At 52.2% G+C, this 71,608-nt stretch overlaps 4 protein-coding genes across 5 annotated transcripts in view; all 4 read right to left on the bottom strand.

Moving 5' to 3' along the window:
- The window catches only part of lrp6 (low density lipoprotein receptor-related protein 6), a 30,921-nt gene extending 30,338 nt beyond the window's left edge, over positions 1 to 583 (bottom strand). For both annotated transcript variants that reach the window (XM_079262975.1, XM_079262976.1), the window contains exon 1: positions 315 to 583. In XM_079262975.1, coding sequence (XP_079119101.1) covers positions 315 to 369 — 55 coding nt within the window. In that variant the 5' untranslated portion in view covers positions 370 to 583. The remainder of the gene's footprint in view (positions 1 to 314) is intronic.
- Positions 584 to 12,684: 12,101 nt separating this feature from the next.
- Positions 12,685 to 17,645, bottom strand: mansc1 (MANSC domain containing 1). Its single transcript, XM_079262813.1, has 3 exons — positions 17,238 to 17,645; positions 14,791 to 14,931; positions 12,685 to 14,565 (listed from the first exon to the last, which is right to left on the bottom strand). Exons 1-3 carry the CDS (start codon positions 17,482 to 17,484, stop codon positions 13,274 to 13,276), a joined length of 1,680 nt encoding a protein of 559 aa, XP_079118939.1. The 5' UTR covers positions 17,485 to 17,645; the 3' UTR covers positions 12,685 to 13,273.
- A 5,856-nt stretch (positions 17,646 to 23,501) lies between these two features.
- Positions 23,502 to 60,513, bottom strand: c4h11orf98 (chromosome 4 C11orf98 homolog). Its single transcript, XM_079263495.1, has 4 exons — positions 60,450 to 60,513; positions 58,175 to 58,299; positions 58,006 to 58,103; positions 23,502 to 23,709 (listed from the first exon to the last, which is right to left on the bottom strand). The coding sequence occupies exons 1-4, from the start codon at positions 60,498 to 60,500 to the stop codon at positions 23,597 to 23,599; spliced, it is 387 nt and encodes a 128-aa protein (XP_079119621.1). The 5' UTR covers positions 60,501 to 60,513; the 3' UTR covers positions 23,502 to 23,596.
- Positions 60,514 to 62,764: 2,251 nt separating this feature from the next.
- Positions 62,765 to 66,461, bottom strand: pthlha (parathyroid hormone-like hormone a; the record flags this gene model as incomplete). The annotated part of the gene is made up of 3 exons (XM_079263335.1): positions 62,765 to 63,189; positions 63,753 to 64,280; positions 66,355 to 66,461. 2 exons carry the CDS (start codon positions 66,459 to 66,461, stop codon positions 63,776 to 63,778), a joined length of 612 nt encoding a protein of 203 aa, XP_079119461.1. The 3' UTR covers positions 62,765 to 63,189; positions 63,753 to 63,775.
- Between the last annotated feature and the right edge of the window lie 5,147 nt (positions 66,462 to 71,608).

The following is a 71,608-nucleotide window of genomic DNA, read 5'->3' as shown; positions in this document are numbered from 1 at the left end:
TCTCCTGCGGCTAACGGGAAGCTAACGTTAGCTCCGCTGCTCCAACAGGCTGCTAGCTGGAAGCTAACGTTAGCTCCTGTTGCTAGTAGGAAGCTAACGTTAGCTCCTGCGGCTAGCGGGAAGCTAACGTTAGCTCCTGCGGCTAGCGGGAAGCTAACGTTAGCTCCACTCAGGCCGAACTCCAAAACATCCACCGAAAATCCGCTTCGTTCCGCGGAAAGCAGCGCTTTCTTCTTCCCCGCACATTTCCTACTCCCAGCACACCGTAAACAGGGAAAAACTGCGCCAAAGCACCGTTTGGACCGCAAACTCACCTCGTATGAGAAAATAAAAACTACACAACAACAGACTCAGCAGCACGACTCCCATCTTTCCCCGTTCCTCGGCCCGGCCGCCGCTCCTCCTCAGCGCAGGATTCCCATCGCTGCGGCCGCTTCTCCGGAAGAAAAATGCGAATTTCCAGCAGAATTCCCGTTAAGATTCGGTTCCGATGCGGGCTAGACCTTCCCCGCTTCCATCCCGGGGGGTATGCTGACTGCTGCGTCCGATCAGCTCTCCGTGTGTCTCACATTGTCCTGCAGGAGCTCCGTGTCTCCTTCCGCTGTGAGGAACCCCCCCTCCTCCTCCACAGCTCCCTCCTCCGCTCCACACCGCTGCTTTCTATTGTTCACGTCGCACGCGCAGAAACGCAGATTGTCATAGTGCGGATGCTTCCTGCAGAACCGCAAACAGAAAAGCCGCAAAGAGCAACGAACCTCTCTGACCTGGGGAACATTCAGAGGAACTACTTTATGACACCGACAAGGGCCCCGTGAGACAGGGGCCACAAATTATGCAGATATTCTGATTAAAATAAAAAAGGCACAATAATGGTTTATATATATATATATATATATATATATATATATATATATATATATATATATATATATATATATATATATATATATAAATTATATATATATATATATATATATATATATAAATATATATATATATATATATATATATATATATATATACATATATATATATTAATATATATATTTTAATATATATATATATATTATATATTAATTATATATAATTAATATATATATTAATTATATATATATATATATATATATATATATATATATATATATATATATATATAAACCATTATTATATATATATATATTAATATATATATATATATATATACATATATATATAAATTATATAAATATTAATATTAATATATATATATATATATATATATATATATATATATATATATATATATATATATATATATATATATATATATATATATATTCATATATATATGTATGTGTGTGTGTGTGTGTGTTTATATATGTTTATATATATATATATATGTAGGGCTTTATGTCCCAGGTAGGGTCACCCATGACAAACAGGTGTCTTTGGGAGAGACCAGGCCAAGTACGGCTCATAGACCTCTATGATGACTACAGCCATGGGCAGAAATGTTCCCTTGCACAGACGTGGGTTACCGGTATATGGGCCCCACCCCCAGGTCTGGGGGTGGGGCACGAGTGCGAGCGTCTGGTGACCGGGCCTTTGCCCATGGGGCCCGGTCGGGCTCAGCCTGAAAGGGTTACATGGGCCCCACCTCCCGTGGGCTCACCATCTGCGGGAGGAGCCGTAGGGGTCGGGTGCAATGTGAGCTGGGCGGCAGCAAGAGGCAGGGACCCTGGCGGTCCGAATCCCCGGCTGCAGAAGCTGGCTTTAGGGACGTGGAACGTCACCTCTCTGGTGGGGAAGGAGCCTCAGCTTGTGCGCGAGGTTGAGCGGTTCCAGCTAGATATAGTTGGACTCACCTCGACGCATGGCTTGGGCTCTGGAACCAGAACCCTCGAAAGGGGCTGGACCTTCTTCCACTCTGGAGTTGCTCATGGTGAGAGGCGCCGAGCAGGTGTGGGCATTCTCATCAGCCCCCAGCTTGGTGCCTGCACGTTGGGGTTTACCCCGGTGGATGAAAGGGTAGTTTCCCTCCGCCTCCGGGTGGGGGGACGGGTCCTGACTGTTGTCTGTGCTTATGCACCGAACAGCAGTTCAGAGTACCCACCCTTTCTGGAGTCCTTGGAGGGAGTGCTGGAGGGTGCTCCTTCTGGGGACTCCATTGTTCTGCTGGGGGACTTCAATGCTCACGTGGGCAATGACAGTGAGACCTGGAGGGGAGTGATTGGGAGGCATGGTCCCCACCCCCTCTGAACCCAAATGGTGTTTTGTTATTGGACTTCTGTGCTCGTCATGGATTGTCCATAACGAACACCATGTTCCAACATAAGAGTGTCCATATGTACACCTGGCATCAGGATTCCCTGGGCCGCAGTTCCATGATCAATTTTGTAGTCGTATCGTCGGACCTGCGGCCACATGCCTTGGACACTCGGGTGAAGAGGGGGGCGGAGCTGTCAACTGATCACTACCTGGTGATGAGTTGGCTCAGATGGTGGGGGAGGAAGCCGGTCAGAGCTGGCAGGCCCAAACGTGTTGTGAGGGTCTGCTGGGAACGTCTGGCTGAGTCCCCTGTCAGAGCGAGCTTCAACTCCCACCTTCAGCAGAGCTTCAACCATGTCCCGAGTGAGGCGGGGGACATTGAGTCCGAATGGGCTGTGTTCCGTGTCTCTATTACTGAGGCGGCCAGCTGGAGCTGTGGCTGTAAGGTCGTTGGTGCCTGTCGTGGCGGTAATCCCAGGACTTGTTGGTGGACACCAGCAGTGAGGGATGCCGTCAAGCTGAAGAAGGAGTCCTATCGGGCCTTCTTGGCCTGTGGGACTCTGGAGGCAGCTGATGGGTACCGACAAGCTAAGCGGCATGCGGCTTCGGCTGTCGCAGCAAAAACTTGGGCATGGGAGGAGTTCGGCGAGGCCATGGAGAAAGACTTCCGAGGCTTCGAGGAGGTTCTGGTCCACCATCCGGCGGCTCAGGAGGGGGAAGCAGTACTCCATCAATACAGTGTACAGTGGAGATGGGGAGCTGCTGACCTCAATTTGGGACGTTGTGGGTCGGTGGAGGGAATACTTCGAAGACCTCCTCAATCCTACCAACACGTCTTCCGATGAGGAAGCAGAGCTGGGGGACTCAGGGGTGGACTCTCCTATCTCTGGGGCTGAAGTCACTGAGGTGGTCAAAAAGCTCCTTGGCGGCAAGGCCCCGGGGGTGGATGAGATCCGCCCGGAGTTCCTTAAGAATCTGGATGCTGTGGGGCTGTCCTGGCTGACACGCCTCTGCAGCATCGCGTGGACATCGGGGACAGTACCGCTGGACTGGCAGACTGGGGTGGTGGTCCCCCTTTTTAAGAAGGGGGACCGGAGGGTGTGTTCCAGTTACAGGGGAATCACACTCCTCAGCCTCCCTGGTAAGGTCTATTCAGGGGTCCTGGAGAGGAGGTTTCCGCCGGATAGTCAAATCTTGGATTGAGGAGGAGCAGTGTGGTTTTCGTCCTGGTCGCTGAACAGTGGACCAGCTCTATACCCTCTTTGGGGTCCTGGAGGGGGCATGGGAGTTTGCCCAACCAGTCTACAAGTGCTTTGTGGACCTGGAGAAGGCGTTCGACCATGTCCCCGGGGGCTCCTGTGAGGGGTACTCCGGGAGTATGGGGTACCAGACCCTCTTGTACGAGCTGTCTGGTCCTGTCCTGTCCTTATCCCTGGTGTAAGAGCTTGGTTCGCATTGCCGGTAGTAAGTCGGATTCGTTTCTGGTGAGGGTTGGACTCCGCCAAGGCTGCCCTTTATCACTGATTCTGTTCATAACTTATATGGACAGTATTTCTAGGCACAGCCAAGGTGTTGAGGGGATCTGGCTTGGTGGCTTCAGGACTGGGTCTCTGCTTTTTGCAGATGACGTGGTCCTGTTGGCGTCATCTGGTTGTGATCTCCAGCTCTCACTTGAGCGATTCGCGGCCGAGTGTGAAGCGGCTGGGATGAGAATCAGCACCTCCAAATCTGAGACCATGGTCCTCAGCCGGAATAGGGTGGATTGCCCTCTCCGGGTCGGGAGTCAGGTCCTGCCTCAAGTGAGATCGACAGACGGATCGGTGCGGCGTCTGCAGTAATGCGGACTCTGCGCCGGTCTGTCGTGGTGAAGAAGGAGCTGAGCCAGAAGGCGAAGCTCTCGATTTACCAGTCGATCTACGTTCCTACCCTCACCTATGGTCATGAGCTGTGGGTCGTGACCGAAAGAAGGAGATCTCGTATACAGGCGGCTGAAATGAGTTTCCTCCGCAGGGTGGCCGGGCTCTCCCTTAGAGATAGGGTGAGGAGCTCGGTCATCTGGGAGGAGATCAGAGTAGAGCCGCTGCTCCTCCGCATCGAGAGGAACCAGTTGAGGTGGCTCGGGCATCTGGTCAGGATGCCTCCTGGACCTCCCTGGTGAGGTGTTCCAGGCACATCCCTCTGGGAGGAGATCCCGGGGAAGACCCAGGACACGCTGGAGGGATTATATCTCTCGGCTGGCCTGGGAACGCCTCGGGATCCCCCCGCAGAGTTGGCAAATGTGGCTGGGGAGAGGGAAGTCTGGGCTTCCCTGCTTAGGCTGCTGCCCCCGCGACCTGACCCCGGATAGGCGGCAGAAGATGGAAGGATGGATGTTTCACATATGTATTTTTTTAACGTGTTTTGTGCTTTGTGCAGAATCATTGATGTATTATGCTGACATTTTACTTCTAATAGACATTCAGCTCTTTGTTCAGACATCGCTGGTGTTAAAAAGCTTAATTAATAAATGAATTCATTAATTTATTAAAATGTATTAAAAACGTTGGGTTACTTAATGTAAACCCTGGTTCTTTGATAACAGAGTGAGGTGTTTCACTATGGGAATCGCTTATGCGTGACCAACTATGGAAGCTCCAATGACACCACGTCTGTCTGTGACAGACAGGTTGAGCCGTACCCAGGGCTCCGCCCCCACATACAGATACGGCCAACCAACCCCCTCCTACTCATTCTGGACAGGTTTCTTTCCGTGTCCGTGCAAGACGGGATGAGAAGGTGAAACACCTCACTCTGTTATCAAAGAACCAGGGTTTACGTTAAGTAACCCAACGTTCTTTTTCTAACTTCGCTCGGTGTTTCACTATGGGAGATATAGCCCACTCCTGGATTGCATGAACAATGCCGAAGCGTGAGGAATAGCTACTGACAGGTAAAAGTCAGACCTAACTCCCCACTTCCAGTACCGCGTGAGCCAGAGACGGCTGAGCAACATCCAGCCTGTAAAACCGCACAAATGTGTGTGGTGTGGCCCAACTAGCGGCAGCACAGATGTCTTGAATAGACACCCCTTTAAACAAAGCCCAAGATGTGGCCATGCTCCTGGTAGAATGAGCCCTTATCCCTGTGGGTGGCTGCGCCCCTTTACATCTGTAAGATAGACGTATAGCCTCAACGATCCAGTGTGATAACCTTTGACGAGACACAGGTTTGCCCTTGTGGGAAGTGACCCAGGAAACAAACAGCTGGTCAGATCTTCTGAAGCAAGCTGTTCTGTTCACATAAACCCTTAGTGCTCGCACAGGGCATAATGTGTTTAGCCTCTGCTCCTCCCCCGAGGCAAATGGAGGAGGATGGAATGCCTGCAGTTCCACCGAAGAGCACCTGTATAATGGTTCAATAACCTTAGGCACAAAAGCCGGATTGGGCTGCAGACACACCCTGGTGAACCCTGGACTCCACTGTAAGCAAGAAGGGTGGATTGAAAAGGCATGCAGATCACTGACTCGTTTGGCTGTGGTCAAAGCCAAAAGCAGTGCTGTTTTAAATGAGAGAAACTTCAGTCCCACCCCCTCAATCGGTTCGAAAGGATGCTGAGAGAGGGCATCCAAAACAAGCGACAAATCCCATAATGGAATGAGTGGTTTGGAGACATGTAGTTTACGGCGTGCACCCCTCATGAAACGACACACCAGGGGGTGCTGACCCGCTGGTTTGTCACCAAAGCCGACATGGCAGGCTGAAATTGCTGCTAAATAAACTTTGAGGGTGGAAAAGGCCTTCCCTTTTTCCAACAAATCCTGTAAAAAACAGAGTAGATCTGCAACAGAACACTGGAATGGTGCATGTTGCCGTTCTTCACACCACTTCTCAAACACTCGCCATTTGAAGCTGTAAAGAGAGCGCGTAGAGGCAGCACGTGCATTTTGGATAGTATCAATTACTCCTGGAGAGAGACCAGTAGCATTTAAAATCCACCTTTCAGGGGCCAGGCCCAGAGTGCAACCCGGTCTGGGTAAGGGTGGTAAATCTCCCCCCTTGCCTGAGACAAAAGGTCCCTGCGGATGGGGAGAGACCATGGTTCCGCAGTTAGCATTTGAATTATCTCTGCTACCCAGGGTTTGGATGGCCACCAAGGAGCTACCAGGATCAGTGCCAGACCCTGCTCCCTCACTCTGGTTAAGGTGGGGGGGATCAGGCTGAGAGGTGGGAATGCATACAGCAGCACGTTTGGCCATGGGTGGGCTAAAGCATCCATCCCTAGTGGCGCGTCTGGCTCGGATAGGGAGAAAAACAGTGGGCAGTGGGTGTTTTCCCATGAGGCGAAGAGATCTACGGCGGCTCGGCCGTACCTCTGCCATATCTGCTCCACCACTTGAGGATGGAGTCTCCATTCCCGTACAGGGGGTTCCCCCTCGACAATAAATCTGCACCCCTGTTCAAGACTCCTGGTACGTGAGTTGCTCGAACGGACAGAAGTCTGGAGCTGCACCACACTATAATCTTCCTGGCCAGCTTGTGCAGGTGTAGTGAGCGGGTCCCACCCTGACGGTTTATGTAGGCTACCACCGTGGAGTTGTCCGTCTTCACCAGGACATGACGGCCCTCCATGTGGGGTAGAAAGTGTCTCAGAGCCAGGAATACTGCCTGTAGCTCCAACATATTTATATGAAGGCGGGCCATCTTCTGTGACCAAACGCCATTCACCACTCTGCCCATCATGGTTGCGCCCCAACCTTTCAAGGAAGCGTCCGTTGTCGGGGTAACCCTGGACGACACTGCGCCGAGCGGCACTCCCGCAGTGAGAGTTGTTGGCGCTCTCCATGGCAAAAGAGCAGCCATACACGCCGGTGTGATCTTCACACCGCGGCGGAGATGACGGCGGGTGCACATCCGCAAAGACGCGACCCACCGCTGAAAATCTCTCATCATCAAAAGCCCGAGCTGTACCACCGAAATGACCGATGCCATTAGACCGAGCAGACGCAGGCAAAGTCTGAACGTCACGACTTTCCCCAGCCGAAAGCGAGTCATGCACTGGGTGAAAGACGCGATCCGCCCCTCTGACAGAGTGACCCGATATGACATGGAGTTTATTTTGAGCCCCAAATATTCCGTACACTGAGCCGGAATTAGACGGCTCTTTTCCCAGTTTAATTTGAAACCGAGATCGATTAAATGACTTATCACAGCCTTGGAATCCCTGATCGCCTGTGTCTGTGACTGGGAGCAGACCAGGTAGTCGTCTATGTAGGAGAAGATCCTGATGCCGCTGTTCCTCAGTGGAGCCAGTGCTGCATCCACACACTTGCTGAATACCCGTGGGGCTAATGACAGCCCGAACGGCAAGGCTTGAAACTCGTAGGCTGTGCCCCGATAAGCAAACCTGAGAAACTTTCTGTGTGGAGGATATATGGCGATGTGGAAATACGCATCTGAGAGATCGATTGTCACAAACCAATCTCCTGGGCGGATAGAGCGGCAGAGTGTTTAGTGTGTCAACATTCTGAACGTATACTTTCTTAAGTGTCTGTTTAACACACGTAGATCTAAAATAGGTCGGAGCGATCTCCCGTCCTTTTTCGGGATGAGGAAATACCGAGAGTAGAAACCCTGACGACTTTCTTCGTCTGGGACTACTCTGACCGCTCTTTTGTTCAGCAGGGCAGCTATTTCGTCCTGTAGGACGTGAGCTGAATCGCCGCTGGTCGCTGATGTTAACACACCTTTGAATCTGGGTGGTTTGATCGCGAATTGAAGTCTGTATCCCTGGCAAATAGTCCCCCTGACCCAGGGATGCACTGCGCATGCGCGCCACTTCTCTGCCCGGGCAGCCAAAGTGTCGCACTCTTGTGACGTCACGCTGGCGATGCTGTCGGTCCTGTTGCGAAGGGCCGGAGCGCCCTCCGTTGGTGACAACAGGGACCAACAGCCTTTTTCTCTTATTCTGTTTATTTTTTGTGGGGGGCATTCTGCCCTTGGCAACATGCCTGGCTGCAGAAATGCACGCTTTATTTTGTTTGTCACCCCCTGTCTGGAACAAACTGAACTGGGACACTGTGTCGTGCTTGGTGACACTGACAAAAGTGTTTTTGCAGGCATGAAGATCTGAACTTTGTTCCACCTGCATCTGAGTCTCTGCTCTCTGCTGTGGAGACTGAAAAAGGGCTCCTGATGAACTGGTAACCACAGGAGCCACTGAACATTGAAGAACTGGGCCGAGTCCATCCTCGGTCAGTTTTCTTTTCTTCCAAGGAGGGGGGGACAGTGAACACTGGGGTGTTAGGTCGCCCGCTTCTTCTTCCCCTCCCCGGGGTGGGATGGGCGGTTTCTCGCTGCGACTGCCGCGAAGGAATGTTTACCCCATGGTCTTGGGTTCTCAGCTTTGTGAGGTGGGTTTGATTGCCCACCTCCATGTCTCTGTGTTTTCACCCCACTCCGGTGCCCTCTTGCAGCTGCAGCAGCAGCTGCAAAGCCAGGCCTGGGAGCCTGTGGGGGAAGAGGGTTTGGCTTACGTGGGAGACAGAGGTTGAAAGCTTCACCCTCCTCTTTTCTGCGGGTGCTTGTCTCCCTCATTTTCTCCAAAGCTGGTCCAAAAAGCCCTTTGGCTGGATCATAGGTAGCATCCATGACCTCAGCTTTTTGGGAATCACCCAGGCCCGACAGGTTTAACCACAGGGCCCTTTCACCAGAGACAGCTAGTCCCATAACCCGACCAGAGCCCTGGACTGCTCCCCTGGAGGAGCGGAGGATGAGATCGTTAACCACACAAATTTCATCCCACAGAACTGGATTAGGTGATCCAGAGTCCAGCTGACGGCCCATCTCCTCAAGGATCTCAGCCTGATATGCAGACAGCAGCGTGACTGCGTTGAGGGAGCACACTGACTGTGCAGCATACTTGTACATCCTCTGATAAATGGATGCTGTGAGGCGATCCATCTTACTGGGGAGAGAGACACTTGAGGATGCTGAGAGTGACTTGCGGTTTGGATGAAGGTGATAAGCCACTGAAGGCTCCACCGCTGGGGGCTCAGCCAACCCCAGCTCAACCATACCTTGCACTTCCAGCTTAGAGCAGCCTTTGGTGGGAAGCTTGCTCTTGTAAGGGCTTGACCAGTAACGGCTCATTTCCTTCATGCAAGCAGGAACTGCTGGTAGCAGTTGCTTGGCTGGTGGCAGGGCTGGTGGAAGTCTCTTGCCATCATACAGATCTCTTTCTGTCCCTTCAGCATCCTGAGCTGCGGGCCATGGGATTCCGAGCCGCGCAGATGCACGTTTACATACATCGTATAAACTGCTGTCTGCTGCAGGGGGCATTTCTGCCCCGCTGGCTGGCCGTGAAGGCTGGGCTGGGAAGGTGGAGTCATCCTCCTCTTCCTCCATGTCGTTCATCTCGAGGAGGTCAGAGTTAGCATCGCACTCTGCGTCCTCGTTAACCGGGTCGAGCCCTCCATCGTCGAGAATTCCCTCGAAAAGTGGAGGCATGACCGGGGACTCCTCTTCCATCATGTCCGCCCTGCTCGTGGTGGCTCACGGCTGATGGATGTCACCTGGAGCCACGGCAGTGGTCCCGGCAAGAGAGGGGTCCTGGTTGTTCGCTACCGCCACCCTCAGTCTCCTTTCGAGGATCTTTTCGGGCATGGCGGAGCAGTGGGAGCATTCCTGCGGGTTAGCTAGCGAGTTCTGGGCGTGTTTAGTGCCCATGCAAACTATGCACATCGGATGAGGGTCCCTGCCCGAGATGGAGGCCCCGCACGACGCAGGGCACGGGCGGGATGCAGCCTCCTTAGGTTTCGGTTCCGACCCTTTGGCGGGGGTGGCAGCCGTAGCCATAGCAGGAATGCGGGGAAGAAACAGGCTCGTCATAACACGTTAGTCTGTTCGTGAGCGCCAGTCGGATGGTTATTTCCGAGCTTACCACTTAATGTCCGAGTCAGCTCGCGTTAGCTAAAGCAGACGGTCTTGCTAACAAGTTAATGTCAGACCAACAACAGGCTCACCTTGACGCATTAGCCCGAGTCACACGGGAGTCAGTAGACCGCTTGTTAAAGACGGTTGGACGCAGCTTGCTTTACGCAGTTGCCTATCCGACGACCGTGCAACTAACGTCTTACTCAACACGGTTGCAGAGCAGAGCCAGGAACTGCGTTCGGCGACGTGCTCCTGTGACGGGACGCCTGCGAACAGTTAAACAGTAGACCAAGCTAGTCCGACCGCGCTGAGGCAGCTTCGCTGTAGTTCCGCACGGGAAGAAAGCAAGAATGAGTAGGAGGGGGTTGGTTGGCCGTATCTGTATGTGGGGGCGGAGCCCTGGGTACGGCTCAACCTGTCTGTCACAGACAGACGTGGTGTCATTGGAGCTTCCATAGTTGGTCACGCATAAGCGATTCCCATAGTGAAACACCGAGCGAAGTTAGAAAAAGAACGTAACTGAATCCTGTTCAGTATATTATATTGTCCAAAATTATATTTTATTCCTTCTAGAAATAAACTGTTCCTTCACGTGTCTGGTACAAACAGCAGAATTTAATAAAGTTATTTTCAATAGACTCTTTTCCCTGCAGGAGAATAAATCCCGTCTCATCTTATCCTTTACTTCTGATTCAAAGCATTCTCTCAATCGTTTCCTTTTTCTCTGATGTGAAACAGATTTCAGAATAAAAGCAGTGTGCAGGAAACGCGGCATGTGCTCAAAAATCACAACTTGTTTAATCTTTGCAACAAAACATCAAAGTCCAAACTTATGCAAAAACATTACTTCACAAAACAAGACCAAAGTATCACCATCGTGAAAGTAATCAGAGTACAAATCTAAGCAGCATCAGTTCACGCTGCTGTCGCCCCCTGCTGGTCAGCTCACGCTACAGCAGTCCAATACAAAGGTGCTCATTATAGGAAAATAGTGCGCAGCCAGTGTCCCTCTGCTGAGAAAAACCACCGAACATCTCAAAAGAAGCAGAATATATTTATGAAACCCCCACAGGATGCAGTAGTGCAGCGTTTCAGAGGATTGCCTCCATCTCAGGAATCCTGGTGAAGAAGTAGAAAAACAACACAGTGGCAGCGACGTGAAGACATGCAGGTGTTTACAGGAGGAGCTTCTGAGTCTGTATTGCTGTTGGTTCTCCTGCTGGGAAAGGAGGAAGGAGTCTGGACGGAACCGCCTGAAGCTCGGTTCAGTCTGAAGAATAAAACTGCAAAATGGTCAGAAAATAACCCCCGCGTGCTCAGCTGTCCTCCAGCAAGGCAGAACTTGGGTTTATTAGTCACGGACAGATTTTATTAACCCTTTAACAACCTGATATGTTGAAGATCAGTGGAAATAAACCCGCCTGAGACCATGTGGTTCAGGTCTGTCATCCATGTCCTCCTATTCCTCTTGCAAATTCTCTCAATTTAATTATTATTATGATCTTATTCACTGTAATTTTTATGACTATTGTCCAAAAGAAAAGTAAAAATATGCAAAGAAACATTTCTCAGCTGCTGTTTTGCTTTAAAGGGTTAAACTTGTGAGTTTCCAGTCAGATTCAGATGAAAATGTTTAATTTCTTTTCTATGAATGAGCTGCTCTTCAAACTGCAAAAATCAATTCTCAGAAACATGAATCAGTTGAAAATATTTCTGTTTTTACAAAATAAAGTCAGAATTTTATCCTTTTTATTTTGTTTGTTTTCAAATGTTTTTATTTATATATAAATGTTCATGAAAACTGATGAGTTGTCCAACACGGAACGGGGGGGGGGGGGGGGGGGGGGGTGGGGGGGGGGGGGGGGGGGGGGGGGGGGGGGGGGGGGGGGGGGGGGGGGGGTGGGGGGGGGCTAACTAAAAAAAGCCCCCCCCCCCCCCCCCCCCCCCCCCCCCCCACAAAAAAAAAAACTGATGAGTCGCCTAACTCCTAACTCCACCAATAAAAAGGTTACGGGTCCTAAGTTTTCCGAAAAAACACGATCGGTCATGTCATGTTCGGAGTCTAAAACAACGTTAAATAGTAAAAATATTGGTGTTGTTTTTTTCCAACAGATGAAGATTTAAAATGTTTTTTTTTTTATAACGCTTTTCATCAGAAACATAAAAAAAGAAACAAATTTAGTTTGAGCTGTTTAGAAATTTAAGTATTGCAGCTGATTCCTAAAAAACCTATCAAATCTGACAGACGAAGGGTCTGTGATGATGACGGCGAGCGGAGCCTAAACTGAAAAAGATTCAAACTTTGGATCAAAGATCTAAAAATCCTCCACTGTCGGATTAAAGTCTTATTAAAACCTAAAAGGATTCATTTCTAAATTTGATCGATTTATTGCCAAGTGAATTGATGAGTCATCCTCCAAAGGGGGCGGGACCAAACTACACTAGTAAAAAGCAGAGTTTCTTTAACGATTATTTGCCCCGCCCCCCAAACAGGAACAGACAAATCTTCCAGAAAAACAAATATACTAAATTCAAACAAATTAAGATTTTATCAAGTTTGTTTCAAAGTTGTTTTCCATACTATTCAGTTCTAACATGTTCTTTCCGGTTTATTACGCTTTAAACTGAAACTCTGATGACTCGTCTGACACCGGCTGGCGGGCGTCTCTGCACAAATGAAAAGCAGCGCCTGGATGGTTGGGTGTCCAATCAGAGCACAGATCCTATGACTGAACAGGAAAACTTCAGGATGGACGTGACAGACGGTTGGGTTCAGGCTTTGGGTGCTGAGCAACCAGAGCAGCCAATTCATGAGAAATTTGTTCGTGTTTGAAACGTGGTCTGACGTTGTTTGTTTTTACAGGGATTCCTTCAGGAAATCTGAATTGTTATCAATATGTTTACTTTAGGTTCGCAAATTAAACTAAAAATAATGAAGCAAATTTTAAAAGTGCAGAATAAAACATCTGATATTTGCATGAAACGATGACGATGATGAAGAGCATGATATCAATGTAATATTTCCTTTAACATCACATTTATCGTCAGAAATGCCTCGCTTCGGATAAAATACAGTTGAACGAAGGATGACAGATGCCAGATCGTTTCCTTCCCTTCACACCTCATAGTGAAGGTCGTTCAGCTCCAGTCTCGTGTAATGGCGGCGGTCGAAGGACTCCATGGCCTTCCGGCCACCAACGGCCAGAGCCAGCATCAGCACGGCCAGTCCCAGCACCATGAATGCCACCACGCCGGTCTTTACCACCCCCTGCGCTGCTACCACCTTCCCCCCGCTGGAGCTGGGATTCTGGTGGGCGTGGTCTACCTGGTGGGCGTGGTCCGTTTGAGGGGCGTGGTTCGACATGAATGGTTGGCTGGTTTGGGGTACATGGTCTGGCCAAAGAGGGTGGTCAGATTCGGGTGTGTGGTCTAAGTGGAGAGGGTGCTCGGGTTGGGGGGCGTCGTCTGATTGTAGGGGTTGGTCAGGTTGGGGGGCGTCGTCTGATTGTAGGGGTTGGTCAGGTTGGGGGGCGTGTTCTGATTGTAGGGGTTGGTCAGGTTGGGGGGCGTGTTCTGATTGTAGGGGTTGGTCAGGTTGGGGGGCGTGTTCTGATTGTAGGGGTTGGTCAGATTGGTGGGCGTGTTCTGATTGTAGGGGTTGGTCAGGTTGGTGGGCGTGGTCTAATTGTAGGGGTTGGTCAGGTTGGTGGGCGTGGTCTGGTTGTAAGGGGTGGTGGGGGGCGTGGTCTGATTGTAGGGGATGGTCAAGTTGGGGGGCGTGGTCTGATTGGGGGACATCTTTGGGTGTAATGATTAGACTTGGTTCTGGAGTCTTTCTGGTGGTGGTGCTGGTAGGCGTGGGGGGTGATGTAGTAGTGCTGGTAGTCGTGGTGGGTGGTGTAGTAGTGCTGGTAGTTGTGGGGGGTGGTGTAGTTGTGGTGGTAGTAGTGGTGGGTGGTGTTGTAGTGGTGGTGCTAGCTGGTGTAGTCATAGAAACGGGGGCAGAGGTGGTTGTGAGAGCAGTTGTAGTGCTTGTGGTGGGTGCTGCAGTGGGTGTAGTTGTACTGGTTGTAGGCTGAGGTGTTTCCGTAGCTCTACGCTCCGGCTCTTTGCCGGCTGTTGCGACAGGAAGTGATGTGGTGGAGCTCGAAGGGGGCTGGGTGGTGCTGACTTGGTGAGATTTCCCTTTTTTGGTGGTTTTATTTTGCTTTTTGCTGGTTTTGTTTTGTTTTCTGGAGGAGATGGTGGGAGGAGGTGTAGCTGTTGTTGAGGGTCGAACCACTGGCATTGTGGTGATGACGATGATGCGAGGAGGTTCTGTGGTGGGTGGAGCCATGGCTGTTGTGGTTGATGTGGTGGGTGGTGTGGTTGGGGTGCTGGGCCTCAGGATGGGAGGATGACTCAAACCTGCAGGAGGAAAAACCGACATGATGAGCCGCTAACAGCCCGCTGTGATTTAACAGTTAATTTGTCCAAAACTGAAGTGAGAAGCAGAAAATTACTCATTAAGTAGAAATGCAGTATGCAAATGTTGTGATGTCACTGTGATGTCATCGGGTACCGGCTGTGACTTAGACCAGGAAATGGATTTAAAATAAAATTGTTTGCGAGGAAATGAGGAGAAATCTTCACCTTTGTAGATGTCGTAGGTGTTGATGCCATCCTGAGTCTTCATTAGAGGACAGTCCTGCTCACTCTGACAGTGGAACAGGATGCAGTTATCATCACCGGGAACTTTGATGGAGTTAAACACGGCCATGTTGCATCTGGCACCTTCACAAACACAACATTTGGATCTTCAAACACATCATCGGACACAGATGGTGTCTTTTTCTCTGACTTTCAGCTCTGAGAAAAAAGTAGTAAATCTCAGCTCCTCGTCTGGTGTTTTAAGGCTTCGTTCACATGCAGGTGTCCATGCTCACATCCTGGTAACTCACATCATCCGTTCAATGGAGACCTCACACATCCATTTAGGATGGACGCAGACGGACGGACACGCAGACGGACGGACACGCAGACGGACGGACACGCAGACGGATGGACACGCAGATGGATGGATACGCAGATGGATGGACACGCAGATGGACGGACACGCAGACGGATGGACACGCAGATGGACGGACACGCAGATGGACTGACACGCAGACGGATGGACACGCAGACGGACTGACACGCAGACGGATGGACACGCAGACGGATGGATACGCAGATGGATGGACACGCAGACGGACGGACACGCAGACGGATGGACACGCAGACGGACGGACACGCAGATGGATGGACACGCAGACGGATGGATACGCAGATGGATGGACACGCAGACGGACGGACACGCAGACGGATGGACACGCAGATGGATGGACACGCAGATGGATGGACACGCAGACGGACGGACACGCAGACGGACGGACACGCAGACGGACGGACACGCAGACGGACGGACACGCAGACGGACGGACACGCAGATGGACGGACACGCAGATGGATGGACACGCAGACGGACGGACACGCAGACGGACGGACACGCAGATGGATGGACACGCAGATGGACGGACACGCAGACGGACGGACACGCAGACGGATGGACACGCAGACGGACGGACACGCAGACGGACGGACACGCAGACGGACGGACACGTAGACGGACGGACACGCAGGCGGACGGACACGCAGGCGGACGGACACTCAGGCGGACGGACACGCAGACGGACGGATACGCAAACGGACGGATATGCAGACAGACAGATACGCAGACGGATGGACACGCAGATAGACAGACACGCAGACGGATGGATACGCAGGCGGACGGACACGCAGACGGATGGACACGCAGATGGATGGACACGCAGACGGATGGATACGCAGACGGACGGACACGCAGACGGACGGACACGTAGACGGACAGACACACAGACAGATGGATACGCAGACGGACGGACATGCAGACGGACGGACACGTAGACGGATGGATACGCAGACGGACGGACACGCAGACGGATGGACACGTAGTTTTCATTTCATTTGTCTCCTGCGTCGGTTACGTAAGTAAGTTGTTCCATTTTCAGACAGCTAAGCTATCCGTTTTTTCATGCAGAAAATGGAGCAATACCACCGACAACCCCAGGGGGCAGTGTTGGGTTGTGTTGCTGAAACAACCAGCGAAAGGAACAACCCAGAGAAGAAGACGAAGAGGAAGGAGACGACGCAGCACCTGATGGAGTTGAGAAGACGACGTTGAGGACACAAAGTGTCGTGGTTTTCATCTTCTGCTGTTTTGTTTTTTTTTATTTCCTGAAATAAAGGTTGCTTCGGTCGGAACCGATCAGACATGACTCTGATTTCAGACCACGTCAGGAAGCCGCCGGCGTTGGCCTGAAACTAAAATCAGATCTGCGTCGGTCTCACCGTCATTAAAAACTTGATTTGAATCGCAGACGAGCAAAAAAGTTGTGACTGAGCTGCGTTGTGAATGAAGCCAAAGTCGTCATTTACTGTAAAGCTAGTCCTAAGTAGCTAATTAGCATGACCGTTCATTATCAATAACTTATCAATAACGTATTTATAACGGCTCCATGCTGATGTTTTCCTGGCAGGGTAAAATACGGAAGTGTTGCATTCAGGGTCGGTACGTAACAGCAGGGTTTAGACCCTTGCTTCATACACTGAGTGGAAAATGGCTGCTCCAGCATTTTACTCTTTTTTATTTTTTATTGTTTTTAGGTTTTAGCTTGTTTCCCTCTCATTGGTCAGACACGGTGGCTGGATTAGGCCCCGCCCACACGCCATATGGGCGGGGCCTCAGTCGACAAAGCATCTCCATGTGTGTAAAATTCTGACGCAGTAAACCATCCGCTCGGTGTGTTCTCTGTGGGTTCTCCGGCTTCCTCCTACCATCCAGGCATGATGTTACTGTACGTTTTGTCTTGCAGTGTGAATGCTTCTTTGTCTCTTTGTGTGGTCCTGAGGCAGACTGGAGACCGATGTTTTCCTCCTTCCTGGCTCACATTCTGGTGTATCCGGAACATTTGGAGCTAAATAAGTCACATAAGAATATGAAATAGGAAGTCTGGGCTCACCTGGTCGGACTTCCTCTGAGCAGCAGGCGAGGACGCAGTCTCTCTCGGATCGGACCGCCCGGGCATCCGTGGCCGTTGTGGATTTGCTCATGGCTACTCTGACGTTGACAGTGACCCCCTGATGCTGTCTGGAAAAACATGTCTCTGGTTCCAGAGCCCACGCAGGAAGTGACATCATCATTGCGACCGCGGCGGAGACAAGCAGGCCGAGTTTCGGCGAGGTGGAGAAAATAGCTGGAGGAGTCATGGCCACGGCAGATCCAGGCGGACTGGAGAGGGCGTGGACTTCAGGGTTCTACGCAGCTGATCTGCAGAGAGTCATGTGACAGGAAGGTCAGATCAGAACCAAGCTGCACCGGCAGGATCCAGGTGATGTTGGTTCTGCTGGGACCGGCGAGTATCCCAGATCCGCCTCTCAACCACAAAGAGCAAAATTACACACAGATCTGTGGAGAGAAAATAGAAACCTAAAAATAGAAGCAGCTCCTGGAGGAGATGGAGAGGCTGCTTCCATTTTTAGATCTGCGAAGGAGGTCAGAAAACTGGTTCGGATCCAGAACCAGGACCAGGACATACTGAAGGAGATATTCGACCCAGACATGGACCTGAGCAGGTATCTGGACCTGCTGGGAGCCCATCGTTCACAAGAACCGGCTGCTGGGTCACGAACTGGTTTAGTTATTAGTTGCTGATAAACTCAATAAAATTGAATATCTAAAGAATGATGTCAAAGGTCCGTAGCAGAGACCGGCGCCCAGACCTGTCAGTGGATGGACAGCCCACTGAGGCTGAAACTAAACTATCTGGAGAATATAAAACTAAAGGCATGAAATCGTTCAGATTTAATGTTTTCAGCCTTAGTTTACAGCATCATTATGACAGAGTTATTTTCAGGTTGCACCGGGTCGTTTTGAAGTCATATTGGGCGGTTTTCAGATTATATTGGGGGCTTTGGAGTAATATTGGGGAGTTTTGAAGTTGTATTGGGCTGTTCTGAGGTCATATTGGGTGGTTTTAATGTCATATTGGATGGTTTTGAAGTCATACTGGGCGGTTCTGCTGTCATATTGGGTGGTTCTGAGGTCATATTGGGCAAGAGGAAGTGTGAATGGTCATATTTTTATTAGGGATGGGAGAAAGCTGAAATTAATAATCAGTTCTGCGCAGGACTCTGTGTGGATGTTCAGAGGAACTGATCCATTTAAAACTTTCTAATAAACTGAGTTCAGGAACAAATGATGTCAGTTAAAGGACACCAAGACTGGTGTTATGTTCCTGTTGTTTGAAACCAGTTAAAAGACGAGCTACAACATTATGATACAAGCTACCAAATGCCACATTACAGAAATCCAGGCGAGACGCAATCAAAGCAGCAAGAACTTTAAATCTTTCAGAAGGAACTTGGTTTTTACCTCAGAAACCACCTAAATTGGGGAGTTTTCACCTCAGAAACCCCTTAAACTGGTGAAAAGTAGTACTTAAAATCCCTGAAAATAGACCCCAACCATACGGAGGGAAAAGCAGTGGTCCTACGCCGGAACTTTGGGGTACACCACAAGGACGCAGGTTGCAGGAAGATGAATAATTACTGAACGAAGATAAATATCTGATCAGGATCTGCTGGATCAAAGGCTGCAGACGGGTTTAAAAGCACTAAATCAGCTTCGTTTTCTGAGTCAGCTGTTAAAATAAGGTCATTACAACTAATAGGAGCTGTGACCTGATTTCAAACATCTTTTACAGACGTCTGAAACTATCTGGATGTCTGTTTGGAGCGAGATTTTCTTTCCATTCAAAGCTCTATGTCAGCAGCTGACATTAACTATTTTTATACAGTGAAAATATGAAAGTTGTTGCCAGCAGCGTAAAAAAACTTCTTCTCCTTGTCCAATAAACAATGTCACAACTTCAAACTGCTCAAGGACGACTGGACATGCCTGCGAGACAGAAAGACTCAAAAAGACATTTCCCCTACAAGGACATTCAATTAGCTCTCATGGGGAGGCCATAACGTGACCAGAGAGAAAATGTAAAATATTTGCGATTAAAATGAGAATTTGTAGGGTTAGGGTCGAAAGGCAGGGACTCACCAGACTGATCGTGTGAACCGTCCTCCAGACGTTCAGCCGCTCTTTGAGTCCACAGTTCACGGATAAGGACTTTAGACGGTCTCCTGCGAGGAACACAGTGGTGTTATTCATCTTATCAGCTTCCCGGCTGCTGCGTATTGATCCATATCAGCACCGTTGTAACCGGCTGTGCCTTGGTCCTCACATCTGGAGCGTGTTGTGACCAGACATGCTGCATGTGTGGAACTTTACAGAAAAAATTAGCCATAGATTTTTCTATGTTTAAATTCACATACGCACCAGAAAAACGGTAAAATACATTTAATAAGGAGTGTTAGAGTTTAAAACCATTTAAAATAAAAAATTATACCATTTGATATCCTGATGTAATAAACTGAAACTGCTGTGTCCAAAACATCCATTCTGTTTTCACAGCCATTGTTTTTCCTCAACGTCACATGATTAGGGTAGCCTAATGTGAGAGCTCACAGTCTTAGCATTAGCTGCTAATGTGAAATCCTGTGATGTTAGCATTAGCTGCTAATGTGAAATCCTGTGGTGTTAGCATTAGCTGCTAAGGAGAAATAAATTGATATTAGCATTAGCTGTTAATGTGAAATCCTGTGATGTTAGCATCAGCTGCTAATGTGAAATTCTGTGATGTTAGCATTAACTGCTAATGTGAAATCATGTGGTGTTAGCATTAGCTGTTAATGTGAAATACTGTGGTCTTTGCATTAACTGCTAATGTGAAATCCTGTGATTTTAGCATTAGCTGCTAAGGAGAAATAATTTGATATTGTTAATGTGAAATAATATGGTGTTAGGATTAACTGTTAAAGAGAAACCATTCAATATTAGCATTAGCTGTCAATGTAAAATCATGTGGTGTTAGCATTAACTGCTAATGTGAAACCCTCTAATGTTAGCATTAGCAGTTAATGTGAAATCCTGTGATGTTAGCATCAGCTGTTAATGTGAAATCCTGTGATGTTAGCATTAGCTGTCAACGAGAAATCATTTGATATTAGCATTAGCTACTAATGTAAAATCCTGTGATGTTAGCATTAGCTGCTAACGTGGAGCATGCGGGGCGGCAGAGTTGTTGTTATTTATAATTACATTGTTGCTTGCTTGTGAAAAGTTATGTCAATACTGGTTTCATTAATCACCATCAATCATTCTGGCTAGCGTTGGCGTGACGACATCATTACCTTTGTAATATTTCTTTTTTTCATGACATCTGTAGATGCTTACAAACTGGCCATTTTGGAGGCGTCCATTTTTTCCCTAGTTAGAGCAACTAGAATGCGGACTACTTGTAATGATGTCACCTACTCTGCCGCGTGGAATCCATCTCTTTTGTATTTTATGTACACCTCCGTTTTGTATGCTCGTAACTTCCAGGGGAGTTTATCTTCATCGTATTTTCTTATTGAATGCGATTCTTTTTAAAATTCAGGTAAAATGTCTGACGTACAAGAAGATTTGAGGAAGCTGAAGAAAAAAAGAATTATTAGGGATTGTAAAAGTTTAATTTGAACCAGCCGAAGAAGCCTTTAAAACGTCTTTAATCGCATTTTGTCAGCTAAACCGGACAGACCTAGCATCAGTCGTCTTCAGGTGGATTTTATGTTTTGCTGGTGATAAAACTCGTCTTTCTTCACAGCAAAGCATTAAAAACTGGACCAGTCAAACACGCAACAACTCTGGCAGTATCCTCATTTTCTTGCTTAAAACACGAGATTTCCATCCGAGCTTTCTGACCTTCTTACGCGCATGCGGGAGTGACGTATGAATTAATTAGAGACACTCCGTAATTCTGCAAAAAAAACAAGATCACTTTAAATTTCATGCTAAAACTAGAGAGAATTCCGAGGAGACATGAAACGCACAATTTGTTATAAGTGCATGAAAATCATATTTATTGATTTCATGACGATTATTTAAAGTCTATAAATGAGAAAAGTTAGCAAAAACAAAGGAAGTAAAAAAAAAAAAAAAAAAAAAAAAACACAATAGATTTGTTTCTGTAATAGTAATATTTTCTTTACCTTGCTGGATGTGTTTGGGTTAAACTTGACTAAATGAAGGAATTTCAGTCCGTTTTCATCTACAGAAGCGCTCCCCACCCCATTAACAGCTGTTTACTGGTTGTACTGGTGCTCATGCTGCCTGGTGATGGAGCCTGAAGTGGGACACAAAGCGGGGAAGATGTCTGCAGTTCTCCCGGATCTGCCTGCTTCACCGGGTTTCTGCAGCAGCTTCAGGCCGAGGCTTCAGCATCCCGGGAGGACATGTCGGGATGAACCCACACGGTTCGGTCCAGCAGCCCGCTGCAGCTTCTGTCTCCGGAACATCAAACAGTACATGGTGCTCGTGCGCAAGATGCGCTGCTTCCTCCGCGAGGCTGACCCATTTTAGTCTTTGTCCTCTGGTAGGGGGAGGGATGAGCCTGCCCCCCCCCCCCCCCCCCCCCCCAATCTGAGGATAACACGCTTTTACTTTTACACCTGAAACCCAGAGAAGGAGGACTTTTACTCTGAAATGTCAGTAAAGGCACTTCCGGAACCGGAAACGCGCTCGACGTTTAAACAAACACATAAAACAGGGAGTCTGATGTGCAATGAAGACAAAATGCAGAAGAAAATGTTGTCATCCAGACTGCAAGTCCAGACTTTATAGGTCCTCTGGTCCTGTACGGAAGCCCGACAGAGCCAAAAACAAAAAAAAAAACAAAAAACAAAACAAAGAAACATCTTAAATGAACAAACAAAAACAGCTGAAGTGAAAATGAATTAAAAAAAAAAAACAAACCTTCATTGTGATGCGACTGGACTAGGACTCAGTATTTATGAAAGCGATGCTGGATTTATGTCTAAAAAGCCGGATTAGTTCCGCACTGTGGTAAATGTGAACCTTCAGATTGCTTCAGCATGTGGACATGATGATGTTCAGCCGCAGTTTTCAGATTATCAGGCAGAAATAACACAGAAAGCACAAAAACCAACAATAGGAAGAACTTTTCTACTTTCCTCAGGGCGTTCCGGGCTTTTTCCTGCCACTATTTACTCCTAGTGTATCAATACATCGATACATTGATCATGTGGCCGATGACATAGCGTTTTACAACTAGTTTGTTTTTTTTAAGGACAAACAGAATTTAAGATGACTGCATGCCTGAGCACCTGAATAAAAATGTTAAATGATCTTCTAGTTGCTTTCTGTTTGAATGGAAACAACGTTTAATCACCAGCTGACAGGAAGTGTCTTCATCACCATTCATTAATTTCCTAACCGCTTCGTCCGATGGAGGGTCGCGGGGAAGCTGGAGCCTATCCCAGCAGTCTGGGCGAAAGGCGGGGTACACCCTGGACAGCTCGCCCGTCCATCGCAGCATCATCATGTCCAAGTGAAAATAGGTCTCTTAGCAACGTAGCGGTGATGGTGATGAAGATGTGATGAAGAACGGCGTCATCATGTGGATTCAGGGAGGTGTTGAAGGCGAGACACACCTGAAAGTCACATTTAAACCATCCTCTCCTCCAGTCATTCCAGTATCCGGACTGGTCCCAGATGCAGGATGTGGAAGTCTGTAAAGTAGACGTAGTCACGATAATTTTTTCCTGAAATATAGCGAATGTTGAAACTCTTTGCGTATAAAGTTTATTTATTTAAAAAACAACAAAACGATGAAAATAGAATTTAATCTGATCCCGAAACATGAAGCGAACAGTCTGAGCAGGAGCCAATCTGGAGGAACCAGGTTTCCCGTGTCACACCTGGTCCGGATCGGACTGGGTCACGAGTTACCATAGTAACCCAGCTAGGACTCGTCCTAACTCCGATGGAACAGAAATCACCACATGAACCAGAAACAAGCAACTTTCCGTCATCCTTGTGACGGACAGAATTAACACACGGGAAGTTCACTGACCACGAAGAAAGTAGGAAACTCCAGTGTCAACAAATGAAAACGTTTTCAGTGTTTTTAATGAGTAACCATTATTTATCAGACTCTCAACTTCAGAGCTTAATGCCAGCAACACCTGCAGGACGGAGACCTGTCAACAAGTCTGTCAGCCTACGGAAGCACACGAACGCCAGGAAGAAGGAAATAAATCATTCAAACGATTAAAGAAAAATCTGAAACTTTAATTATAACAAAGGCAAAAAAATCACAGTGAAATAAAAAACAGAATATTTTATTCCATTCCGGTTCAGGAACGTCTCCAGATTTTCTGCTCGTTAACGTTTGCTTTCAGCAGAAACTTTTCCATCCAACAGAGTTCAGTCAACATCAGCCATCTCCACATCGCCTTGGCCTCCACCAACCGATGCAGTCTTCCTCTTCTTCTGGGTTGGAGCTGATGACGAGTCCTTCTTCTGTGGTGCTGATTCAACTGTGAAGAAACATTTATTTCTTTATTAAGTAAGAAAAGTCAAACTGCAGAAAAAAGAATGTAAACATGTTTGTGACAAGAATAACTTTGAATGTTGCTACATAAGACGTCTGACCTGCTAACATCTCAAACCTGCTAACTTCTCAGACACGCTAACGTGTCGGACCTGCGAACATCTTGGACCTGCGAACGTGTCGGACCTGCGAACATCTTGGACCTGCGAACGTGTCGGACCTGCGAACGTGTCGGACCTGCGAACGTGTCGGAACTGCGAACGTCTTTGAACTGCGAACGTCTCGGTACTGCTAACGTCTCGGAACTGCTAACGTCTCGGACCGGCTAACGTTTCCTTCATGCTAAGGTCTCGGACCTGCGAACGTCTCGGAAATGCTAACGTCTCGGAAATGCTAACGTCTCGGAAATGCTAACGTCTCGGACCTGCGAACGTCTCGGAACTGCGAACGTCTCGGAAATGCGAACGTCTCGGAAATGCGAACGTCTCGGAAATGCGAACGTCTCGGAACTGCCAACGTCTCGGAACTGCCAACGTCTCGGAACTGCCAACGTCTCGGAACTGCCAACGTCTCGGAACTGCCAACGTCTCGGACCGGCTATCGTCTCGGACCGGCTAATGTCTCGGACCTGCGAACGTCTCGGACCTGCGAACGTCTCGGACCTGCGAACGTCTCGGACCTGCGAAAGTCTCGGAACTGCCAACGTCTCGGAACTGCCAACGTCTCGGAACTGCCAACGTTTCGGAACTGCTAACGTCTCGGACCGGCTAACGTCTTGGACCGGCTAACGTCTCCTTCATGCTAACGTCTCGGACCTGCGAACGTCTCGGACCTGCGAACGTCTCGGACCTGCGAACGTCTTGGACCTGCGAATCTCTCGGAACTGCTAACGTCTAGAACCTGCGAATGTCTCGGACCTGCAAAGGTCTCGGACATGCTAACGTCTGGGACCCGCTAACGTCTCGGACCTGCGAACGTCTCATACCTGCGAATGTCTCGGACCCGCTAACGTCTCGGACCCGCGAACGTCTCGGACCTGCGAACGTGTCGGACCTGCAAACGTGTCGGACCTGCAAACGTTTGGAACTGCGAACATCTTGGACCTGCTAACATCTCGGACCTACTAACGTCTCGGACCTACTAACATCTCGGACCTGCTAACGTCTCGGACCTGCGAACGTCTCGGACCTGCGAACGTCTTGGACCTGCGAATCTCTCGGAACTGCTAACGTCTAGAACCTGCGAATGTCTCGGACCTGCAAAGGTCTCGGACATGCTAACGTCTGGGACCCGCTAACGTCTCGGACCTGCGAACGTCTCATACCTGCGAATGTCTCGGACCCGCTAACGTCTCGGACCCGCGAACGTCTCGGACCTGCGAACGTGTCGGACCTGCAAACGTGTCGGACCTGCAAACGTTTGGAACTGCGAACATCTTGGACCTGCTAACATCTCGGACCTACTAACGTCTCGGACCTACTAACATCTCGGACCTGCTAACGTCTCAGACCTACTAACATCTCGGACCTGCTAACGTCTCAGACCTGCTAACGTCTCAGACCTGCTAACGTCTCAGACCTGCTAACGTCTCGGAACTGCGAATGTCTCGGAACTGCGAATGTCTCGGAACTGCGAACGTCTCGGAACTGCTAACGTCTAGGAACTGCTAACGTCTCGGACTGGCTAACGTCTCCTTCATGCTAACGTCTTGGACCTACGAACGTCTGGGACCTGCGAATCTCTCAGACCTGCTAACGTCTTGAACCTGCGAATGTCTCGGACCTGCAAAGGTTTCGGACATGCTAACATCTCGGACCCGCGAACGTCTCGGACCCGCGAACGTCTCGGACCCGTGAACGTCTCGGACCCGCGAACGTCTCGGACCCGCTAACGTCTCGGACCCGCTAACGTGTCGGACCTGCTAACGTGTCGGACCTGCTAACGTGTCGGACCTGCTAACATCTCGGACCTGCTAACGTCTCGGACCTGCTAACGTGTCGGACCTGCGAACGTGTCGGACCTGCTAACATCTCGGAACTGCTAACATCTCGGAACTACGAACGTCTCGGAACTACGAACGTCTCGGAACTGCGAACGTCTCGGAACTGCTAACGTCTCGGAACTGCTAACGTCTCGGACCGGCTAACGTCTCGGACCTGCGAACGTCTCCTTCATGCTAACGTGTCAGACCTGCGAATGTCTCGGACCTGCTAATGTCTCCTTCATGCTAATGTGTCAGACCTGCTAACGTCTCGGACCTGCTAACGTGTCAGACCTGCTAACGTCTCCTTCATGCTAACGTGTCAGACCTGCTAACGTCTCAGACCTGCTAATGTCTCAGACCTGCTAACGTCTCCTTCATGCAAACGTGTCAGACCTGCTAACGTCTCGGACCTGCGAACGTGTCGGACCTGCGAACATGTCGGACCTGCGAACATGTCGGACCTGCGAACGTCTCGGACCTGCTAACATCTCGGACCTGCTAACTTCTCAGACACGCTAACGTGTCGGACCTGCGAACGTCTTGGACCTGCAAACGTGTCGGATCTGCGAACGTGTCGGACCTGCGAACGTCTCGGACCTGCTAACGTCTCGGACCTCCTAACTTCTCAGACATGCTAACATCTCGGACCTGCTAAAGTCTCGGACTTGCGAACGTCTCAGACACGCAAACGTGTCGGACCTGCGAACGTTTGGAACTGCGAACGTCTCGGACCCGCGAACGTCTCGGACCTGCTAACGTCTCGGACCTGCGAACGTGTCGGACCTGCGAACGTTTGGAACTGCGAACGTCTTGGACCCGCTAACGTCTCGGACCTGCTAACGTCTTGGACCTGCGAACGTGTCGGACCCGCGAACGTTTGGTACTGCGAACGTCTCGGACCTGCTAACTTCTCAGACACGCTATCGTGTCGGACCTGCGAACGTCTCGGACCTGCTAACGTCTCGGACCTGCTAACATCTCGGACCTGCTAACGTCTCAGACCTCCTAACTTCTCAGACACGCTAACGTGTCGGACCTGCGAACGTCTTGGACCTGCTAACATATCGCACTCGCTAACATCTCGGACCTGCTAACGTCTCGGACTTGCTAACATCTCGGACCTGCTAACGTCTCGGACTTGCTAACATCTCGGACTTGCTAACATCTCAGACCTGCTAACGCCTCCTTCATGCTAACGTCTCGTACCGGCTAACGTCTCGGACCTGCGAACGTCTCGGACCTGCGAACGTCTTAGACCTGCTAACGTCTCAGACCTGCTAACGTGTCAGACCTGCGAACGTGTCAGACCTGCGAACGTGTCGGACCTGCGAACATGTCGGACCTGCGAACGTCTCGGACCTGCTAACATCTCGGACCTGCTAACGTCTCGGACCTGCTAACATCTCGGACCTGCTAATGTCTCGGACCTGCTAACGCCTCCTTGATGCTAACGTCTCGTACCGGCTAACGTCTCGGACCTGCGAACGTCTTAAACCTGCTAACGTCTCAGACCTGCTAACGTCTCCTTCATGCTAACGTGTCAGACCTGCGAACGTCTCGGACCCGCGAACGTCTCGGACCTGCTAACGTCTCGGACCTGCTAACGTCTCGGACCTGCGAACGTGTCGGACCTGCGAACGTCTCGGACCTGCTAACATCTCGGACCTGCTAACGTCTCAGACCTCCTAACTTCTCAGACACGCTAACATCTCGGACCTGCTAAAGTCTCGGACTTGCGAACGTCTCAGACACGCAAACGTGTCGGACCTGCGACCGTGTCGGACCTGCGAACGTTTGGAACTGCGAACGTCTCGGACCCGCGAACGTCTCGGACCTGCTAACGTCTCGGACCTGCTAATGTCTCGGACCTGCGAACGTGTCGGACCCGCGAACGTTTGGTACTGCGAACGTCTCGGACCTGCTAACTTCTCAGACACGCTATCGTGTCGGACCTGCGAACGTCTCGGACCTGCTAACATCTCGGGCCTGCAAACATCTCGGACCTGCTAACATCTCGGACCTGCTAACGTCTCAGACCTCCTAACTTCTCAGACACGCTAACGTGTCGGACCTGCGAACGTCTTGGACCTGCTAACATATCGCACTCGCTAACATCTCGGACCTGCTAACGTCTCGGAATTGCTAACATCTCGGACCTGCTAACGTCTCGGACTTGCTAACATCTCGGACTTGCTAAAATCTCAGACCTGCTAACGTCTTGGACCTGCTAACGCCTCCTTCATGCTAACATCTCGGACCTGCTAACGTCTCGGACTTGCTAACATCTCGGACCTGCTAACGTCTCGGACTTGCTAACATCTCGGACTTGCTAACATCTCAGACCTGCTAACGCCTCCTTCATGCTAACGTCTCGGACCTGCGAACGTGTCGGACCTGCGAACGTCTCGGACCTGCTAACATCTCGGACCTGCTAACGTCTCAGACCTCCTAACTTCTCAGACACGCTAACATCTCGGACCTGCTAAAGTCTCGGACTTGCGAACGTCTCAGACACGCAAACGTGTCGGACCTGCGACCGTGTCGGACCTGCGAACGTTTGGAACTGCGAACGTCTCGGACCCGCGAACGTCTCGGACCTGCTAACGTCTCGGACCTGCTAACGTCTCGGACCTGCGAACGTGTCGGACCCGCGAACGTTTGGTACTGCGAACGTCTCGGACCTGCTAACTTCTCAGACACGCTATCGTGTCGGACCTGCGAACGTCTCGGACCTGCTAACATCTCGGGCCTGCAAACATCTCGGACCCGCTAACATCTCGGACCTGCTAACGTCTCAGACCTCCTAACTTCTCAGACACGCTAACGTGTCGGACCTGCGAACGTCTTGGACCTGCTAACATATCGCACTCGCTAACATCTCGGACCTGCTAACGTCTCGGAATTGCTAACATCTCGGACCTGCTAACGTCTCGGACTTGCTAACATCTCGGACTTGCTAACGTCTTGGACCTGCTAACGCCTCCTTCATGCTAACATCTCGGACCTGCTAACGTCTCGGACTTGCTAACATCTCGGACCTGCTAACGTCTCGGACTTGCTAACATCTCGGACTTGCTAACATCTCAGACCTGCTAACGCCTCCTTCATGCTAACGTCTCGTACCGGCTAACGTCTCGGACCTGCGAACGTCTTAGACCTGCTAACGTCTCAGACCTGCGAACGTGTCAGACCTGCGAACGTGTCAGACCTGCGAACGTGTCGGACCTGCGAACATGTCGGACCTGCGAACGTGTCGGACCTGCGAACATGTCGGACCTGCGAACGTCTCGGACCTGCGAACATGTCGGACCTGCGAACGTCTCGGACCTGCTAACATCTCGGACCTGCTAACGTCTCGGACCTGCTAACATCTCGGACCTGCTAACGTCTCGGACCTGCTAACGCCTCCTTCATGCTAACGTCTCGTACCGGCTAACGTCTCGGACCTGCAAACGTCTTAAACCTGCTAACGTCTCAGACCTGCTAACGTCTCCTTCATGCTAACGTGTCAGACCTGCGAACGTCTCGGACCCGCGAACGTCTCGGACCTGCTAACGTCTCGGACCTGCTAACGTCTCGGACCTGCTAACGTCTCGGACCTGCTAACGTCTCGGACCTGCTAACATCTCGGACCTGCTAACGTCTCAGACCTCCTAACTTCTCAGACACGCTAACATCTCGGACCTGCTAAAGTCTCGGACCTGCTAACATCTCGGACCTGCTAACGTCTCGGACTTGCTAACATCTCGGACTTGCTAAAATCTCAGACCTGCTAACGTCTTGGACCTGCTAACGCCTCCTTCATGCTAACGTCTCGTACCGGCTAACGTCTCGGACCTGCGAACGTCTTAGACCTGCTAACGTCTCAGACCTGCTAACGTCTCCTTCATGCGAACGTGTCGGACCTGCTAACGTGTCGGACCTGCGAACGTGTCGGACCTGCGAACGTGTCGGACCTGCGAACGTGTCGGACCTGCGAACATGTCGGACCTGCGAACGTCTCGGACCTGCGAACGTCTCGGACCTGCTAACGTCTCAGACACGCTAATATGTCGGACCTGCGAACGTCTTGGACCTGCAAACGTGTCGGATCTGCGAACGTGTCGGACCTGCAAACGTGTCGGAACTGCAAACGTCTCGGACCTGCAAACGTCTCGGACCTGCAAACGTCTCGGACCTGCTAACGTCTCGGACCTGCTAACGTCTCGGACCTGCTAACGTCTCGGACCTGCTAACGTCTCGGACTTGCTAACATCTCAGACCTGCTAACGTCTCGAACCTGCTAACGCCTCCTTCATGCTAACGTCTCGTACCGGCTAACGTCTTGGACCTGCGAACGTCTTAAACCTGCTAACGTCTCAGACCTGCTAACGTCTCCTTCATGCTAACGTCAGACCTGCTAACGTCTCGGACCTGCGAACGTGTCGGACCTGCGAACGTGTCGGACCTGCGAACATGTCGGACCTGCGAACGTCTCGGACCTGCTAACATCTCGGACCTGCTAACTTCTCAGACACGCTAACGTGTCGGACCTGCGAACGTCTTGGACCTGCTAACATATCGGACTCGCTAACATCTCGGACCTGCTAAAGTCTCGGACTTGCGAACGTCTCAGACACGCAAACGTGTCGGACCTGCGACCGTGTCGGACCTGCGAACGTTTGGAACTGCGAACGTCTCGGACCTGCTAACGTCTCAGACACGCTAACGTGTCGGACCTGCGAACGTCTTGGACCTGCAAACGTGTCGGATCTGCGAACGTGTCGGACCTGCAAACGTCTCAGACCTGCAAACGTCTCGGACCTGCTAACGTCTCGGACTTGCTAACATCTCGGACTTGCTAACATCTCAGACCTGCTAACGTCTCGAACCTGCTAACGCCTCCTTCATGCTAACGTCTCGTACCGGCTAACGTCTCGGACCTGCGAACGTCTTAAACCTGCTAACGTGTCAGACCTGCTAACGTCTCGGACCTGCGAACGTGTCGGACCTGCGAACATGTCGGACCTGCGAACGTCTCGGACCTGCTAACATCTCGGACCTGCTAACTTCTCAGACACGCTAACGTGTCGGACCTGCGAACGTCTTGGACCTGCTAACATATCGGACTCGCTAACATCTCGGACCTGCTAAAGTCTCGGACTTGCGAACGTCTCAGACACGCAAACGTGTCGGACCTGCGACCGTGTCGGACCTGCGAACGTTTGGAACTGCGAACGTCTCGGACCCGCGAACGTCTCGGACCTGCTAACGTCTCGGACCTGCTAACGTCTCGGACCTGCGAACGTGTCGGACCCGCGAACGTCTCGGACCCGCTAACGTCTCGGACTTGCGAACGTCTCGGACTTGCGAACGTCTCGGACTTGCGAACGTCTCAGACACGCAAACGTGTCGGACCTGCGACCGTGTCGGACCTGCGAACTTGTCGGACCTGCGAACGTTTGGAACTGCGAACGTCTCGGACCCGCGAACGTCTCAGACCCGCTAACGTCTCGGACCTGCGAACGTGTCGGACCTGCGAACGTTTGGAACTGCGAACGTCTCGGACCCGCTAACGTCTTGGACCTGCGAACGTTTGGAACTGCGAACGTCTCGGACCTGCTAACGTCTCGGACCTGCTAACGTGTCGGACCTGCGAACGTTTGGAACTGCGAACGTCTCGGACCCGCTAACGTCTCGGACCCGCTAACGTCTCGGACCCGCTAACGTCTCGGACCTGCGAACGTGTCGGACCTGCGAACGTGTCGGACCTGCGAACGTTTGGAACTGCGAACGTCTCGGACCTGCTAACGTCTCGGACCTGCTAACGTCTCGGACCTGCTAACGTCTCGGACCTGCGAACGTGTCGGACCTGCGAACGTTTGGAACTGCGAACGTCTCGGACCCGCTAACGTCTTGGACCTGCGAACGTTTGGAACTGCGAACGTCTCGGACCTGCTAACGTCTCGGACCTGCTAACGTGTCGGACCTGCGAACGTTTGGAACTGCGAACGTCTCGGACCCGCTAACGTCTCGGACCCGCTAACGTCTCGGACCCGCTAACGTCTCGGACCTGCGAACGTGTCGGACCTGCGAACGTGTCGGACCTGCGAACGTTTGGTACTGCGAACGTCTCGGACCTGCTGACTTCTCAGACACGCTAACGTGTCGGACCTGCGAACGTCTCGGACCTGCTAACATCTCGGGCCTGCTAACATCTCGGACCTGCTAACGTCTCAGACCTAACTTCTCAGACACGCTAACGTGTCGGACCTGCGAACGTCTTGGACCTGCTAACATATCGGACTCGCTAACATCTCGGACTTGCTAAAGTCTCGGACTTGCGAACGTCTCAGACACGCAAACGTGTCGGACCTGCGACCGTGTCGGACCTGCGAACTTGTTGGACCTGCGAACGTTTGGAACTGCGAACGTCTCGGACCCGCGAACGTCTCGGACCTGCTAACGTCTCGGACCTGCGAACGTTTGGAACTGCGAACGTCTCGGACCCGCTAACGTCTTGGACCTGCGAACGTTTGGAACTGCGAACGTCTCGGACCTGCTAACGTCTCGGACCTGCTAACGTGTCGGACCTGCGAACGTTTGGGACTGCGAACGTCTCGGACCCGCTAACGTCTCAGACCTGCTAACGTCTCGGACCTGCGAACGTGTCGGACCTGCGAACGTGTCGGACCTGCGAACGTTTGGTACTGCGAACGTCTCGGACCTGCTAACTTCTCAGACACGCTAACGTTTCGGACCTGCGAACGTCTCGGACCTGCTAACATCTCGGGCCTGCTAACATCTCGGACCTGCTAACGTCTCAGACCTCCTAACTTCTCAGACACGCTAACGTGTCGGACCTGCGAACGTCTTGGACCTGCTAACATCTCGGACCTGCTAACATCTCGGACCTGCTAACATCTCGGACTTGCTAACATCTCGGACCTGCTAACATCTCGGACCTGCTAACGTCTCGGACTTGCTAACATCTCGGACTTGCTAACATCTCAGACTTGCTAACATCTCGGACCTGCTAACGTCTCAGACTTGCTAACGTCTCGGACCTGCGAACGTCTCGGACTGGCTAACGTCTCCTTCATGCTAACGTCTCAGACCTGCTAACGTCTCTTTCACGCTATCGTGTCGGACATGCGAACGTCTCGGAACTGCGAACGTCTCGGACTTGCGAACGTCTCAGACACGCAAACGTGTCGGACCTGCGACCGTGTCGGACCTGCGAACGTTTGGAACTGCGAACGTCTCGGACCCGCGAACGTCTCGGACCCGCTAACGTCTCGGACCTGCTAACGTCTCGGACTTGCGAACGTGTCGGACCTGCGAACGTCTCGGACCCGCTAACGTCTCGGACCCGCTAACGTCTCGGACCCGCTAACGTCTCGGACCCGCGAACGTCTCGGACTTGCGAACGTCTCGGACTTGCGAACGTCTCGGACTTGCGAACGTCTCGGACTTGCGAACGTCTCAGACACGCAAACGTGTCAGACCTGCGACCGTGTCGGACCTGCGAACGTTTGGAACTGCGAACGTCTCGGACCCGCGAACGTCTCAGACCTGCTAACGTCTCGGACCTGCGAACGTGTCGGACCTGCGAACTTGTCGGACCTGCGAACTTGTCGGACCTGCGAACTTGTCGGACCTGCGAACGTTTGGAACTGCGAACGTCTCGGACCCGCGAACGTCTCAGACCTGCTAACGTCTCGGACCTGCGAACGTGTCGGACCTGCGAACGTTTGGAACTGCGAACGTCTCGGACCTGCTAACGTCTTGGACCTGCGAACGTTTGGAACTGCGAACGTCTCGGACCTGCTAACGTGTCGGACCTGCTAACGTGTCGGACCTGCGAACGTTTGGAACTGCGAACGTTTGGAACTGCGAACGTCTCGGACCCGCTAACGTCTCGGACCCGCTAACGTCTCGGACCCGCGAACGTGTCGGACCCGCGAACTTGTCGGACCTGCGAACGTTTGGAACTGCGAACGTCTCGGACCCGCGAACGTCTCAGACCTGCGAACGTCTCGGACCTGCGAACGTGTCGGACCTGCGAACGTTTGGAACTGCGAACGTCTCGGACCCGCTAACGTCTTGGACCTGCGAACGTTTGGAACTGCGAACGTCTCGGACCTGCTAACGTCTCGGACCTGCTAACGTCTCGGACCTGCGAACGTTTGGAACTGCGAACGTCTCGGACCCGCTAACGTCTCGGACCCGCTAACGTCTCGGACCTGCGAACGTGTCGGACCTGCGAACGTTTGGAACTGCGAACGTCTCGGACCCGCGAACGTCTCGGACCCGCTAACGTCTCGGACCTGCTAACGTCTCGGACCTGCGAACGTCTCGGACCTGCGAACGTCTCGGACCCGCTAACGTCTCGGACCCGCTAACGTCTCGGACCCGCTAACGTCTCGGACCCGCTAACGTCTAGGACTTGCGAACGTCTCGGACTTGCGAACGTCTCAGACACGCAAACGTGTCGGACCTGCGACCGTGTCGGACCTGCGAACTTGTCGGACCTGCGAACGTTTGGAACTGCGAACGTCTCGGACCCGCGAACGTCTCAGACCTGCTAACGTCTCGGACCTGCGAACGTGTCGGACCTGCGAACGTGTCGGACCTGCGAACGTTTGGAACTGCGAACGTCTCGGACCCGCTAACGTCTTGGACCTGCGAACGTTTGGAACTGCGAACGTCTCGGACCTGCTAACGTCTCGGACCTGCTAACGTGTCGGACCTGCGAACGTTTGGAACTGCGAACGTCTCGGACCGGCTAACGTCTCGGACCCGCTAACGTCTCGGACCCGCTAACGTCTCGGACCCGCGAACGTGTCGGACCTGCGAACGTGTCGGACCTGCGAACGTGTCGGACCTGCGAACGTTTGGTACTGCGAACGTCTCGGACCTGCTGACTTCTCAGACACGCTAACGTGTCGGACCTGCGAACGTCTCGGACCTGCTAACATCTCGGGCCTGCTAACATCTCGGACCTGCTAACATCTCGGACCTGCTAACATCTCGGACCTGCTAACGTCTCAGACCTAACTTCTCAGACACGCTAACGTGTCGGACCTGCGAACGTCTTGGACCTGCTAACATATCGGACTCGCTAACATCTCGGACTTGCTAAAGTCTCGGACTTGCGAACGTCTCAGACACGCAAACGTGTCGGACCTGCGACCGTGTCGGACCTGCGAACTTGTTGGACCTGCGAACGTTTGGAACTGCGAACGTCTCGGACCCGCGAACGTCTCAGACCTGCTAACGTCTCGGACCCGCTAACGTCTCGGACCTGCGAACGTTTGGAACTGCGAACGTCTCGGACCCGCTAACGTCTTGGACCTGCGAACGTTTGGAACTGCGAACGTCTCGGACCTGCTAACGTCTCGGACCTGCGAACGTTTGGAACTGCGAACGTCTCGGACCCGCTAACGTCTCAGACCTGCTAACGTCTCGGACCTGCGAACGTGTCGGACCTGCGAACGTTTGGTACTGCGAACGTCTCGGACCTGCTAACTTCTCAGACACGCTAACGTGTCGGACCTGCGAACGTCTCGGACCTGCTAACATCTCGGGCCTGCTAACATCTCGGACCTGCTAACGTCTCAGACCTCCTAACTTCTCAGACACGCTAACGTGTCGGACCTGCGAACGTCTTGGACCTGCTAACATCTCGGACCTGCTAACGTCTCGGACTTGCTAACATCTCGGACTTGCTAACATCTCGGACTTGCTAACATCTCGGACCTGCTAACATCTCGGACCCGCTAACGTCTCGGACCCGCTAACGTCTCGGACCCGCTAACGTCTCGGACTTGCGAACGTCTCGGACTTGCGAACGTCTCAGACACGCAAACGTGTCGGACCTGCGACCGTGTCGGACCTGCGAACTTGTCGGACCTGCGAACGTTTGGAACTGCGAACGTCTCGGACCCGCGAACGTCTCAGACCTGCTAACGTCTCGGACCTGCGAACGTGTCGGACCTGCAAACGTTTGGAACTGCGAACGTCTCGGACCCGCTAACGTCTTGGACCTGCGAACGTTTGGAACTGCGAACGTCTCGGACCTGCTAACGTCTCGGACCTGCTAACGTGTCGGACCTGCGAACGTGTCGGACCTGCGAACGTTTGGAACTGCGAACGTCTCGGACCCGCTAACGTCTCGGACCCGCTAACGTCTCGGACCCGCTAACGTCTCGGACCCGCTAACGTGTCGGACCTGCGAACGTGTCGGACCTGCGAACGTGTCGGACCTGCGAACGTTTGGTACTGCGAACGTCTCGGACCTGCTGACTTCTCAGACACGCTAACGTGTCGGACCTGCGAACGTCTCGGACCTGCTAACATCTCGGACCTGCTAACATCTCGGACCTGCTAACATCTCGGACCTGCTAACGTCTCAGACCTAACTTCTCAGACACGCTAACGTGTCGGACCTGCGAACGTCTTGGACCTGCTAACATATCGGACTCGCTAACATCTCGGACTTGCTAAAGTCTCGGACTTGCGAACGTCTCAGACACGCAAACGTGTCGGACCTGCGACCGTGTCGGACCTGCGAACTTGTTGGACCTGCGAACGTTTGGAACTGCGAACGTCTCGGACCCGCGAACGTCTCAGACCTGCTAACGTCTCGGACCCGCTAACGTCTCGGACCTGCGAACGTTTGGAACTGCGAACGTCTCGGACCCGCTAACGTCTTGGACCTGCGAACGTTTGGAACTGCGAACGTCTCGGACCTGCGAACGTCTCGGACCTGCGAACGTTTGGAACTGCGAACGTCTCGGACCCGCTAACGTCTCAGACCTGCTAACGTCTCGGACCTGCGAACGTGTCGGACCTGCGAACGTTTGGTACTGCGAACGTCTCGGACCTGCTAACTTCTCAGACACGCTAACGTGTCGGACCTGCGAACGTCTCGGACCTGCTAACATCTCGGGCCTGCTAACATCTCGGACCTGCTAACGTCTCAGACCTCCTAACTTCTCAGACACGCTAACGTGTCGGACCTGCGAACGTCTTGGACCTGCTAACATCTCGGACCTGCTAACGTCTCGGACTTGCTAACATCTCGGACTTGCTAACATCTCGGACTTGCTAACATCTCGGACCTGCTAACATCTCGGACCTGCTAACGTCTCGGACTTGCTAACATCTCGGACTTGCTAACATCTCGGACTTGCTAACATCTCGGACCTGCTAACGTCTCAGACTTGCTAACGTCTCGGACCTGCGAACGTCTCGGACTGGCTAACGTCTCCTTCATGCTAACGTCTCAGACCTGCTAACGTCTCTTTCACGCTATCGTCTCGGACATGCGAACGTCTCGGAACTACGAACGTCTCGGAACTGCGAACGTCTCGGAACTGCTAACGTCTCGGAATTGCTAACGTCTCGGAACTGCTAACGTCTCGGAACTGCTAACGTCTCGGAACTGCTAACGTCTCGGAACTGCTAACGTCTCAGACGGGCTAACGTCTCCTTCATGTTAACGTCTCGGACCTGCGAATGTCTCGGACCTGCGAATGTCTCGGACCTGCGAACGTCTTGGACATGCTAACGTCTCGAACCTGCGAACGTCTCGGACCTTCCAATGTCTCGGACCTGTGAACGTGTCAGACCTGCGAACGTCTCGGACTTGCGAACGTCTCGGACCCGCTAACGTCTCGGACCCGCTAACGTCTGGAACATTCGAATGTCTCGAACCTGCGAACGTCTCAAACCTGCGAACGTCTCGGAACTGCTGACGTCTCGGAACAGCTGACGTCTCGGAACAGCTGACGTCTCGGAACCGCTGACGTCTCGGAACCGCTGACGTCTCGGAACCGCTGACGTCTCGGAACTGCTGACGTCTCGGAACTGCTAACGTCTCCGATCGGCTAACGTGTCCTTCATGCAAACATCTCGGACCTGCTAACGTCTCGGAACTGCTAACGTCTCAGATCGGCTAACGTCTCCTTCATGCTAACGTCTCGGACATGCGAACGTCTCGAACCTGCGAACGTCTTGGACCTTGGAATGTCTCGGACCTGCGAACGTGTCGGACCTGCAAACGTCTCGGACCTGCTAACATCTCGGACCTGCTAACGTCTCGGACCTCCTAACTTCTCAGACACGCTAACGTGTCGGACCTGCGAACGTCTTGGACCTGCTAACATATCGGACTCGCTAACATCTCGGACCTGCTAAAGTCTCGGACTTGCGAACGTCTCAGACACGCAAACGTGTCGGACCTGCGACCGTGTCGGACCTGCGAACGTCTCGGACTTGCGAACGTCTCGGACCTGCTAACGTCTCGGACCCGCTAACGTCTGGAACATTCGAATGTCTCGAACCTGCGAACGTCTCAAACCTGCGAACGTCTCGGAACTGCTGACGTCTCGGAACTGCTGGCGTCTCGGAACTGCTGACGTCTCGGAACTGCTAACGTCTCCGATCGGCTAACGTGTCCTTCATGCAAACATCTCGGACCTGCTAACGTCTCGGAACTGCTAACGTCTCAGATCGGCTAACGTCTCCTTCATGCTAACGTCTCGAACCTGCGAACGTCTTGGACCTTGGAATGTCTAGGACCTGCGAACGTGTCGGACCTGCAAACGTCTCGGACCTGCTAACATCTCGGACCTGCTAACATCTCGGACCTGCTAACGTCTCGGACCTCCTAACTTCTCAGACACGCTAACGTGTCGGACCTGCGAACGTCTTGGACCTGCTAACATATCGGACTCGCTAACATCTCGGACCTGCTAAAGTCTCGGACTTGCGAACGTCTCAGACACGCAAACGTCTCGGACCTGAGACCGTGTCGGACCTGCGAACTTGTCGGACCTGCGAACGTTTGGAACTGCGAACGTCTCGGACCTGCTAACGTCTCGGACCTGCTAACGTGTCGGACCTGCGAACGTTTGGAACTGCGAACGTCTCGGACCCGCTAACGTCTCGGACCCGCTAACGTCTCGGACCTGCGACCGTGTCGGACCTGCGACCGTGTCGGACCTGCGAACTTGTCGGACCTGCGAACGTCTCGGACCCGCGAACGTCTCAGACCTGCTAACGTCTCGGACCTGCGAACGTGTCGGACCTGCGAACGTTTGGAACTGCGAACGTCTCGGACCCGCTAACGTCTCGGACCTGCGAACGTGTCGGACCTGCGAACGTGTCGGACCTGCGAACGTTTGGTACCGCGAACGTCTCGGACCTGCTGACTTCTCAGACACGCTAACGTGTCGGACCTGCGAACGTCTCGGACCTGCTAACATCTCGGGCCTGCTAACATCTCGGACCTGCTAACATCTCGGACCTGCTAACGTCTCAGACCTAACTTCTCAGACACGCTAACGTGTCGGACCTGCGAACGTCTTGGACCTGCTAACATATCGGACTCGCTAACATCTCGGACTTGCTAAAGTCTCGGACTTGCGAACGTCTCAGACACGCAAACGTGTCGGACCTGCGACCGTGTCGGACCTGCGAACTTGTTGGACCTGCGAACATTTGGAACTGCGAACGTCTCGGACCCGCGAACGTCTCAGACCTGCTAACGTCTCGGACCTGCTAACGTCTCGGACCTGCGAACGTTTGGAACTGCGAACGTCTCGGACCCGCTAACGTCTTGGACCTGCGAACGTTTGGAACTGCGAACGTCTCGGACCTGCTAACGTCTCGGACCTGCGAACGTTTGGAACTGCGAACGTCTAGGACCCGCTAACGTCTCAGACCTGCTAACGTCTCGGACCTGCGAACGTGTCGGACCTGCGAACGTCTCGGACCTGCTAACTTCTCAGACACGCTAACGTGTCGGACCTGCGAACGTCTCGGACCTGCTAACATCTCGGGCCTGCTAACATCTCGGACCTGCTAACGTCTCAGACCTCCTAACTTCTCAGACACGCTAACGTGTCGGACCTGCGAACGTCTTGGACCTGCTAACATCTCGGACCTGCTAACGTCTCGGACTTGCTAACATCTCGGACTTGCTAACATCTCGGACCTGCTAACATCTCGGACCTGCTAACGTCTCGGACTTGCTAAAATCTCGGACTTGCTAACATCTCGGACTTGCTAACATCTCGGACCTGCTAACGTCTCAGACTTGCTAACGTCTCGGACCTGCGAACGTCTCGGACTGGCTAACGTCTCCTTCATGCTAACGTCTCAGACCTGCTAACGTCTCTTTCACGCTATCGTCTCGGACATGCGAACGTCTCGGAACTGCGAACGTCTAGGAACTGCGAACGTCTCGGAACTGCTAACGTCTCGGAATTGCTAACGTCTCGGAACTGCTAACGTCTCGGAACTGCTAACGTCTCAGACGGGCTAACGTCTCCTTCATGTTAACGTCTCGGACCTGCGAATGTCTCGGACCTGCGAATGTCTCGGACCTGCGAACGTCTTGGACATGCTAACGTCTCGAACCTGCGAACGTCTCGGACCTTCCAATGTCTCGGACCTGTGAACGTGTCAGACCTGCGAACGTCTCGGACTTGCGAACGTCTCGGACCTGCTAACGTCTCGGACCCGCTAACGTCTGGAACATTCGAATGTCTCGAACCTGCGAACGTCTCGGAACTGCTGACGTCTCGGAACTGCTGACGTCTCGGAACCGCTGACGTCTCGGAACCGCTGACGTCTCGGAACTGCTGACGTCTCGGAACTGCTGACGTCTCGGAACCGCTGACGTCTCGGAACCGCTGACGTCTCGGAACTGCTGACGTCTCGGAACTGCTAACGTCTCCGATCGGCTAACGTGTCCTTCATGCAAACATCTCGGACCTGCTAACGTCTCGGAACTGCTAACGTCTCAGATCGGCTAACGTCTCCTTCATGCTAACGTCTCGGACATGCGAACGTCTCGAACCTGCGAACGTCTTGGACCTTGGAATGTCTCGGACCTGCGAACGTGTCGGACCTGCAAACGTGTCGGACCTGCAAACGTCTCGGACCTGCTAACATCTCGGACCTGCTAACGTCTCGGACCTCCTAACTTCTCAGACACGCTAACGTGTCGGACCTGCGAACGTCTTGGACCTGCTAACATATCGGACTCGCTAACATCTCGGAACTGCTAAAGTCTCGGACTTGCGAACGTCTCAGACACGCAAACGTGTCGGACCTGCGACCGTGTCGGACCTGCGAACGTCTCGGACTTGCGAACGTCTCGGACCTGCTAACGTCTCGGACCCGCTAACGTCTGGAACATTCGAATGTCTCGAACCTGCGAACGTCTCAAACCTGCGAACGTCTCGGAACTGCTGACGTCTCGGAACTGCTGGCGTCTCGGAACTGCTGACGTCTCGGAACTGCTGACGTCTCCGATCGGCTAACGTGTCCTTCATGCAAACATCTCGGACCTGCTAACGTCTCGGAACTGCTAACGTCTCAGATCGGCTAACGTCTCCTTCATGCTAACGTCTCGAACCTGCGAACGTCTTGGACCTTGGAATGTCTCGGACCTGCGAACGTGTCGGACCTGCAAACGTCTCGGACCTGCTAACATCTCGGACCTGCTAACATCTCGGACCTGCTAACGTCTCGGACCTCCTAACTTCTCAGACACGCTAACGTGTCGGACCTGCGAACGTCTTGGACCTGCTAACATATCGGACTCGCTAACATCTCGGACCTGCTAAAGTCTCGGACTTGCGAACGTCTCAGACACGCAAACGTGTCGGACCTGCGACCGTGTCGGACCTGCGAACGTTTGGAACTGCGAACGTCTCGGACCCGCGAACGTCTCGGACCTGCTAACGTCTCGGACCTGCTAACGTCTCGGACCTGCTAACGTCTCGGACCTGCGAACGTTTGGAACTGCGAACGTCTCGGAACTGCGAACGTCTCGGACCTGCGAACGTCTCGGACCTGCGAACGTTTGGAACTGCGAACGTCTCGGACCGGCTAACGTCTTGGACCTGCGAACGTTTGGAACTGCGAACGTCTCGGACCTGCTAACGTCTCGGACCTGCGAACGTTTGGAACTGCGAACGTCTCGGACCTGCTAACGTGTCGGACCTGCGAACGTTTGGAACTGCGAACGTCTCGGACCCGCTAACGTCTCGGACCCGCTAACGTCTCGGACCCGCTAACGTCTCGGACCTGCTAACGTCTCGGACCTGCGAACGTGTCGGACCTGCGAACGTGTCGGACCTGCGAACGTTTGGTACTGCGAACGTCTCGGACCTGCTAACATCTCGGGCCTGCTAACATCTCGGACCTGCTAACGTCTCAGACCTCCTAACTTCTATGACACGCTAACGTGTCGGACCTGCGAATGTCTTGGACCTGCTAACATCTCGGACCTGCTAACGTCTCGGACTTGGTAACATCTCTGGCTTGCTAACATCTCGGATTTGCTAACATCTCGGACCTGCTAACGTCTCGGACCTGCTAACGTCTCGGACCTGCTAACATCTCGGACTTGCTAACATCTCGGACTTGCTAACATCTCGGACCTGCTAACGTCTCGTACCTGCAAACGTGTCGGAACTGCTAACATCTCGGAACTGCGAACGTCTCGGAACTGCGAACGTCTCGGAACTGCTAACGTCTCGGAACTGCTAACGTCTCGGAACTGCTAACGTCTCGGAACTGCTAACGTCTCGGAACTGCTAACGTCTCCGATCGGCTAACGTGTCCTTCATGCAAACATCTCGGACCTGCTAACGTCTCGGAACTGCTAACGTCTCAGATCGGCTAACGTCTCCTTCATGCTAACGTCTCGAACCTGCGAACGTCTTGGACCTTGGAATGTCTCGGACCTGCGAACGTGTCGGACCTGCAAACGTCTCGGACCTGCTAACATCTCGGACCTGCTAACATCTCGGACCTGCTAACGTCTCGGACCTCCTAACTTCTCAGACACGCTAACGTGTCGGACCTGCTAACGTCTTGGACATGCTAACATCTCGGACCTGCTAAAGTCTCGGACTTGCGAACGTCTCAGACACGCAAACGTGTCGGACCTGCGACCGTGTCAGACCTGCAAACTTGTCGGACCTGCGAACGTTTGGAACTGCGAACGTCTCGGACCCGCGAACGTCTCAGACCTGCTAACGTCTCGGACCTGCGAACGTGTCGGACCTGCGAATGTGTCGGACCTGCGAACGTGTCGGACCTGCGAACGTCTCGGACCCGCTAACGTCTTGGACCTGCGAACGTTTGGAACTGCGAACGTCTCGGACCTGCTAACGTCTCGGACCTGCTAACGTGTCGGACCTGCGAACGTTTGGAACTGCGAACGTCTCGGACCCGCTAACGTCTCGGACCCGCTAACGTCTCGGACCCGCTAACGTCTCGGACCTGCGAACGTGTCGGACCTGCGAACGTGTCGGACCTGCGAACGTTTGGTACTGCGAACGTTTGGTACTGCGAACGTCTCGGACCTGCTGACTTCTCAGACACGCTAACGTGTCGGACCTGCGAACGTCTCGGACCTGCTAACATCTCGGGCCTGCTAACATCTCGGACCTGCTAACGTCTCAGACCTCCTAACTTCTCAGACACGCTAACGTGTCGGACCTGCGAACGTCTTGGAACTGCTAACATATCGGACTCGCTAACATCTCGGACTTGCTAAAGTCTCGGACTTGCGAACGTCTCAGACACGCAAACGTGTCGGACCTGCGACCGTGTCGGACCTGCGAACTTGTCGGACCTGCGAACGTTTGGAACTGCGAACGTCTCGGACCCGCGAACGTCTCAGACCTGCTAACGTCTCGGACCTGCTAACGTCTCGGACCTGCGAACGTTTGGAACTGCGAACGTCTCGGACCCGCTAACGTCTTGGACCTGCGAACGTTTGGAACTGCGAACGTCTCGGACCTGCTAACGTCTCGGACCTGCTAACGTGTCGGACCTGCGAACGTTTGGAACTGCGAACGTCTCGGACCCGCTAACGTCTCAGACCTGCTAACGTCTCGGACCTGCGAACGTGTCGGACCTGCGAACGTTTGGTACTGCGAACGTCTCGGACCTGCTAACTTCTCAGACACGCTAACGTGTCGGACCTGCGAACGTCTCGGACCTGCTAACGTCTCAGACCTCCTAACTTCTCAGACACGCTAACGTGTCGGACCTGCTAACGTCTCGGACTTGCTAACATCTCGGACTTGCTAACATCTCGGACCTGCTAACATCTCGGACCTGCTAACGTCTCGGACTTGCTAACATCTCGGACCTGCTAACGTCTCGGACTTGCTAACATCTCGGACTTGCTAACATCTCAGACCTGCTAACGTCTCGGACCTGCTAACGTCTCGGACCGGCTAACGTCTCGGACCTGCGAACGTCTCGGACCTGCGAACGTCTCGGACCTGCAAACGTGTCGGACATGCTAACATCTCGGAACTGCTAACATCTCGGAACTGCTAACATCTCGGAACTGCTAACATGTCGGACCTGCTAACATGTCGGACCTGCGAACGTTTGGTACTGCGAACGTCTCGGACCTGCTAACTTCTCAGACACGCTAACGTGTCGGACCTGCGAACGTCTCGGACCTGCTAACATCTCGGGCCTGCTAAAATCTCGGACCTGCTAACGTCTCAGACCTCCTAACTTCTCAGACACGCTAACGTGTCGGACCTGCGAACGTCTTGGACCTGCTAACATCTCGGACCTGCTAACGTCTCGGACTTGCTAACATCTCGGACTTGCTAACATCTCGGACCTGCTAACGTCTCAGACTTGCTAACGTCTCGGACCTGCTAACGTCTCGGACTGGCATACATCTCGGACTTGCTAACATCTCAGACCTGCTAACGTCTTGGACCTGCTAACGCCTCCTTCATGCTAACGTCTCGTACCGGCTAACGTCTCGGACCTGCGAACGTCTTGGACCTGCAAACGTGTCGGACATGCTAACATCTCGGAACTGCTAACATCTCGGAACTGCTAACGTCTCGGAACTGCTAACGTCTCGGAACTGCTAACGTCTCGGAACTGCTAACGTCTCGGACCGGCTAACGTCTCGGACCGGCTAACGTCTCTTTCTTGCTAACGTCTCTTTCTTGCTAACGTCTCAGACCTGCAAACGTCTCAGACCTGCGAACGTCTCCTTCATGCTAACGTGTCAGACCTGCGAACGTCTCGGACCTGCGAACGTCTCCTTCATGCTAACGTGTCAGACCTGCTAACGTCTCAGACCTGCTAAGGTCTCCTTCATGCTAACGTGTCAGACCCGCTAACGTCTCAGACCCGCTAACGTCTCCTTCGTGATAACGTGTCAGACTTGCTAACGTCTCAGTGTCGGGTCCAGGACCGTCTCCAGGACCGGTACCTTCCATGGCGGCCTTCTCCTGCTGCAGATGCTGCATCTGCTTCAGCAGCTTCTAACGTCTCGGACCTGCGAACGTGTCGGACCTGCGAATGTCTCGGACCGGCAAACGTCTCGGACCGGCAAACGTCTCGGACCCGTTAACGTCTCGGACCTGCGAACGTTTCAGACACGCTAACGTGTCAGAGCTGCGAACATGTCGGACCTGCGAACGTGTCGGACCTGCGAACGTTTGGAACTGCGAAAGTCTCGGAGCTGCTAACGTTTTCTTCATGCTAACGTCTCGGACCTGCGAACGTCTCGGACTGGCTAACGTCTCCTTCATGCTAACGTGTCAGACCTGCTAACGTGTCGGACCGGCAAACGTGTCGGACCGGCAAACGTGTCGGACCGGACAACGTCACGGACCGGCAAACGTCTCGGACCGGCTAACGTCTCGGACCTGCGAACGTCTCGGACACGCTAACGTGTCAGAGCTGTGAACATGTCGGACCTGCGAACGTTTGGAACTGCGAAAGTCTCGGAGCTGCTAACGTTTTCTTCATGCTAACGTCTCAGACCTGCGAACGTCTCGGACTGGCTAACGTCTCCTTCATGCTAACGTCTCAGACCTGCGAACGTCTCGGACATGCTAACGTCTCCTTCACGCTATCGTCTCGGACATGCGAACGTCTCGGAACTGCGAACGTCTCGGAACTGCGAACGTCTCGGAACTGCTAACGTCTCGGAACTGCTAACGTCTCGGAATTGCTAACGTCTCGGAACTGCTAACGTCTCGGAACTGCTAACGTCTCAGATCGGCTAACGTCTCCTTCATGCTAACGTCTCGAACCTGCGAACGTCTCGGACTGGCTAACATCTCGGACTTGCTAACATCTCAGACCTGCTAACGTCTTGGACCTGCTAACGCCTCCTTCATGCTAACGTCTCGTACCGGCTAACGTCTCGGACCTGCGAACGTGTCGGACATGCTAACGTCTCGGAACTGCTAACGTCTCGGAACTGCTAACGTCTCGGAACTGCTAACGTCTCGGAACTGCTAACGTCTCGGAACTGCTAACGTCTCGGACCGGCTAACGTCTCTTTCTTGCTAACGTCTCAGACCTGCAAACGTCTCAGACCTGCGAACGTCTCCTTCATGCTAACGTGTCAGACCTGCGAACGTCTCGGACCTGCGAACGTCTCCTTCATGCTAACGTGTCAGACCTGCTAACGTCTCAGACCTGCTAAGGTCTCCTTCATGCTAACGTGTCAGACCCGCTAACGTCTCAGACCCGCTAACGTCTCCTTCGTGATAACGTGTCAGACTTGCTAACGTCTCAGTGTCGGGTCCAGGACCGTCTCCAGGACCGGTACCTTCCATGGCGGCCTTCTCCTGCTGCAGATGCTGCATCTGCTTCAGCAGCTTCTAACATCTCGGACCTGCGAACGTGTCGGACCTGCGAATGTCTCGGACCGGCAAACGTCTCGGACCGGCAAACGTCTCGGACCCGTTAACGTCTCGGACCTGCGAACGTTTCAGACACGCTAACGTGTCAGAGCTGCAAACATGTCGGACCTGCGAACGTGTCGGACCTGCGAACGTTTGGAACTGCGAAAGTCTCGGAGCTGCTAACGTTTTCTTCATGCTAACGTCTCGGACCTGCGAACGTCTCGGACTGGCTAACGTCTCCTTCATGCTAACGTCTCAGACCTGCGAATGTCTCGGACCTGCTAACGTCTCCTTCATGCTAACGTGTCAGACCTGCTAACGTGTCGGACCGGCAAACGTGTCGGACCGGCAAAAGTCTCGGACCGGCAAACGTCTCGGACCCGCTAACGTCTCGGACCTGCGAACGTCTCGGACACGCTAACGTGTCAGAGCTGCGAACATGTCGGACCTGCGAACGTTTGGAACTGCGAAAGTCTCGGAGCTGCTAACTTCTCAGACACGCTAACGTGTCGGACCTGCGAACGTCTCGGACCTGCTAACATCTCGGGCCTGCTAACATCTCGGACCTGCTAACGTCTCAGACCTCCTAACTTCTCAGACACGCTAACGTGTCGGACCTGCGAACGTCTTGGACCTGCTAACATCTCGGACCTGCTAACGTCTCGGACTTGCTAACATCTCGGACTTGCTAACATCTCGGACCTGCTAACATCTCGGACCTGCTAACGTCTCGGACTTGCTAACATCTCGGACCTGCTAACGTCTCGGACTTGCTAACATCTCGGACTTGCTAACATCTCAGACCTGCTAACGTCTTGGACCTGCTAACGCCTCCTTCATGCTAACGTCTCGGACCGGCTAACGTCTCGGACCTGCGAACGTCTTGGACCTGCAAACGTGTCGGACATGCTAACATCTCGGAACTGCTAACATCTCGGAACTGCTAACATCTCGGACCTGCGAACATGTCGGAACTGCGAACGTTTGGTACTGCGAACGTCTCGGACCTGCTAACTTCTCAGACACGCTAACGTGTCGGACCTGCGAACGTCTCGGACCTGCTAACATCTCGGGCCTGCTAAAATCTCGGACCTGCTAACGTCTCAGACCTCCTAACTTCTCAGACACGCTAACGTGTCGGACCTGAGAACGTCTTGGACCTGCTAACATCTCGGACCTGCTAACGTCTCGGACTTGCTAACATCTCGGACTTGCTAACATTTCGGACTTGTTAACATCTCGGACCTGCTAACGTCTCAGACTTGCTAACGTCTCGGACCTGCTAACGTCTCGGACCGGCTAACGTCTCGGACCTGCGAACGTCTTGGACCTGCAAACGTGTCGGACATGCTAACATCTCGGAACTGCTAACATCTCGGAACTGCTAACATCTCGGAACCGCTAACGTCTCGGAACCGCTAACGTCTCGGAACCGCTAACGTCTCGGAACTGCTAACGTCTCGGACCGGCTAACGTCTCGGACCGGCTAACGTCTCGGACCGGCTAACGTCTCGGACCGGCTAACGTCTCTTTCTTGCTAACGTCTCTTTCTTGCTAACGTCTCAGACCTGCAAACGTCTCAGACCTGCGAACGTCTCCTTCATGCTAACGTGTCAGACCTGCGAACGTCTCGGACCTGCTAACGTCTCCTTCATGCTAACGTGTCAGACCTGCTAACGTCTCAGACCTGCTAAGGTCTCCTTCATGCTAACGTGTCAGACCCGCTAACGTCTCAGACCCGCTAACGTCTCCTTCGTGATAACGTGTCAGACTTGCTAACGTCTCAGTGTCGGGTCCAGGACCGCCTCCAGGACCGGTACCTTCCATGGCGGCCTTCTCCTGCTGCAGATGCTGCATCTGCTTCAGCAGCTTCTAACGTCTCGGACCTGCGAACGTGTCGGACCTGCGAATGTCTCGGACCGGCTAACGTCTCGGACCGGCAAACGTCTCGGACCCGTTAACGTCTCGGACCCGTTAACGTCTCGGACCTGCGAACGTGTCGGACCTGCGAACGTTTGGAACTGCGAAAGTCTCGGAGCTGCTAACGTTTTCTTCATGCTAACGTCTCGGACCTGCGAACGTCTCGGACTGGCTAACGTCTCCTTCATGCTAACGTCTCAGACCTGCGAACGTCTCGGACCTGCTAACGTCTCCTTCATGCTAACGTGTCGGACCGGCAAACGTCTCGGACCGGCAAACGTCTCGGACCGGCTAACGTCTCGGACCTGCGAACGTCTTGGACCTGCAAACGTGTCGGACATGCTAACATCTCGGAACTGCTAACATCTCGGAACTGCTAACATCTCGGAACCGCTAACGTCTCGGAACCGCTAACGTCTCGGAACTGCTAACGTCTCGGAACTGCTAACGTCTCGGACCGGCTAACGTCTCGGACCGGCTAACGTCTCGGACCGGCTAACGTCTCTTTCTTGCTAACGTCTCGGAACTGCTAACGTCTCGGAACTGCGAACGTCTCGGAACTGCTAACGTCTCGGAACTGCTAACGTCTCGGAACTGCTAACGTCTCAGACCGGCTAACGTCTCCTTCATGTTAACGTCTCGGACCTGCGAATGTCTCGGACCTGCGAATGTCTCGGACCTGCGAACGTCTTGGACATGCTAACGTCTTGGACATGCTAACGTCTCGAACCTGCGAACGTCTCGGACCTTCAAATGTCTCGGACCTGTGAACGTGTCAGACCTGCGAACGTCTCGGACCTGCTAACGTCTCGGACCTGCTAACGTCTCGGACCCGCTAACGTCTGGAACATTCGAATGTCTCGAACCTGCGAACGTCTCAAACCTGCGAACGTCTCAAACCTGCGAACGTCTCGGAACTGCTGACGTCTCGGAACTGCTGACGTCTCGGAACTGCTGACGTCTCGGAACTGCTGACGTCTCCGATCGGCTAACGTGTCCTTCATGCAAACATCTCGGACCTGCTAACGTCTCGGAACTGCTAACGTCTCAGATCGGCTAACGTCTCCTTCATGCTAACGTCTCGAACCTGCGAACGTCTTGGACCTTGGAATGTCTCGGACCTGCGAACGTGTCGGACCTGCAAACGTCTCGGACCTGCTAACATCTCGGACCTGCTAACATCTCGGACCTGCTAACGTCTCGGACCTCCTAACTTCTCAGACACGCTAACGTGTCGGACCTGCGAACGTCTTGGACCTGCTAACATATCGGACTCGCTAACATCTCGGACCTGCTAAAGTCTCGGACATGCGAACGTCTCAGACACGCAAACGTGTCGGACCTGCGACCGTGTCGGACCTGCGAACTTGTCGGACCTGCGAACGTTTGGAACTGCGAACGTCTCGGACCCGCGAACGTCTCGGACCCGCTAACGTCTCGGACCTGCTAACGTCTCGGACCTGCTAACGTCTCGGACCTGCGAACGTCTCGGACCTGCGAACGTTTGGAACTGCGAACGTCTCGGACCTGCGAACGTCTCGGACCTGCGAACGTTTGGAACTGCGAATGTCTCGGACCCGCTAACGTCTTGGACCTGCGAACGTTTGGAACTGCGAACGTCTCGGACCTGCGAACGTTTGAAACTGCGAACGTCTCGGACCTGCTAACGTCTCGGACCTGCTAACGTGTCGGACCTGCGAACGTTTGGAACTGCGAACGTCTCGGACCCGCTAACGTGTCGGACATGCTAACATCTCGGAACTGCTAACATCTCGGAACTGCTAACATCTCGGACCTGCGAACATGTCGGAACTGCGAACGTTTGGTACTGCGAACGTCTCGGACCTGCTAACTTCTCAGACACGCTAACGTGTCGGACCTGCGAACGTCTCGGACCTGCTAACATCTCGGGCCTGCTAAAATCTCGGACCTGCTAACGTCTCAGACCTCCTAACTTCTCAGACACGCTAACGTGTCGGACCTGAGAACGTCTTGGACCTGCTAACATCTCGGACCTGCTAACGTCTCGGACTTGCTAACATCTCGGACTTGCTAACATTTCGGACTTGTTAACATCTCGGACCTGCTAACGTCTCAGACTTGCTAACGTCTCGGACCTGCTAACGTCTCGGACTGGCTAACATCTCGGACTTGCTAACATCTCAGACCTGCTAACGTCTCGGACCTGCTAACGCCTCCTTCATGCTAACGTCTCGGACCTGCGAACGTCTTGGACCTGCAAACGTGTCGGACATGCTAACATCTCGGAACTGCTAACATCTCGGAACTGCTAACATCTCGGAACCGCTAACGTCTCGGAACCGCTAACGTCTCGGAACCGCTAACGTCTCGGAACTGCTAACGTCTCGGACCGGCTAACGTCTCGGACCGGCTAACGTCTCGGACCGGCTAACGTCTCGGACCGGCTAACGTCTCTTTCTTGCTAACGTCTCTTTCTTGCTAACGTCTCAGACCTGCAAACGTCTCAGACCTGCGAACGTCTCCTTCATGCTAACGTGTCAGACCTGCGAACGTCTTGGACCTGCTAACGTCTCCTTCATGCTAACGTGTCAGACCTGCTAACGTCTCAGACCTGCTAAGGTCTCCTTCATGCTAACGTGTCAGACCCGCTAACGTCTCAGACCCGCTAACGTCTCCTTCGTGATAACGTGTCAGACTTGCTAACGTCTCAGTGTCGGGTCCAGGACCGCCTCCAGGACCGGTACCTTCCATGGCGGCCTTCTCCTGCTGCAGATGCTGCATCTGCTTCAGCAGCTTCTAACGTCTCGGACCTGCGAACGTGTCGGACCTGCGAATGTCTCGGACCGGCTAACGTCTCGGACCGGCAAACGTCTCGGACCCGTTAACGTCTCGGACCCGTTAACGTCTCGGACCTGCGAACGTGTCGGACCTGCGAACGTTTGGAACTGCGAAAGTCTCGGAGCTGCTAACGTTTTCTTCATGCTAACGTCTCGGACCTGCGAACGTCTCGGACTGGCTAACGTCTCCTTCATGCTAACGTCTCAGACCTGCGAACGTCTCGGACCTGCTAACGTCTCCTTCATGCTAACGTGTCGGACCGGCAAACGTCTCGGACCGGCAAACGTCTCGGACCGGCAAACGTCTCGGACCCGCTAACGTCTCGGACCTGCGAACGTCTCGGACACGCTAACGTGTCAGAGCTGCGAACATGTCGGACCTGCGAACGTTTGGAACTGCGAAAGTCTCGGAGCTGCTAACGTTTTCTTCATGCTAACGTCTCAGACCTGCGAACGTCTCGGACCTGCTAACGTCTCCTTCACGCTATCGTCTCGGACATGCGAACGTCTCGGAACTGCGAACGTCTCGGAACTGCGAACGTCTCGGAACTGCTAACGTCTCGGAATTGCTAACGTCTCGGAACTGCTAACGTCTCGGAACTGCTAACGTCTCAGACCGGCTAACGTCTCCTTCATGTTAACGTCTCGGACCTGCGAATGTCTCGGACCTGCGAATGTCTCGGACCTGCGAACGTCTTGGACATGCTAACGTCTTGGACATGCTAACGTCTCGAACCTGCGAACGTCTCGGACCTTCAAATGTCTCGGACCTGTGAACGTGTCAGACCTGCGAACGTCTTGGACCTGCTAACGTCTCGGACCTGCTAACGTCTCGGACCCGCTAACGTCTGGAACATTCGAATGTCTCGAACCTGCGAACGTCTCAAACCTGCGAACGTCTCAAACCTGCGAACGTCTCGGAACTGCTGACGTCTCGGAACTGCTGACGTCTCGGAACTGCTGACGTCTCGGAACTGCTGACGTCTCCGATCGGCTAACGTGTCCTTCATGCAAACATCTCGGACCTGCTAACGTCTCGGAACTGCTAACGTCTCAGATCGGCTAACGTCTCCTTCATGCTAACGTCTCGAACCTGCGAACGTCTTGGACCTTGGAATGTCTCGGACCTGCGAACGTGTCGGACCTGCAAACGTCTCGGACCTGCTAACATCTCGGACCTGCTAACATCTCGGACCTGCTAACGTCTCGGACCTCCTAACGTCTCGGACCTCCTAACTTCTCAGACACGCTAACGTGTCGGACCTGCGAACGTCTTGGACCTGCTAACATATCGGACTCGCTAACATCTCGGACCTGCTAAAGTCTCGGACTTGCGAACGTCTCAGACACGCAAACGTGTCGGACCTGCGACCGTGTCGGACCTGCGAACTTGTCGGACCTGCGAACGTCTCGGACCCGCGAACGTCTCGGACCTGCTAACGTCTCGGACCTGCGAACGTCTCGGACCTGCGAACGTCTCGGACCTGCGAACGTTTGGAACTGCGAACGTCTCGGACCTGCGAACGTCTCGGACCTGCGAACGTCTCGGACCTGCGAACGTTTGGAACTGCGAATGTCTCGGACCCGCTAACGTCTTGGACCTGCGAACGTTTGGAACTGCGAACGTCTCGGACCTGCGAACGTTTGAAACTGCGAACGTCTCGGACCTGCTAACGTCTCGGACCTGCTAACGTGTCGGACCTGCGAACGTTTGGAACTGCGAACGTCTCGGACCCGCTAACGTCTCGGACCCGCTAACGTCTCGGACCTGCTAACGTCTCGGACCTGCTAACATCTCGGACCTGCGAACGTGTCGGACCTGCGAACGTGTCGGACCTGCGAACGTTTGGTACTGCGAACGTCTCGGACCTGCTAACTTCTCGGGCCTGCTAACGTCTCGGACCTGCTAACGTCTCAGACCTCCTAACTTCTCAGACACGCTAACGTGTCGGACCTGCGAACATCTCGGGCCTGCTAACGTCTCGGACCTGCTAACGTCTCAGACCTCCTAACTTCTCAGACACGCTAACGTGTCGGACCTGCGAACGTCTCGGACCTGCTAACATCTCGGGCCTGCTAACGTCTCGGACCTGCTAACGTCTCAGACCTCCTAACTTCTCAGACATGCTAACGTGTCGGACCTGCGAACGTCTTGGACCTGCTAACATCTCGGACCTGCTAACGTCTCGGACTTGCTAACGTCTCGTACCGGCTAACGTCTCGGACCGGCTAACGTCTCGGACCTGCGAACGTGTCGGACCTGCAAACGTGTCGGACATGCTAACATCTCGGAACTGCTAACATCTCGGAACTGCTAACATCTCGGAACTGCGAACGTCTCGGAACTGCGAACGTCTCGGAACTGCGAACGTCTCGGAACTGCTAACGTCTCGGAACTGCTAACGTCTCGGAACTGCTAACGTCTCGGAACTGCTAACGTCTCGGACCGGCTAACGTCTCGGAACTGCTAACGTCTCCGATCGGCTAACGTGTCCTTCATGCAAACATCTCGGACCTGCTAACGTCTCGGAACTGCTAACGTCTCAGATCGGCTAACGTCTCCTTCATGCTAACGTCTCGAACCTGCGAACGTCTTGGACCTTGGAATGTCTCGGACCTGCGAACGTGTCGGACCTGCAAACGTCTCGGACCTGCTAACATCTCGGACCTGCTAACATCTCGGACCTGCTAACGTCTCAGACCTCCTAACTTCTCAGACACGCTAACGTGTCGGACCTGCGAACATCTCGGACCTGCGAACTTGTCGGACCTGCGAACGCTTGGAACTGCGAACGTGTCGGACCCGCGAACGTCTCAGACCTGCTAACGTCTCGGACCTGCGAACGTGTCGGACCTGCGAACGTTTGGAACTGCGAACGTCTCGGACCCGCTAACGTCTCGGACCCGCTAACGTCTTGGACCTGCGAACGTTTGGAACTGCGAACGTCTCGGAACTGCGAACGTCTCGGACCTGCAAACGTGTCGGACCTGCAAACGTGTCGGACCTGCAAACGTGTCGGACCTGCGAACGTCTCGGACCCGCTAACGTCTTGGACCTGCGAACGTTTGGAACTGCGAACGTCTCGGACCTGCTAACGTCTCGGACCTGCTAACGTGTCGGACCTGCGAACGTTTGGAACTGCGAACGTCTCGGACCCGCTAACGTCTCGGACCTGCTAACGTCTCGGACCTGCGAACGTGTCGGACCTGCGAACGTGTCGGACCTGCGAACGTTTGGTACTGCGAACGTCTCGGACCTGCTAACTTCTCAGACACGCTAACGTGTCGGACCTGCGAACGTCTCGGACCTGCTAACATCTCGGGCCTGCTAACATCTCGGACCTGCTAACGTCTCAGACCTCCTACCTTCTCAGACACGCTAACGTGTCGGACCTGCGAACGTCTTGGACCTGCTAACATCTCGGACCTGCTAACGTCTCGGACTTGCTAACGTCTCGGACTTGCTAACGTCTCGGACCTGCTAACATCTCGGACTTGCTAACATCTCGGACCTGCTAACGTCTCGGACTTGCTAACATATCGGACTTGCTAACATCTCAGACCTGCTAACGTCTTGGACCTGCTAACGCCTCCTTCATGCTAACGTCTCGTACCGGCTAACGTCTCGGACCTGCGAACGTCTTGGACCTGCAAACGTGTCGGACATGCTAACATCTCGGAACTGCTAACATCTCGGAACTGCTAACATCTCGGAACTGCGAACGTCTCGGAACTGCGAACGTCTCGGAACTGCTAACGTCTCGGAACTGCTAACGTCTCGGAACTGCTAACGTCTCGGACCGGCTAACGTCTCGGACCTGCGAACGTCTCGGACCTGCGAACGTTTGGTACTGCGAACGTCTCGGACCTGCTAACTTCTCAGACACGCTAACGTGTCGGACCTGCGAACGTCTCGGACCTGCTAACATCTCGGGCCTGCTAACATGTCGGACCTGCTAACGTCTCAGACCTCCTAACTTCTCAGACACACTAACGTGTCGGACCTGCGAACGTGTCGGACCTGCGAACGTCTTGGACCTGCTAACGTCTCGGACTTGCTAACATCTCGGACTTGCTAACATCTCGGACTTGCTAACATCTCGGACTTGCTAACATCTCGGACCTGCTAACGTCTCGGACTTGCTAACGTCTCGGACCTGCTAACGTCTCGGACTTGCTAACATCTCGGACTTGCTAACATCTCAGACCTGCTAACGTCTTGGACCTGCTAACGCCTCCTTCATGCTAACGTCTCGTACCGGCTAACGTCTCGGACCTGCGAACGTCTTGGACCTGCAAACGTCTTGGACCTGCAAACGTGTCGGACATGCTAACATCTCGGAACTGCTAACATCTCGGAACTGCTAACATCTCGGAACTGCTAACGTCTCGGAACTGCTAACGTCTCGGACCGGCTAACGTCTCGGACCGGCTAACGTCTCTTTCTTGCTAACGTCTCAGACCTGCAAACGTCTCAGACCTGCGAACGTCTCCTTCATGCTAACGTGTCAGACCTGCGAACGTCTCGGACCTGCTAACGTCTCCTTCATGCTAACGTGTCAGACCTGCTAACGTCTCAGACCTGCTAAGGTCTCCTTCATGCTAACGTGTCAGACCCGCTAACGTCTTAGACCCGCTAACGTCTCCTTCGTGATAACGTGTCAGACTTGCTAACGTCTCAGTGTCGGGTCCAGGACCGTCTCCAGGACCGGTACCTTCCATGGCGGCCTTCTCCTGCTGCAGATGCTGCATCTGCTTCAGCAGCTTCTAACGTCTCGGACCTGCGAACGTGTCGGACCTGCGAATGTCTCGGACCGGCAAACGTCTCGGACCGGCAAACGTCTCGGACCCGTTAACGTCTCGGACCTGCGAACGTTTCAGACACGCTAACGTGTCAGAGCTGCGAACATGTCGGACCTGCGAACGTGTCGGACCTGCGAACGTTTGGAACTGCGAAAGTCTCGGAGCTGCTAACGTTTTCTTCATGCTAACGTCTCGGACTGGCTAACGTCTCCTTCATGCTAACGTCTCAGACCTGCGAACGTCTCGGACCTGCTAACGTCTCCTTCATGCTAACGTGTCAGACCTGCTAACGTCTCCTTCATGCTAACGTGTCAGACCCGCTAACGTCTCAGACCTGCTAACGTCTCCTTCATGATGACGTGTCAGACTTGCTAACGTCTCAGTGTCGGGTCCAGGACCGTCTCCAGGACCGGTACCTTCCATGGCGGCCTTCTCCTGCTGCAGATGCTGCATCTGCTTCAGCAGCTTCTAACGTCTCGGACTTGCGAACGTGTCGGACCGGCAAACGTCTCGGACCCGCTAACGTCTCGGACCTGCGAACGTCTCAGACACGCTAACGTGTCAGAGCTGCGAACATGTCGGACCTGCGAACGTTTGGAACTGCGAAAGTCTCGGAGCTGCTACCGTTTTCTTCATGCTAACGTCTCGGACCTGCGAACGTCTTGGACTGGCTAACGTCTCCTTCATGCTAACGTCTCAGACCTGCGAACGTCTCGGAACTGCTAACGTCTCCTTCACGCTATCGTCTCGGACATGCGAACGTCTCGGAACTGTGAACGTCTCGGAACTGCGAACGTCTCGGAACTGCGAACGTCTCGGAACTGCTAACGTCTCGGAACTGCTAACGTCTCGGAATTGCTAACGTCTCGGAACTGCTAACGTCTCGGAACTGCTAACATCTCAGACCGGCTAACGTCTCCTTCATGTTAACGTCTCGGACCTGCGAATGTCTCGGACCTGCGAACGTCTTGGACATGCTAACGTCTCGAACCTGCGAACGTGTCAGACCTGCGAACGTCTCGGACTTGCGAACGTCTCGGACCTGCTAACGTCTCGGACCCGCTAACGTCTGGAACATTCGAATGTCTCGAACCTGCGAACATCTCAAACCTGCGAACATCTCGGAACTGCTAACGTCTCGGAACTGCTAACGTCTCCGATCGGCTAACGTGTCCTTCATGCTGACGTCTCGGACCTGCTAACGTCTCGGAACTGCTAACGTCTCAGATCGGCTATAGTCTCCTTCATGCTAACGTCTCGAACCTGCGAACGTCTAGGACCTTGGAATGTCTCGGACCTGCGAACGTCTCAGACCTGCGAACGTCTCGGACTTGCTAACGTCTCGGAACTGCGAACGTCTCGGACCTGCTAACGTCTCCTTCATGCTAACGTCTCGGAACTGCTAACGTCTCAGACCGGCTAACGTCTCCTTCATGTTAACGTCTCGGACCTGCGAACGTCTTGGACATGCTAACGTCTCGAACCTGCGAACGTCTCGGACCTTCAAATGTCTCGGACCTGCGAACGCGTCAGACCTGCGAACGTCTCGGTCTTGCGAACGTCTCGGACCTGCTAACGTCTCGGACCTGCTAACGTCTCGGAACCGCTAACGTCTCGAACCGCGAACGTCTCGAACCGCGAACGTCTCGGACCTGCGAACGTCTCGGACCTGCGAACGTCTCGGACCTGCGAACGTCTCGGACCTGCGAACGTCTCGGACCTTCGAACGTCTCGGACCTGCGAACGTCTCGGACCCGCTAATGTCTCGGACCCGCTAAGACGGGGCGGTCCTGCGGACTTGCCCCGGGCCCAGGACAGTGTCGGGTCCAGGACCGTCTCCAGGATCGGTACCTTCCATGGCGGCCTTCTCCTGCTGCAGATGCTGCAGCTGCTTCAGCAGCTTCTAACGGGTCGGACCTGCGAATGTCTCGGACCGGCAAACGTCTCGGACCTGCTAACGTCTCGGACCCGCTAACGTCTCGGACCTGCTAATGTCTCGGAACCGCTAAGACCCGGGCCCAGGACAGTGTCGGGTCCAGGACCGTCTCCAGGACCGGTACCTTCCATGGCGGCCTTCTCCTGCTGCAGATGCTGCAGCTGCTTCAGCAGCTTCCGCCTCTTCTTCCCAGACAGGGTGATGTTGGCTCGGGGACTGGACCTGGGGGGCAAGAGCCGAGAGGTGAGCGAGTGGACGTTTCCATGGCGACACTCCGGCGGCGGACCACAGACCTCCTCTTCTTCAGGTGGTGGACAGTGATGAGGCCTTCGTCCACCACGGCGCCAGTGACCTGATGCTTCTTCCTCTTTTGGCGACTCTGGACTCGACGTCGCTTGAAGAGCTTCTTTCCCAACTCCTGGAGGAGAAGCGCAGCAGGTTAAGTTCCGCCTGAATCCACTCATTTCCACAGTTTTCCCGTGCAGCAATGAATTGTGGGTAATAAGTTCCAGGGATGCCGGTTCGCTGGTTAGTGTTGGTTACCATGGTGATTTCCTCCAGTAAGATGTAAACCAACCCGTCCAGGTCTGAAGAACCCGGACTGCAGTTTCCTGAATAACCGTTCCCACCTCATCACGTCACTCAGACCCAACCCGCCTCCTCCGGACCAGAACTGGTATTAAACCAGTTCCTTCAGATCCAACCCGCCTCCTCTGGACCAGAACTGGTATTAAACCAGTTCCTTCAGATCCAACCCGCCTCATCCGGACCAGAACTGGGATTAAACCAGTTCCTTCAGATCCAACCCGCCTCCTCTGGACCAGAACTGGGATTAAACCAGTTCCTTCAGATCCAACCCGCCTCCTCTGGACCAGAACTGGGATTAAACCAGTTCCTTCAGATCCAACCCGCCTCCTCTGGACCAGAACTGGGATTAAACCAGTTCCTTCAGATCCAACCCGCCTCCTCTGGACCAGAACTGGGATTAAACCAGTTCCTTCAGATCCAACCCGCCTCCTCCGGACCAGAACTGGGATTAAACCAGTTCCTTCAGATCCAACCCGCCTCCTCCGGACCAGAACTGGGATTAAACCAGTTCCTTCAGATCCAACCCGCCTCCTCTGGACCAGAACTGGGATTAAACCAGTTCCTTCAGATCCAACCCGCCTCCTCTGGACCAGAACTGGGATTAAACCAGTTCCTTCAGATCCAACCCGCCTCCTCTGGACCAGAACTGGGATTAAACCAGTTCCTTCAGATCCAACCCGCCTCCTCTGGACCAGAACTGGGATTAAACCAGTTCCTTCAGATCCAACCCGCCTCCTCTGGACCAAAACTGGGATTAAACCAGTTCCTTCAGATCCAACCCGCCTCCTCTGGACCAGAACTGGGATTAAACCAGTTCCTTCAGATCCAACCCGCCTCCTCTGGACCAGAACTGGGATTAAACCAGTTCCTTCAGATCCAACCCGCCTCCTCTGGACCAGAACTGGGATTAAACCAGTTCCTTCAGATCCAACCCGCCTCTTCTGGACCAGAACTGGGATTAAACCAGTTCCTTCAGATCCAACCCGCCTCCTCTGGACCAGAACTGAGATTAAACCAGTTCCTTCAGATCCAACCCGCCTCCTCCGGACCAGAACTGGTATTAAACCAGTTCCTTCAGATCCAACCCGCCTCCTCTGGACCAAAACTGGGATTAAACCAGTTCCTTCAGATCCAACCCGCCTCCTCTGGACCAGAACTGAGATTAAACCAGTTCCTTCAGATCCAACCCGCCTCCTCCGGACCAGAACTGGTATTAAACCAGTTCCTTCAGATCCAACCCGCCTCCTCTGGACCAAAACTGGGATTAAACCAGTTCCTTCAGATCCAACCCGCCTCCTCCGGACCAGAACTGGGATTAAACCAGTTCCTTCAGATCCAACCCGCCTCCTCTGGACCAGAACTGGGATTAAACCAGTTCCTTCAGATCCAACCCGCCTCCTCTGGACCAGAACTGGGATTAAACCAGTTCCTTCAGATCCAACCCGCCTCCTCTGGACCAGAACTGGGATTAAACCAGTTCCTTCAGATCCAACCCGCCTCTTCTGGACCAGAACTGGGATTAAACCAGTTCCTTCAGATCCAACCCGCCTCCTCTGGACCAGAACTGAGATTAAACCAGTCCCTTCAGATCCAACCCGCCTCCTCCGGACCAGAACTGGTATTAAACCAGTTCCTTCAGATCCAACCCGCCTCCTCCGGACCAGAACTGGGATTAAACCAGTTCCTTCAGATCCAACCCGCCTCCTCCGGACCAGAACTGGGATTAAACCAGTTCCTTCAGATCCAACCCGCCTCCTCCGGACCAGAACTGGGATTAAACCTGTCTCATCTGGACCAGAACTGGGATTAAACCTGTCTCATCTGGACCAGAACTGGGATTAAACCAGTCAGAACAAGAACCAGGTTTCAGAGTCCCGCGCACTAAACAAACATGTCAACGTACCTGACAACAGTAAACAACAACAAATCAACAGTAAACAACAACAAACAGTAATATAAACCATTCCTTCTGATTCTTACAGTTTTCGGTCTGTTTATTTTTCCTCCTGGAGGCGCCATGCTGCCGTTCATGTGGACCGGAAACAACTTCTTCTTCGCCTGCTTCTCTTTCTTCTTCTTCTGTTGCTTTGCGTGTTACAACCATAGACATCATATATACGATGTCTATGGTTAACACTAGCTGTTAGCATGGCTGTCAGCTTATCGATCATTTCAGCTTTTCTATATCATGAAAGTTTCTGGCATAAAAACCATTCCCCCTGCTGCAGTTTAAATAAAAACATGGTTTTATATACATTTATTCTGCTTTTATAACACTTTTCGTTCAGTAGTGAAAGCGTTTAAAGTCAGAATATTAGAAGAAAGTGTTTTTAAGAGCAGCAGAAAATAAAAAGAAGCAAAAGATAATCAGGCGGACATCCAAGATGTTTATGTTCACAATATCTATTAAACATGTTGATTCCAAAAGAGACGCTATTAATGTCCAAATAAAGTAAATTTACAGGAAAGTTTTCATGAACAAATTAATCAGTAGTGGAAAAAAAGTCTTTTTGTTTTCACATTGAGAGCCAGTCTCTTATTCTGCTATGTTTAGATTATTCACAAGACAAAAACCTACTGTTTAAGGACATAGCCAACACTATTAATACTTTTTTAAAACATTTATTTATTTATTTATTTATTTATGTATGTATCTAACTTGTTGACATCAGTAGCAGCTCATCGAGTAAACCAAAAATGTTGGGATTTATGGATGTATAACTTTTCTCTAATATTATAACAGCAATAATCAACATTTCTTTGTGTTTATGGTTTGATGATCTGCAGATCTCAGTGGCTTTTTCTCTGATCTGGAGCAGATTACAGGTAAACACGTGTAAATGGATTAAAAGACTGAACTTTTGGAGCTTTTCTAAAAGGAATAAAAATCTTTGTTATCTGAATGAATGAATATTTTTATTTTCCCGCCTGGCTGTCTGATGGGATTATTCCTGTACGATCACACTGGCACAATAAATAAAATGGAACCGACTGGATCCATGAAGCTGGATTCCTCTTATGGAGGTAATTTAGGAGTTTTCTGTTCTATGATGCTGGTTTACTTCTTACTGAGGTGAATCACCATGGTAACCGAAGCAGAACAGCTAACCTGCAGGTTATGTTGTAGATGAAAGATCAACCACCACAGAAGAAACTAAAATGAATATCAGGAAGTGAGGAAGTTGGGGCTGGAACAAAGTAATCAGAGTACTGTTTATATTTTCTGATAAATTAATGCTGAATTCCTGCGATGGACTGACAAGATGTCCAGGGTGTACCCTGCCTGTCGCCCAAAGCCAGCTGGGATAGGCTCCAGCTTCCCCGCGACCCTGAATTGCAGGATATATATCTTAATATAACTTAATAAATGAGTAACATATTAAAACTACACTATACGCATAATTCCACCACATTAAGCGGTTCAGAAAAATGAATGAATGAATAATGCTGAATTCACACATTGAAGTGTTTTAGCGTTCCTTCCTGGCTGTTGCTACGGCAACCAGCATCGTAGTGTCGCCTATCAGGATATCTTAATGTCTGGGTAAGTTAAGCCAGGTAACAGATATCCTGGTTAGTCTCAGCGGTACGTTGCCATGGTGATTTACTTCAGGTAAATCCCAAATCCTGCTGAAAATCATAAAAAGAAATAAATGTGAGAAGTCATCTGTTTTCCTTTACTCCAGGCTTCATATTTATATATTCATCTTTTCACGATTCTTATATTTCCAGATAACATAAAAACATAAAAATACTTTTCTTTTTGTTAGTTTTTAAAATTATTTTAGGAAATTTCAGTTTGTCAGAATAAAACTATGACATGATCAGTCAGCAGCTCCCAAACCGGATTGTTTATTTATTTCTGGGTTTATTTATCTTTTTTTTTTTTTTTTTTTTTTTTTTAAATGTATTCTGCAGATGCTGGTTGGTTATCTCCATGGGTTAGTTAAGCAGATAACTAGCTGGCGGTCAGGCTGCTGGTCCAACGCTGACCTCTGGTGGACACTTGCTGGTATTACAGATTCCTTATGACGCAAGAGTGGAAGCTTGTCCTGACGTCATCAGTGGACAAATGACTGAACAGTCATGAAAACAAACAACATGACGGAGTCAGAGAGGATACTGTCAAATGTTTAATCCATTCAGTACAGAGTGTTGATCTCAGTGCAAGTGGCAAAAACATGAAATGAGCTGCGTTTGGTTTTATGTACAAACGTGAAGTTTGGCATCGAGAAGCTGAGCAGGTGGAGGCGGGAACCGACATCAGGAGGATCCAAGACAACAAAACGGCAGAAACAAACATCCCGAGGAGAAGATGAAGAGCGTCATCTCCGTCAGCCACAAAACAAGTCCATGAACAAGACCGATGGGATCTAGATTTATATATTTATATCTAAAGTGCATGATGGTACAAAAATATAGAGGGTCCGCAGCACCTCGAAACATTTACAAAATAAATACACAATTCAGACAAAATAAATTACTGCATAACTGGAGTAAAAAAGGAAAAAGCAAAAGGATTCACAAAGATTAAAATCTGTGGCTCCGCGGAGCATCAAGAAGGTTTTCTGTCTTTTTTTATTTTTGCATACTCTATTTATCTGCTATATTTAGAATATTTACACACAATAAATATTTTCCTGTTTCTTTCCAAACAGTCACAACAACAGACGGCTGCATCGTGAGCGTTTAGGGGTCCACCATGACTGTCCGAAGGGTTCTGCAACACAGAGAGGAAGAAGAGGGTCAGGTCTTCACCACACACACACCAGTAAACAACCAGAGGACCTGGGAACTGGTTCCACTAAGCCTGCTGGGAACGCTGAACCTGGTTCTGGCAGCTGCCACGAAGTAAACATCAGATTGTTTTACAGCAATCTCATGTTGCCGTCGCTTTTCTGGCATTTTCCAAACAAGCGCTCCAAAAACATGGGACTGCTTTTAATATTTTACCTCATAATATAAACGTTTATATACATACATACATACACATACATACATACATATACATACATACATACATACATACATATATATATATATATATATATATATATATATATATATATATATATATATATATATAATAAATCAATAATAAATAATGAAAATTAAAATCCAAACAAATCCATAAATATACAGAGAATATAAAGAAAGTGAACAATTATTAATTAATTCTAAAAAATGTAAACAACTAAAACCCACAAATGAACAATAATAATAATAATAATAATAATAATAATAATAATAATAATAATAATAATAATAGACCAGGAGTCTCACCTGCGTCAGAGACTGACGGCGTCTCAATGCTTCGGCCTCTGCAGGCCCAGCAGGGACCTCCACTCCAGGTGGAGTCCGCTCCCGGCGTCATCCTCCGGTTTCCATGCCAACGAGCGTGCCCTCCTCTTCCTCTTCTCGCCCTCCCTCCTCTTCCCAGACCTCCCTTTCTTCTTCCTCTTCCCGGGCACCTTCAGGACGCCGTCTTTGTACGTCTGGGACTTGTTGGTCTCCTGCGGCAGGTTGGCCTCCTCCTCATCCAGCTGGAAGCTGACAGGCATGTTTTTGGTTCCTCCGGGGGGTTTGGAGTGCAGGGTGCTGCCGGTGGTGCTGAGGTTGATGCCCAGCCCGACCCCCGGCAGCCCGACGCCACTGCTGCTTCCACCCGTCCCGGCGGTCCGGACCGGGAGGTCCCGGATCTCGGCAGTGTGGACCACGTCCAGGAGCTCCTGCAGCCACATGCGCCGCCGGAAGTCCTGCAACGTGCGGCTTTTGTCGTGCATCAGCTGGGTGTGGGTCACGGAGCGCTTCCTGCAGAAACACAAAGATTCCTCTGGTTAGAGAAAAGTCACGTTTCCATCAGCTGTCATTCCTCCCAGCAGAGAGGAAGCAGAAACACCTCCACAGGTCCAGAGGACTGGGAGGAATCTCTGTACGAAGGGGACAAGACCAGGACCAGTTCTCCTGTTCCACCATCAGGATGTGGTCCAGCATGGTGGAAGGTCTTCCCTGAAAGAGACGTTGTCTGGATGGGAGCAGATGTTTCAGCATTGATGGAGCTTCCCAGATGTGGAAGCTGCCCACGCCATCGGCACTAATGCAACCCCATCCCATCAGAGATGCAGGCTGATAACAAGCTGGATGCTCCCTCTCCTCTTTAGTCTGCAGGACACGCCGTCCATGCTGTCCACAAACTATTCCACATCTTCATCCAGGTTTCCACTCAGAACATTTTAAATGAGCTTTGGTCCAGAGAAGACGGCGTGTTTCTGGATCCTCTTCACATATGATGGAGCTTTAACCTGCATGAACTGGGTTCACACTGGTTTCCAGTAGAGAATCATGTTATAATGCAGAAGATCACCAGCCTGGTCCCAGCATACAGAGATTCCTCCTGATTCTTTCCCTCTGAGAGACTCTGCCTCTGAAATTCTGCTTTTCTACCAGTCATGTGACTGACTTGTTGCTAGGCAACCAGGTTATTTTCTGCCACCAGATTCAACACTTTGAGGAATGTGGTTGTAAATAACTGATGACAAGGAGGAGGAAATCTGCAGGTTAAAGATGGAGGTTCGGGTCTTTCTGTCTGTCTGCAGCTCCTTCCAGACCGAGGATGATGATGATGAGGATGAAGGAAGCAGCCACTAGATGGCGTCGCCTGCACAGGAACTTCTACCAAACCGCCTCAGGTTTTGGAGATGTGAGCCTTCCTCTTCCTCTGATGATGAAGGTGTGAGGGAGCTGAGTCATCAGAGGAAGAGGAGTACTGGTTCCGACCCGCTGGACCGGCTGGATCTTTACTCTGAGAGTCTGAGAAGCAGCGAGGAGCAGCTCTTCATCCTCCTCCTGTCGGACCTCCGGTCCTGCTGCTGGAGCGGCGAGTGTTTACATGTAAACAGATGTTCCCCTGATCCGGATCCGGATCCGGTTTCACCGTCAGACAAGAACACAAAACTCTTTACGGGTCAGCCTGCTGGTTCTGGTCCACACAGACAAAACCTCCCGTATGTATAGAATAAACAAGTAAAAACATGAAAACACTCCAATTAAAAAATATAAAAACCTGAGAATTAAAACAAAAATGTAAAAAAATTAAATAAATAAAGACAAAAGATTCTTTAAAATAAAAATATAAAATCATTTAAAACTAAAAATAAAACTACAAAAAAAAAAACAAATTTAAACAAACAAACAAATAAAAAAAACCAATTAAACTAAAAATTAAATAAACAAAAATGAAACTTCAGAAAGAAAGAAAACAGTTGAATGGAAATAAAAATGGAAAAATTAAATGCCAAATAAAAAAATCTAAATGGTTTTTATAAAAACTACTCTAAAATAAAAAAAACAAACAAAAAAAAGATAAAAACATTTTAAGCTACAAATTATTATCTATAAATATAAAAAGTTTAAATAAAAAAAACCAAAACAAACTGGAATTAAATCAGAAAATGTAAAAAAAACCAAATATCTGAAGTAGAAAATTAGACTTGTCAGATTTTCTGACTTTTAGCTCAGATGACCCGATGCAGCAGAACCGGGTCAGGTCAGAGGTCAGAAACCCCAATCCTGGTCTGCTCACATCCCCCTGAAGTCCACCGGGTCCGCAGCAGACCAGAAACCTGGATCTGGTCTGGTTAAAGACTCAGTCTTCCCTCCACTTCACTTTGAGTCGTCACGTCCAGGAAAAAGCTCAGCAGGTCCGATTTGGTCCAAGTCTGGGTCCCAGTGCAGCTCCAGCAGTCCGAAAACACTTTGACCAGACCAGATCCGGGTCCCAGATCCAGAGTCTCAGACCCAGAGTCCCAGACCCGGAGCGGCTCCAGCTTCCGGGACCCGGCGGGATGATGGTGAGGAGAAAACATCTGGATGAAGTCAGACTTACATTCTGCTGCTCAGCGCGTCGAGCGGCCGTCCGTGGAGCGGAACCGGGGAGCAGAGCAGGAACAGCGCCAGGCTCCACCGCTGCAGGACTCTCCTGGACAACAACATGTTTCTGGAAGAAGCGGAGAAGAAGATGAGACGCAGAGCTGCGGTGCGGAGCAGGAAGGAGCGAAAGCAGCAGGGAGTAGAAGAAACTCACAGCTCCGTCTGGCTCACACGGAAACAAAAACACAAATCAAGTCCAAACAGAAACTCCAGGTCAGAAAAGCCCAACAGTCCAGATCCGGTTTCTGTCTCCTCACAGGGAAACAGCTCCTGAAGTCCTGCAGACGTCCAGCTGGGGAGGCTGCTGAAGGTCCATCTGATGGGGCTGCTCGCTGCATGCTGCTCTCAGCTGCAGCAGGTCGCAGGCGACGCCAAGGGCAGGACTTGTTGACAAGGAGGAGGACCTCCTCCTCACGGGGAGGAGGAGGTCCTCCTCACGGGGAGGGGGAGGCTACAGGAAAGTGGCGCTGCAGCTGCACCCGGCTCACCCCCCTTCAAACTCAGAGACCAAGGTTTAACCCCTCCAGAGACAAGGAAGCATGACGCGTCCAGATGTTTCTCCCTCCAGCCAGCCTGAAGCAGCGACGATTCCTCGCCTGCAGACGCCTTCGGGACGCCCCGGGTGTCGGACGCCTTCGGGACGCCCCGGGTGTCGGATGCCTTCGGGACGCCCCGGGTGTCGGACACCTTCGGGACGCCCCGGGTGTCGGATGCCTTCGGGACGCCCCGGGACGCCCCGGGTGTCGGACGCCTTCGGGATGCCCCGGGTGTCGGATGCCTTCGGGACGCCCCGGGTGTCGGACACCTTCGGGACGCCCCGGGTGTCGGATGCCTTCGGGACGCCCCGGGACGCCCCGGGTGTTGGACGCCTTCGGGATGCCCCGGGACGCCCCGGGTGTCGGACGCCTTCGGGATGCCCCGGGTGTCGGATGCCTTCGGGACGCCCCGGGTGTCGGACACCTTCGGGACGCCCCGGGTGTCGGATGCCTTCGGGACGCCCCGGGACGCCCCGGGTGTTGGACGCCTTCGGGATGCCCCGGGACGCCCCGGGTGTCGGACGCCTTCGGGATGCCCCGGGTGTCGGACGCCTTCGGGACGCCCCGGGTGTCGGACACCTTCGGGACGCCCCGGGTGTCGGACGCCTTCGGGACGCCCCGGGACGCCCCGGGTGTCGGACGCCTTCGGGATGCCCCGGGTGTCGGATTACCGGGTCAAAGCCATGAAGATACGGCAGCGGAACAGAAGAATAAAACATCCACATGTCGTTCTCTCACATCTCGGCTTTCAGTAGGAAAAATGTCACAACTGTAAACATCTGAGATTTTTCTTTAAATGTTTTACATAATTGTGCTCATTTAAATATTTAACAGAGAACATGGTCCAGATGACCCGGCTCCTAACGGCCCAAAGGGCTAGTCTGTCTGAAACACCTGATTTTTAGCTTTAAGTGTCAAAATGTTTTCATAAAACCACCTGAAACACTGTTAGAGATGATGTTTTTCTTTTTAAAACTTCAGCTGCGTGTTTTTAGAAGAAACACCAGGTGGGATTTTCTTCCCTCCTGATTCATTTACATGTTTTCATTATGACTTTCTATCATCTGTTTCCCCTGATGCTAATGTTCATGCTAATGCTAACAGTTTTCCTGTGAGTGCACTGATTGGTCAGCTCCAGTGGCCTGATTAGGCTCCTCCCACTAATTTGCATCAGATTTATTGAAATTCAGAAGTGATCTTCCGAAATAATTCAATGATTTCCTGGTGACTAAAATATGAATACGAAGCTGAGAAGTGTGAGTGGCTTAAAGCTCAGCGGTCCTGCGACCGCAGCGGTAGTGAAACACGACTCTGTGGGTGGAAAACGACCGTTAGGGGTCGATATGTCACGTAACAATACCAACACGTTATGTGGATGTAAACGACACCACAAGGTCACTGACACGTAGGCGAAACCGCGGCGTCTTTGGCGTTTTAGCGCTACTGCAGGTTTATTTTCACGTAAATGTTACCGGGACGCCATCGGTGCGTAAACCAACGGCAAAGCACTGTCATCCACACGTACACGATACTGTCTCATGTAATCCAAACATCAACAATATCGCAGCGTTATCGGTGCGTAGATGACACTGATAACTGGAAAAATCTCCAGATGTACCTGGAGAAACTGGTTTTTCTGGAACCACAAAAATCTGCAGAAAAGATTTCTTTCTGCCAGCAACTTTTTCTGGGAAAATACCTTTCAGTGAAAAACAACACGTGGTTGTAAACCTTCTGTCCTCCCACCGCTGATAACAGTGGATTATTCACCAACCATGTCTGATGACGTCACCATGGAGAGAAATTCTTTCTCAGGCTGTCACAGCAGATTGACATCAGAGCAAGAATCTAAAAGCAAAGTTTGTTAAAACAGTTTGACCTATTTCCCCAGATAAGCTTCTGCCGCTTATCCGGGGTCGGGTCGCGGGGGCAGCAGCCTAAGCAGGGAAGCCCAGACTTCCCTCTCCCCAGCCACATTTGCCAACTCTGCGGGGGGGATCCTGAGGCGTTCCCAGGCCAGACGAGAGATATAATCCCTCCAGCGTGTCCTGGGTCTTCCCCGGGGTCTCCTCCCAGAGGGACGTGCCTGGAACACCTCACCAGGGAGGTCCAGGAGGCATCCTGACCAGATGCCCGAGCCACCTCAACTGGTTCCTCTCGATGCGGAGGAGCAGCGGCTCTACTCTGATCTCCTCCCGGATGACCGAGCTCCTCACCCTATCTCTAAGGGAGAGCCCGGCCACCCTGCAGAGGAAACTCATTTCAGCCGCCTGTATACGAGATCTCCTTCTTTCGGTCACGACCCACAGCTCATGACCATAGGTGAGGGTAGGAACGTAGATCGACTGGTAAATGGAGAGCTTCGCCTTCTGGCTCAGCTCCTTCTTCACCACGACAGACCGGTGCAGAGTCCGCATTACTGCAGACGCCGCACCGATCCGTCTGTCCATCTCACGCTCCATCCTTCCCTCACTCGTGAACAAGACCCCGAGATATTTAAACTCCTCCACTTGAGGCAGGACCTGACTCCCAACCCGGAGAGGACAATCCACCCTATTCCGGCTGAGGACCATGGTCTCAGATCTGGAGGTGCTGATTCTCATCCCAGCTGCTTCACACTCTTTAACTTGAATTTTGTCCCCTTCAAGGCTCCATACAAACTTGACGCAGAAAATCAGCGGAACATATTGATCCCGACCGTCTTCACTCATGGAAGTTCTCCGCCACAAGCAAGATCTTTTTAACTTCTATACCTGACGAAAAATACAAAACAATAAAAAATAAACACTAAAACAAACAATCAATAAAAACAAAGAGTTGAAACCAAACTTTGATGCAGCTTCCATATCTGGTTTCAGGATAAAAGCTGAACTATAGTCTGGATTTATTCATCAAACGCTTAATTAAGCTAAAACTGACCACTCAGAGAGACGGTTGCCCTAGCAACACGCGAAGACAACCGTATTGACCCCCCGACCCAACACGCAAACGTAGATCAACACGTCTACAAAGCTAACCCCCCACAAGCCTGTGTTCCCCTCCAGAGTCCTGACCCAACACGTACTGCAACGTCGCCTACGTAAACAGTAAACAATAAACTGTCAATAGTAAACAGTAAACAGTAAACAGTAAACAATATTTAATCATTGTGTTTTCTAAATAAAGCTGAACAGAGTATCTTTAAACCTGTCTCCCATGTGCATATCCACCTGGAGGGGGGGCGTGGGGTGTGTGTGTGTGGAGGGGGTGGGGGGGGGCGTGGCTATTTTTTTGCAGCTGGACATGAAAACGTGTCTGTGTCCAGTTTTAATCCATCGTTGTGTGTCTCGGGACGTATATACGGACCCCCCTGGAGTCCTGCCGGCACTTTCCTTCAAAAGGCTGGACCCAAGTTTATTTTGGGACAGCTTTAATCGGAGCAGGTAATGCCGGTGGGGAGGGGGGGGGGGTGGTGAGGCTAGCCAGCGTGGACACACTGAGTGTAAAGAGCAGCATGAAAGCCCACAGCAGACTTTGTAAATGTTTAGCTAGTGCTACCGTTGGTCCCCTGGGGCTTCAGATGGGGGGGGTCGCAGCTGCAGGTATTCATCAGGGCTTCCCTGCTGCAGCTCCACCGGCTGTTGGCTTGGAAACTTTTTCCATTATCTGACACATTCTGGGGGCTTTGGCCCATGGATGCGCCCTTGGTTTTACCCAGAAATAGCAGCAGGTCTGTCGAGGTCCCACAATGGAGACATTATGTCCAGAGCTGCCGGCTGCCAGCATCGGCTCTGGAGGCTGTGATGCAACACGCTTCAGTCTTTACTGATCACTAACAGAAGCCATTGTTCCTTCCAGGACCTTCCAGTTTATGAGCTGGTTGGAGCGGATTCAGGAACACCCCCTCCGGGAGGACAACAGAGATCCGGGACCTGGTTTCATTAGGAGGAGGCTCCCCGGCATGAAAGCTGGAGGCTTCCTGAAAGCTACGTTACCTGTAAAAAGGTAGAAGAAAGAAATTTTTCCTGGCAGGCGGCGGGCGGCGAGCTCAGAGCCAGGAAAGCTGTTTCACACTGAACAAATGTCTGCTGTTCGGGTTGCAGCCCCCCTTTATATCCTCACAGGGGCTCTCGCGCTGAACCGCCAGGATCATGGCCCCTCACCGGGGGTCCCGCCCCTCATCGGGGGCCCCTGCCCCTCACCGGGGGTCCGTGCCCCTCACCGGTGCCCATCACGCCCCCAAACATGCATCCATCACGTTCCCATCACGCCCCCAAACATGCATCCATCACGTTCCCATCACGCCCCCAACAGACCTCCATCACGTTCCCATCACGCCCCCAAACATGCATCCATCACGTTCCCATCACGCCACCAACAGACCTCCATCACGTTCCCATCACGCCACCAACAGACCTCCATCACGTTCCCATCACGCCCCCAACAGACCTCCATCACGTTCCCATCACGCCACCAACAGACCTCCATCACGTTCCCATCACGCTCCCAACAGACCTCCATCACGTTCCCATCACGCCCCCAACAGACCTCCATCACATTCCCATCACGCCCCAACATACCTCCATCACGTTCCCATCACGCCCCCAAACATGCATCCATCACGTTCCCATCACGCCACCAACAGACCTCCATCACGTTCCCATCACGCCACCAACAGACCTCCATCACGTTCCC

This window comes from Telmatherina bonti, assembly GCF_933228915.1.
Source record: "Telmatherina bonti genome assembly, chromosome: 23".
In the NCBI taxonomy this organism is placed as follows: domain Eukaryota; kingdom Metazoa; phylum Chordata; class Actinopteri; order Atheriniformes; family Telmatherinidae; genus Telmatherina; species Telmatherina bonti.
This window is presented reverse-complemented; position numbering and strand designations above follow the sequence as displayed.

What these genes read in the sequence shown, in the direction of transcription:
- c4h11orf98 (XM_079263495.1), bottom strand. Translation starts at nt 60,500, where the DNA reads ATGAACGGCAGCATGGCGCCTCCAGGAGGAAAAATAAACAGACCGAAA. An exon ending in AAATAAACAGACCGAAAACT is followed by an intron (nt 58,300 to 60,449) that starts GTAAGAATCAGA and finishes CTTCTCCTCCAG; the next exon opens with GAGTTGGGAAAGAAGCTCTT. An exon ending in GGAGAAGGCCGCCATGGAAG is followed by an intron (nt 23,710 to 58,005) that starts GTACCGGTCCTG and finishes GTTTCTTCACAG; the next exon opens with TTGAATCAGCACCACAGAAG.
- mansc1 (XM_079262813.1), bottom strand. Translation starts at nt 17,484, where the DNA reads ATGACTCCTCCAGCTATTTTCTCCACCTCGCCGAAACTCGGCCTGCTT. An exon ending in CTCAGAGGAAGTCCGACCAG is followed by an intron (nt 14,932 to 17,237) that starts GTGAGCCCAGAC and finishes GTGTTTGTGAAG; the next exon opens with GTGCCAGATGCAACATGGCC. An exon ending in CACCTACGACATCTACAAAG is followed by an intron (nt 14,566 to 14,790) that starts GTGAAGATTTCT and finishes TTCCTCCTGCAG; the next exon opens with GTTTGAGTCATCCTCCCATC.